The sequence below is a fragment of the Phyllostomus discolor genome, chromosome 12, assembly GCF_004126475.2.
Source record: "Phyllostomus discolor isolate MPI-MPIP mPhyDis1 chromosome 12, mPhyDis1.pri.v3, whole genome shotgun sequence".
Taxonomy (NCBI): Eukaryota; Metazoa; Chordata; class Mammalia; order Chiroptera; family Phyllostomidae; genus Phyllostomus; species Phyllostomus discolor.
Genome location: NC_040914.2, coordinates 7,046,358 through 7,117,933, shown reverse-complemented (window position 1 = coordinate 7,117,933; position 71,576 = coordinate 7,046,358). Strand labels below are relative to the sequence as shown.

General features: G+C 47.1%; 1 protein-coding gene across 2 annotated transcripts; it reads left to right on the top strand.

Annotated features, from left to right (window-relative positions):
• The first annotated feature begins 25,114 nt into the window (after nucleotides 1-25,114).
• Nucleotides 25,115-63,019, top strand: LOC114511355 (Fc fragment of IgG binding protein). Of its 2 annotated transcripts, XM_028530068.2 has the most exons (21): nucleotides 25,135-25,157; nucleotides 25,482-25,538; nucleotides 26,716-27,966; nucleotides 29,677-30,026; nucleotides 33,397-33,967; nucleotides 36,034-36,638; nucleotides 39,097-39,664; nucleotides 41,648-42,240; nucleotides 44,416-45,004; nucleotides 45,132-45,331; nucleotides 46,495-46,633; nucleotides 48,557-48,897; nucleotides 49,902-50,475; nucleotides 50,844-51,460; nucleotides 51,819-52,362; nucleotides 53,211-53,782; nucleotides 53,928-54,501; nucleotides 55,469-55,668; nucleotides 59,156-59,539; nucleotides 62,471-62,742; nucleotides 62,844-63,019. In XM_028530068.2, exons 2-21 carry the CDS (start codon nucleotides 25,484-25,486, stop codon nucleotides 62,851-62,853), a joined length of 9,009 nt encoding a protein of 3,002 aa, XP_028385869.2. In that variant the 5' UTR covers nucleotides 25,135-25,157; nucleotides 25,482-25,483; the 3' UTR covers nucleotides 62,854-63,019. The 2 variants fall into 2 exon arrangements, with proteins under 2 accessions (XP_035867778.1, XP_028385869.2); XM_036011885.1 differs by lacking the exon at nucleotides 26,716-27,966 and having other exon boundaries at nucleotides 25,115-25,157.
• Nucleotides 63,020-71,576: the final 8,557 nt, after the last annotated feature.

The window sequence follows — 71,576 nt, the reverse complement described above, 5'->3', positions numbered from 1 at the left end:
TGTAAACTTTTTATTTAAGTATAGAGACATGTACCAATACTGTTTGTTAGTTTATAGTTAAATGAATTTACACAAAATGAGCACACCTGTATGACCAGTACTCATATCAAGACACCAAACATTAGCAGCTCCCAGAATCCCTGCACATGCTCTCTTTCTGCCACCCATCCCTTCAGAAAGTTATCACTTATCTGATTTCTAACAGCACAGATTACTTTTGTTTGTTTTGAACTCTCTTTGAACCCATATGGTGTGTATTGTATGTGTGGCTTCTTTTACTTAATATATGTTTGCAAGATCCATATGGTGTATAGACATAGCTCTTTCATTTTCATTTCTGTCTGGTTTCCATTCAGAATATTCCTAAAACTGAATAGTTTCCAGTTTGGGGCTATACATGTGCTATAAATATTCTAGTACATTTCTTCGATAAACATACAAATATGAGAAAATACACTAGAAAGTGGGATTGCTGGTCATAGGGCAGGTATGGGTTTAGCTTTAGTGGACAGTGTCAAACTATACTAACTTACATTTTTATCAGTTGTCCATACATTTAATATTGTCTGTCTTTACATTTTTTCTCCCATTCTTGGAGGTGTGTTGTTGGTTGTCGCACCAGACACCATTTGCGCATTTACTTTTAGCCAGGCAATTTGCAAACCATGACCTCCGAATTCTTAAAACACTGTCAGAGGGAGATTTACTTTTCCTCACTTCACAGATGAGGAAACTAAGGCTAAGACAGAGGAAAGTCACTTCCAATAAGTCACACACACAAAAAATGGTGGCTCCTACTCAGTGCCAGCCCTATGCTGGGGGAACACAAAGATTAATCAGATCTGGTCCCTGCCTTCATGGTTTAAGGTCCTAGTGTTTTTATTTCCACAAAAGAGAAAAACAACAATGAAAACAAATGCTTCCTTTTTTCTTTGCTTTGACAACTCTTAGTTTCATCTTCCAGGTTTCCACCTAACACCCAAAAGACATCGCAAATTTCTACTTGAAGCTTAGAACCTAACACTTCAAATGGAATCCATCATTTTCCTCCTTGCCTCCTGTTCTCCATCCTCCCAGTTTCCAGGCTGCAGACTCAAACCTATGTGGGAGGTTTGCCTTTATCCCCCAAGCCCAGTCAAATCATCACTAAGTTCTCTCTTCCCCTCTTACCAATGACAGATCAATGTATCCCTTTGGAATTTTTATGGGAAATAATAATAAATAACCACCCCTGAATACTGACTATGTACCTAGTTCTTTACTAAGTACTTTACCTCACAATCTCATTTACTGCAACAGCCTGAGGAAGTGGATAGTAAAGGAAATCACCATTTATATAGAATCCTTGCTTTATGACAGGGAATTCTAACTTAATCTCAGATTAGTGAGATTCGTAGTGGGATCTCTTGTCTTACTTCCTACTTTTTTAGGTCCTACAGGAGAAACAAGGCTCAGAGAGCGGAAGTCGCATGCTCAATATCACACAGCAAGTAAATGGTAGAGCTGGTATTCAAATTCAGAGCCCAAGCTCTTAACTTGTTGTGATAGTTATTTGTATTTGATGGTGATCTTCAGCAGGTAAGTTAGTGATTCTCAAAGAAGTTGACATCAAATCACTTAGGGAGTTTTGTCATGCTGGACCCACCTTTACTTGCACCCAATCATGTTTACCTTCTCTCCCACCCTCCAGTTATGAACTAGCCATCTAGGTCACTTAACAGATGGGCATTTAACTATATGGTCATTTAACCAGAGCCAGGGCCAGCCCAGTTAACTAAAATTTCTCTCTCCTGGTTAAGCCCAGGGATTTCTTCCTCTCAACTACACCGCCTTCTGAAAGAAGTCCTGTGCAGCTCTTGTTTTGAGTAAGAATGTTCCCAGATCTGGGTCTTCAAAGCCCTGAGTGAGGCATACAGAAGCCAGCAGACAAGTAAATTAGATAGCTGGGCTGATGGACAACCTATTCTACATCTACAGAGAGTGACTCAACTCCAGCCATGATAGTCATACCAGAATGTGGGCCCATTGTTGCCACATCTGATGTTCAAGAGAAGTCAAAAATCTACATTTTCAAGTGAAGTCTTCTAATGTTGACAGTAAACTCAAGTACCTATAAAACACCATGCAGACCAAACAAAATCCACCTGTGGGTTTCATATAGCAGATGGATGACTCCCTGGGCTAAGGAATCCTGTCTCCCCAGTATTGTTATCAAAGGCCCAAGAATGAATAGCTTTACTCAGTCCCAGGGTGGAAGTGTAGGGAAGAGTTTGAATCATTCAAAAGGTATCAAGAGTATAAGGTAAAGGGTTAAATTCAGGGAAAAGCAAATGTAAATGTCTAACAACAGCTGATTGGGTCAATGAACTTTGAGCCACCCATCCTTATGGACTATGACATGGTTTTAGTAGAGAACTATAGAAATGATCCCTGAAAGTATAGTCTTAACATGGTTTTAAAAAGTGATGTAGAGTGTTTAATGATATGCAATGTGTTCACAAAGTAAGCAACATATAAAAGACAAAATAGATAACAAAACAATGAAATATAAACACTCTTTAGAATTTTTTTTTTACTTTGAAATCTCAGTTACAGGGGACTTTTAAGAATGGTACATGCTCTTTGCCCAGATTCCCTAAATGTTAATATGTTACCACATTTGCTCCATCATACTCTTTTTTTCTATATACGTATACTTGTATGTATATATATATATATATGTGCATGTATATGTATATACACATACATATTGCTGTATTTTCCAGACTATAAGACACACTCCTCCCCAAATTTGGTAGGAAAAGAGGGTGCATTTTATAGTCTGAATGTAGCTTTACATTTACATTAGTGAAATATTATATTATTAAAGATTTTACCACATTTTTTGCTTCAAAAATTTTTTCCAGTTTTCCTCCTCTAAAACCTAGGTGTGTCTTATGCTCAAAAAAATACAGTATACATATATCCAGCTAAATACAGGGTATGGTATAAATGACACCCTTTTTCATTACAAAGTCTTTTTTAAAAGATTTTATTTATTTTATTTTTTAGAGAGGGGAAGAGAGAGAGAAGAGAGGGAGAGAAACATCAATGAATGGTTCCCTCTCACATGCCCCCTACCAGGTACCTGGCCTGCATCCCATACATGTGCCCTAGACTGGGAATTGAACTGGTGACCCTTTGGTTTGCAGGCCAAGACTCAACTGCTGAGCCACACCAGCAAGGAATTATTACAAAATCCTTTATTACAAAATCATAAGCATGTAACTCTGTAACATAACAATATCATACTCAAACATACCATATGACATTTTAGGTGAAATGTTCAAATTAAAAGTATAAATTATTACACCCATATTATTACCCCACCAATCACACTCAAGCAGGTGTAACTTCTGTCAGACCCTGTATATTTAGGAAAAAAACCACTACTGGGATTTTCATTGGATTGCATTAAATCTATAAATCAATTTGGGAAGAACTGGCATCTTAACAATATTGAATCTTCCAATCCATGAATGTGGTATGTCTCCCCATTTATTTTTTAATTCTTTATTCCAAATTATTTTATTTTTATTTAAGTATATTTTATTGATTATGTTATTACAGTTTTCTTAATTTTTTCTCCCTTATATCCCCCCTCCACCCTCCAGCATTCCCCCACCTTAGTTCATATCCATGGGTTGTACATTTAAGTTCTTTGACTTCTCTGTTTCCTATACTATTCTTAATGTCTCCCTGTCTATTTTATGCCTACCAATTATGCTTCTTATTCCCTGTACCTTTCCCCCTATTCTTCCTCTTCCCTTCCCTACTGAAAACCCTCCATGTGATCTCCATTTCCCTGGTTCTGTTCCTGGTCTAGTTTTCTGATTAGGTTTTGTTTTTGTTTTTTAGATCCAATTATTGATAGTTATGAGTTGGTTGTCATTTTACTGTTCAGAGTTTTTGATCTTCTATTTCTTAGATAAGTCCCTTTAACATTTCATATAATAAGGGCTTGGTAATGATGAACTCCTTGAACTTGACCTTATCTGGGAAGCACTTTATCTGCCCTTCCATTTGCAATGATAGCTTTGCTGGATAGAGTAATCTTGGATGTAGTTCCTTGCCTATCATGATTTTGAGTACTTCCTTCCAGCCCCTTCTTGCCTGTAAGGTTTCTTTTGAGAAATCAGCTGATAGTCTTATTGGCTCTCCTTTGTAGGTAACTGTCTCCTTTCCTCTTGCTGCTTTTAAGATTCTCTCTTTATCTTTAATCTTGAGTAACTTAATGATTTGCCTTGGTGTGTTCCTCTTTGGGCCCAATTTCTTTGGGACTCTCTGGGCTTCCCGGAAGTCTATTTCCTTCACCAGATTGGGGAAGTTCTCCTTCATTATTTTTTGAAATAAGTTTTCAATTTCTTGCTCTTCTTCTGGCACCCCTAATGACTCGGATGTTATAGTGCTCAAAGTTGTCCCATAGGTTCCTAAGCCTCTCCTCATTTTTCTGAATTCTTGTTTTTTCTTTCTGTTCCAGTTGGACGTTTATTTCTTCCTTGTTTCTTCCTTTTGTTCCAAATTGTTGATTTGAGTCCTGGTTTCCTTCCCTTCACTGTTGGTTCCCTGTATATTTTGCTTTATTTCACTTTGGGTAGCCTTCATTTTTTTCCTTCATTTTATGACTGAGCTCAGTCAGTTCTGTGAGCATCCTGATTACCAGTGTTTTGAGCTCTGCATCAGATAGGTTGTCTATCTTCTTGTTGGTTAGCTCTTTTTCTGTAGTTTTGATCTGTTCTTTCATTTGGACCATATTTCTTTGTCTTGGTGCACCTGTTATGTTGTAAGGGGGCAGGGCCTTAGATATTTGCCAGGTTGGGACAACTGTCTTTGCTGCTTTGTGGCACTGTCTGTGGAGGAGGCGTCAGAGAGGGAACAATGCCGCTAGTTTGCACTGCTCTAGCCCCAAACTTTCCAATGGACTTTCCTGTGAGACTGCGAATTTCTCCTGCTGTCGCAACCCCTGCAGTATTTTACAGCTAGTTTTGAGTCTTTAGTTTCCTGTCATCCAGCCCCTCCTCGCCCTTATGGTCTGCCATTTTGCTGCGCATCCTCTCTGCTCAGTTGCCTGTCTCTGGTCTCTTCCCCTCCTACTGGTCTGGGTGAATGTTTCTTTAACTCCTTTGTTGTCAGAGCTCTGTGCAGTTTGATGTTCTGGCACTTCTGGTTGTTTTTTTGTTTTTAAATTGGTTGTTATCCTTCTTTTGGCTGTGCAAGGAAGAGAGAGCATTTCTAGCTCTATATTGGCTGGAACTCCCCATGTATTCTAATTCTTTTTAAAAAGATTTTATTTTTAGACAGGGGAAGGGAGGGAGAAAGAGAGGGAGAAAAACATCAGTGTGTGTTTGTCTCTTGTGGGCCCCCTATTGGGGACCTGGCTGGCAACCCAGGCTTGTACCCTGACTGGGAATTAAACCAGCGACCCTTTGGTTCAAAGGCTGGTGTTCAGTCTACTGAGCCACACCAGCCAGGGCTGTCCCTTCATTTAGTTAGTTCTTTGATTTATTTCTTTAGTATTTTGTCACTTTATAAAAACAATTATAATTGATATACAACAAACTGCACATATTTAAAGCACACAACGTGATGCATTTTGGCATAAGTACACAAACATGAAACCATTACCAGGGTCAAGATAATAAACATATCAATTACCCTTAAGAATTAATTTTTTCCAGAGGGGAGGTAGGAGGAGATAATGGGCAGAAAAGGGGGAAGGGTTGTCAGGGACATGTATAAAGGACACGTGGGCCTTGGCTGGTGTGGCTCAATGGGTTGAGTGCCAGGCTACAAACCAAAATATTGCTAGTTCTACTTCCAGTCAGGGCACATGCCTAGGTTCAGGCCAGGTCCCTGGTACAGGGTGCATAAGAGGCAACCACATATTGATGTTTCAATCCCTCACTTTTTCCCTTTGTTCCTCTCTCTAAAAATAAATGAATAAATGAATCTTTTTAAAAATAGAACTTCCGGCCAAGATGGAGGTGTAGGTAAACACACTGTGCCTCCTCGCACAACCAAAATAAGGACAACAATTTAGAAACAAAAAACAATCAGTATTGACAAAAAAATTGAAATGTATGGAAGTCTGACAGCCAAGGAGTTAAAGTAGACATATTCATCCAGACCAGTAGGAGGGGAGGAGGTGGGCAGCTGGAGGAAAGGGGTTGTGGCAAAGCGGCAGTAGGCGGATCCAGCAAGGTGGCAGATTGTGGAGGGGCATGGCACACGAGACAGCTGGCGGACTGGATGGTCCCACATTCATGCGCAGATAAACCAGGCAAAATTGGGGAGTGAGACAGATCACGCAACCCAGGGTCCCAGTGCGGGGAAATAAAGGCTCAAAACACCAGTTGAAAATACCTGTGGGGGTTGAGGTGCTGGGAGAAACTCCAAGACTCACAGGAGAGTTTATTAGAGAGACCTACAGGGTACACAAACCCACCCACTGGGGAATCAGCACCAGAAGGGCCCAATTTGCTTCTGGGAAGTGGAAAAAGTGACTGAAAGCTGGCAGAGAGCAGAGCAAGTGCCATTGTTCCCTCTTGGAGCCCTCCTCACAAACATTCTCACAACCCATTGATGCAGGTTGCCCCACCCTGGTGAACACCTAAGGCCCCGCCCCTGTTACGTAACAGGTACGTCAAGACAAAAAAAGTGGCCCAGATGAAAGAACAGATCAAAGCTCAGAACAAATACAACTAAGCAACAAAGAGATAGCCAACCTATCAGATGCACAGTTAAAAACACTGGTAATCAGGATGCTCACAGAATTGGTTTAATTTGGTCTCAAATTAGATGAAAAAATGAAGGCTACACCAAGTGAAATAAAGGAAAATGTACAGAGAACCAATAGTGATGGTAAGGAAACTGGAACTCATATCAATAGAGTGGACCAGAAGGAAGAAAGACACATCCAATCAGAAAAGAATGAAGAAACAAGAATTCAAAACAATGAGGAGAGGCTTAGAAACCTCCAGGACATCTTTAAGTGTTCCAACATCCAAATTATAGGGATACCAGAAAGTGAAGAGGAAGAGCAGCAAGTGGAAAACTTATCTGAACAAATAATAAAGAAGAACTTCCCCATTCTGGCAAAGGAAATAGACTTCCAGGAAGTCCAGGAAGCTCAGAGAGTCCCAAAGAAGTTGGACCCAAGGAGGAACACACCAAGGCACATCATAATTACATTAGCCAAGATGACAGATAAGGAGAGAATCTTAAAAGCAGCAAGAGAAAAAGAGACAGTTACCTACAAAGGAGTTCCCATCAGACTGTCAGCTGATTTCTCAAAAGAGACCTTACAGGCAAGCAGGGGCTGGAAAGAAGTATTCCAAGTCATGAAAGGCAAGCACCTACATCTCAGATTGCTCTACCCAGCAAAGCTTTCATTTAGAATGGAAGGGCAGATAAAGTGCTCCCCAGATAAGGTCAAGTTCAAGGAGTTCATCATCACCAAGCCCTTATTTATGAAATGTTAAAGGGACTTATCTAAGAAAAAGAAAATAAAAAACATGTACAGTAAAATGACAGCAAATTCACAATTATTAACGACAAAACCTAAAACAAAAACAAACCAAGCAAATAACTAGAACAGGAACAGAACCACAGAAATGTAGACCACATGGAGGGTTAGCAACAGGGCAATTGGAGGAGGAGAGAAGGGAAAAGGTACAGAGAATAAGTAGCATAGATAGATAGAAAATAGACAGGTGGAGGGTAAGAGTAGTATGGTAAATGTAGAAGCTAAAGAACTTATAAGTATGACACATAGACATGAACTAAATGGGGGAATGTGGGTGGGAGGGGGTGTGCAGGGTGGAGGGGAGTTACGGGGGAAAATGGGACAACTGTAATAACATAATCAATAAAATATATTTTAGAAAAAAGAAAAAATAAAGGACACATGGACAAAGCCAAATGGGTGTAGGATCAAGGGTGGGAGGTGGGGATGGCTCGGGTGGGTGGGGGGATTGCTGAGGGGAAAATGGAGACAACTGTACTTGAACAACAGTAAAAAATTCATGTTTTGTAGAATTCTTTTATTCATTATTTTTACTTATTAAATGCTTATTGAGCACCTACTTTAAATTTTTTTAAATTGCAGTTGACTTACAATGTTATATTAGTTTGAGGTATACTACAAACATAATGATTGGACATTTTTATACCTTACAAAGTCATCACCATGACAAATCTAGGATCTGTCTGACCCTGTACATAGTTATTATAATATCATGTACTACATATCCCATATCCTGTTCATTACACCCCTGTAACTTGTTTTATATCTTGTACTTCTGAGTCCTCTTCACATTTTTTGTCCATCTCCCCAGCCCTCCTATCTGGCAACCATCAGTTTGTTCTCTGGGTCTGTTTGTTTCTGTTTTGTGTTGTTTGTTCATTTGTTTTGATTTTTAGATTCCACATATATGTGAAACCATATAGTATTTGCCTTTGTCTGACTTACTTCACTTAGCATAATACCATCTAGGTCCATCAATGTTATCACATATGGCAAGATTTTATTCTTTTTTATGGCCAAATAATACATATATACATTTGTATACACACATTTGTATATATGTGTGTGGTATGTGTATATGTATGTGTGTGTATATTTATCATCTTATTTATTCATTCACCTACCTATGGACACCTAGGTTGCTTCCATATCCTGACTATTGTAAATAATGCTGCAGTGAACACAGATATACATATTTCTTTTAAAATTAGTGTTCCATTTCTTCAGATAAATACCCAGAAGTGGAATTGCTAGGTCATATGGTAGTTTTATTTTTAATTTTTTGAGGAACCTCCATACTGTTTTCCATAGTGGCTGCACTAATTTGCAGTCCCATCACCTGTGCACAATTGTTCCCTTTTCTCCTCATCCTCACCAACACTTTTTCATTTTTGTCTTTTCGACAATAGCCATTCTGACAAATGAGAAGTGATACCTCATTATAGTTTTGATTCATATTTCCCTGATGATTACTGATGTTAAGCATCTTTTCACATGTCTGTTGGCCATCTGTATGTTGAATGTTTTCTACATCTATTGAGATAATCATGCAGTGTTTAATCTTTATTCTGTTAATATGATGGATTTAATTGATTGCTTTTTGAATGTTAAATGAACCATGTATTCTACTTGGCTGTGATGTGTTACCCTTTTTACATATTGTTAGATTTACTTTGTTGATATTTTGTTAAGAATTTCTGGGTCCATGTTCCTGGGGAACACTGGCTTATAGTTTTCTGTAATGACTTTGTCTGATTTCTGGTACCAAGGCAAGGCTAGTTTCACAAAGTGAATTGGAAATAGAAAGTTTCCCCTTCTATTTCTTGGAAAAAAAAATTAGAATTCATGTTATTTCTTCTTTAAATGTTTAGATATTTAACTATAAATTCAACTTCTTTAACAGCTCTCAGCTCTCTATAGAACCTCTCAGGTTATCTTTTTGTTATGTTTTGGTAGTTTGTGTGTTTCAAGGAATGGGTCCACTTTATGGAAATTGTCAAATTTATGGGCTTTAAGTTTTTTGTAGTATTATCTAATTATCCTTTTAACACCTGTAGTTTCTGTACTGATGTCTCCTCTTTCATTCATAGTATAGGTAATTTTTGTCTTCTCTCTTCTTTCTTGGTCAGTCCAGTTAGAGGTTTGTCGATTGTATTGATCTTTCAAAGAACCAGTTTTTGGTGCCATTAATTTTTCTCTATTGTTTTTTCCTTTTCAATTTCATTGATCTCTGCTCTTTATTGTTTTTCCCACCAGTGCTTTGGATTTCATTTCCTCTTCTCTTTCTAGGATCTTAAGGTAGAGGGTTAGATCAAGAATTTAATCTATAATACATGTGTTTACTGGTATGAATTTACCTCTAAAATTGCTTCAATTGCTTCCACAGATTTTAATATTTCATTTTCACTCAGTTAAAAATGTTTTCTATTTTTCTTAAGACTTCTCTGACTCATGGATTATCCTGAAGCATGTGATTAATTTCCAAATATTTGAGGATATCCCAAATATCTTTCAATTGTTGATTTCTACTTCAATTCCATGTGGTCAGAGAAAATTGTGCATGCATGTTTTGTATGATTTCAATCTTTTACATTTATTTAAAGTATTTGTTTTATGACTCAGATATAATGTATCTTAGTATGTGTTCTTTGTACACTTGAAAAGAATGTGTTTTCTGCTACTGTTGGGTGTAATGCTGTGGAAATATCAGTTAGGTCAAGTTGATTAATAGTATTCTTAGAATTTTCTCCATTCTTGCTGATTTCCTGTCTACTTGTATAACTGATTACTGAGAAGGGAGTGTTAAAGTCTCCAGCTTAACTGTGGATTTGTCTGTTTCTCCTTTCAGTTCTATCAGGTTTTATTTTGCTTGATGTATTTTGAGCTCTGTCATTAGGTGCATATACATTTGGGATTGTTAAATCTTCTTGCTAAACTCACTTTTGTATTATTTATATAATGTCCCTAGTAATTTTCCTTGTTCTGAAATCTATTTTATCTGATGGTAGTAGGATGACTCTTGCTGTTTAAGTTAGTATTTGAGTGATATATCTTTTTTCATCCTTTTACTTTTAACCTGTCTATATCATTATATTTAGAGCACGATCTTGTAGACAGTGTACAGTTGAGTCTCCTTTTTCTTTTGTGAATATGTATAATTGCACCTTCAATAGCTATTTTATTTATTTATTTTATTATGTATTGTTTTCAGGTATACGGCTTAGCGATTAGACAATCATGAGTCTCTTTTTCTTTTAATCTAACCTGACAATCTCTGTCTTCTAATTGGTATGTTTATGTCATTTGCATGTAATGTATTTATTGATAAGTTGATTTAGGTCTACCATTTTATTACTAGTTTTCCATTTGTCTGCTCTGTGTTTTGTGTCTCTCTTCCTTCTTTTGGATTATTTGAATTTTTCATTTAATTTTTCATTCTTTCCCTGTACACACATACTTTGTTTATAGGTGACCCTTCCCAGTTCTCTGACCAGAAAGATAGTGTTTCTCAGATTTTTTTCTGCCTGTATCTTCTGCCCAGTTCTGGGATTCAGATCTCCCTCTGGTAAAAACAGGGAGATACAAGAAGTGGAAAAGACCCACAGAAACCTCACCACCATATCAGTCAAACTTCAAAACTGGACTCCCCCAATCTGCTTGCTCTCAACTGCTTTCAGTATACTTAAGCAATTGCTTTATGTATCCTGGTTAGAGTTTTTACTTGTAATCAATGAACGATTATGTATAGTAGGCTTAAGTAATCTTAGTGAGAACCTTAAGCACACACAAATCTATTGAGAGGGTGACATTGTTTTGAGTTTTTTGCAAATATCTTTATTTATTTTTTAATCCTCACCCAATGACATATTTATTGATTTTTAGAGATAGATGAAAGAGGGAGAGAGAGAAACATCCACTTGAGAGAAAAACATTGATCTGTTGCCTCCCATACGTTCCCTGACTGAGGATCAAACTCTCAGCCTTTAGGCATATAGGATGATGCTCCAACCAGCTGAGCCACCTGGTAAGGCCTTGCAAATCTCTTTAATATCCAGTTGAATAGAAAACAACTAGATTCTGATATCTGCTTCTGCATTCAATGTGTCATGATTAAAGTATGTGAAGAAAATCTGACCTTACACATATAAGTAATTGTAATGTAAAGGTGTATTTAAGCCTTTTCAGATAAATATAGACCTTCTTTTTTTAATGCTACCCCAAAACTCTACAAATGGTAGTTTCTTAAACATTAGTTGCAATGTGGAATCTGAAACCGTCTCAATGAACTTTTTGCACCGTTATGTTGTATTGATCTCATCAGAAAAGTTGTATTTGGAAAGCTTGTTGTGGCAGATACCAGCTTTTTCCCCCTTGGAGGCTCAGATTTTATCATTTGTAACAAGTCCTGTCAGTTATTTTCCTTGAAGGGACAGGCTCGCATTGTTTATTTTTGAGAAAGTATCTGCCAGATACTCGTCTGTATAACTATAGTTTTTAAACTGTTCTTTCAATGTAAACAAAGTTATATAATAAAAGTTGCTAGTACAGTGTTTTTTTTGAGACAATCATCATATGTCAACATGAAGCATATACAGACCCTGCATCTTGTCACACAGATATTAAAATGATGTGTACTCAAGGGCAGAGATTTAATGAAATTAATAATTTTTACTGTTTCATAAAAAACACTTAAGTAAAACCATTTTTGTTGTTGTTTTATTATTGTCATTTTGTTCGTTTTCTGTGAGTAACAGTGAAGAATATAATGAATTCTAGGATATTTGGGGCAAGGGCCAGTAGTTTTACCCACCTACCATTTTTTTTACATTATCTGTTGACGCGATCACCGGCTGGCAGTGACCGAGGAACACTGTGGATGGCTCATCAACACGCGAGAAAAACATACACAGAGACAACCAAGTCCTGTGGGAAAGTAGGAACAGAATGGCCCCTCTCTCTGATGAAGAGAGCGCCTTTGGCCACCCTCTCTCCTGGAGGGCACCACTTGGCCACCCTCTCTCCTGGAGGGCACCATGGTCACTCCTCACGCCCCATTCCCCCTCCAGAGAGGCTTTTTATTGGCTTTGTTTGAAATAAGAATTCAGGTAAAAGCTCATTACTCATTGCTAGGAAGTAAGGATCAAACAATAGATAACAAGGAAGTCTTCAGGCCTATTTTGAGTCAGGATCAAAGAGCTGTAAAACTTTAAAGAACAAACTTACTTCTTCCTTGGACCCTTATCATTCAACTGAGAGCGTTCTAAACAAAGCAGGTTTCACAAGATCTTACGTATTCTTTCTTAGGCCTGATCACCCGGGGAACCTGCCCTTTTCAGCACAGAGCTGCACCACCCTGTCATTGTTTCAGGCTTAGGTGGAGCAAGGGAAGTAAGGTGGCCAAAGGATAAGGAAATTTTCTCCCAGATGATGAGGACTCAGGCTATGTCAAAGCCAAGGAGCAAGGGTCTATCACCCCCTTTTGCTGTAGCCCCCAAAGTCCTTCCTTGGGGACCTCCCATGTGATCATGCCTGTTTTAGATCATTCCCCCCTTGGGGAATCTTACCCGTCATTGGCTAACTGACCAAGCATTAGGGTTCAGTTATGAATGAAGCAGCAGAAGCAGCACTCCTGCCAGGGAGATAAGCCTTTGTCTCCTTGCTGGCTTACGGTCCAAGGCCACTCCCTCAGCCTTAGCCTTGGCAAGGGTTACAGCTTCTGATACCAGGCAGGGCAGTTCCCAAAAATCTGTGCAAATTTCAGCATAATGAAAAAACGTGAATAACATCTGAGTTTAATTTTTAAAATAATTTTCACCTCAAGCACCCTTTGAAAGAGTCAGAAACATGCAGGGATTTGCATATTCTACTTTGAGAACCACTCCACTAAGGACAAAGATAGGAAACCGTCTGGCATTCTCCCACAGGAATAAGCAAACTGAGACCTGAAAGACAAGTGGGAACTAGCCAGATAAGGGGAGGAGAAGGCATGCCAGACTAAAAGAAGAAGCAGGTACAAGTGAGAGTATGTGTGGGAGACAAGTAGGGGGAAACCAGGTGCGTTGAGATAGGAGAGGAGAGCTGGGGGCATATTGTAGAAAGTCTCGAATGTCATCCAAAGAGTTTAAAATTTGTTCTAAGGGAAAGGGACAACTACTGAATGGTTTTAAGCAGGGAGAAGACTTGACAAGATGTTTGTTTAGGATGATCATTCTTACTGCAATGTAGATATGAATGCAAAGGGAATAAGATGGAGGAAAAATAACAGAAACCTGTTGCAATAATTCAGATGAGAGATGGTTGCTTGACACCCTTGGTAAAATGGCAGTGGACCTGGAAATAAATAGATGAATTGAAAAATACAAGGAAGTCTAAGTAATAAGATTCAGTGACTAATTAGAAGTGGGGAATGAGAGGACGAGGGAAGAGCTGAGTATGATGCAGCTAGCGTGGGCTGCTGGGTGAAGGCACATTTTTCACTGAGAAGAGACGGGGGAGAGGCAGACTTGGAAGCAGAGTGATGACACAGTGTTAAGGCTCCTGTGAGACATTCCAGTGGAAAGGCCCCATAGTCCAATGGATGTATGGGATTGCAGATTACTTACTGTCTGGTTCCATTTATAAGACATCCCTGAAAAAACAAAACTATAAGAACTGAGAACAGATCCATGGCCACCAGGAGTCAGGGAGACAGCCAGGCTGTGACTACAGGAGGATTGCATGAGGGAAGTTTGGGGGATGATGGAACTGTTTTGTATCCTGATTGTGGTAGCAATAACAAAATCCATACAATTTTACTGTTTTAATTTAGAAAATGAAACAGGCAAATTACTCTTAGGTTTCTGGCTTGGAGAACTGGTGCCAGTGATGACACCATTCAGTGAAATTCAGAACAAGAAAGTGACCTGGGTCGAGTGAGGGGAGATGAGGTTTGAGATACACTGAGTTTGGGTGCATTGGAGATATCCAATAGATGTCAAGCAGACAGACTTGCCATCTGGAACTCAAAGAAGAGCTGTCTCTGTTCTTAAACTTTTCAGAATCCTCACTTGGTGTAGAATCAAGTTCAGGGTTTTTCTCCTGAACTTGCTTATCTCCCAGCTTATCAAGAGTTACCACTTCATGTTCCTTTTCACTGTTATTTACACTGGCCTGGCACCAACAGACTTAGTCCTTCTATCAAAGCCATTATGTGGTGGTAAATAATGACTACTGGTAACTTCTGTGTGGGGGGTGTTTGTCTTATCTACGATAATAAATGTAACAAAACAAAAAGGTCATTTACAACAGTCACAGGGCATGAGTCACCTCATGGTGGTAGCTGAAGCCAGGAAAGGGTTTCAGAAGACTTAGGAAGAGCATTGAATGTAAGAAGCAGCAGTAACAGAGGCTCAAAGACGAGACATGACAGAGGATAAGACTCTTGGAAGTTGTAGTCAGAGGTGTTGAGGGGAACCAGGTGTGTGTGAGTGTGTGTGTGTCTACATGAGTATGTGCTGTCAAATAAGCCAATGGAAGGAGGAAATTTTTTAAAAAGGTGCTTGTGAGAGATCACACAAGTGCAGGAAAATGTTCTCTGACTTCAATTACAAGGATGTCATTATCAACCACAGCTGACATAAATTCAGTGCAGTGGTGGGCTGAAGGCTAGACTGCTGAGGAATGAAGAATGTAGAAAAAATGGATGTAGAATGTGAAAGAATATAGAAAATTGAGTCATTATGTGCACACAACTCTTTTCTTTTACAATAATTATGAACATTTATTAAGTTCCATTTCATTGCTGCTGTATAAAAACATAATTATCAATACAGTGTTCCTGAACTGACAATCTAAAATGAAGTACAATGAGAAGGCTGTAAATTTACCTCAAAATTCTTTAAGCTAGAAATGGCTATTTTGGCAAGTAAATGAGGGACAATGACCTCTTATTTCAGGTACAATATTAATAAAGCTTTCAATAATGATCCAAAGAATGTTTTATTTGTACCCAGACAGTTTCCCCAATTATATTAGGCTTGATAAGAACAAGTGTACTTAGAAATTTTGTAAGAACAATGAATTACTTAAAATTGCTTTGTAGAACTTTAAACAAAGAGATGCTTACTAGCCTAAGTTTTTCCACAGCTGGTAAAATCCCCATGAAAAATATTATGAACTAAATGAAGTTTGTTTGCTATTCCAATGACCACTTTTCAGCTGCTTCCCCTATCCCCACTTGTAAGGGCTCCAAGGATAGCCTTATTATGGGAGAAAGTACTGTATCTAGATAAAATACTCTAAAGTATTACAGGCTCAACAAGTTGAGCTTCCTGGAAATATTAATTCACATTTTAAGAAAAGAGTGAGCAAAGACAGCAGTGGGACCTCTGGCTACCAGAGAAGCCTGGCTATGTAAGATACGTAAACAAAGCACCTGAGTTCAGTCCATGCATCTTCAAAGTGGTTAAGAATATAGATAAATGGTTGGTTTTCTGCTTCATAGTTCTATTTTAGGTATTGAAGAATTTAGCATCAAGATACATACATACCTCTTTCAATAAACTTGACTTCGATGAAAAGGGAGTCACATACATACACCTTTTTACCTAGCAATCTCACTTCTAACAAAATTATATATGCCCTTTGACCCAGCAATCCCATTTCTAGGAATGTATCATGGAGATATATTGACAAAAATACAAAATAATGGCTCTAGCTAGGTGGCTCATTTGGTTGGAGCACTGTCCCATACACCAAAAGGTTGTGGGTTCAATTCCCAGTCAGGGCATGTATGGGAGGCAACCAATCCATGTTTAGTAGCTAACAAATGAAAAAGAATAATAAATTAGAAATCCCCAATTTGCAGAGCACCTAATGAAATAATGAATCTAGGTAGCTTGCCAGATTTAGCAAATAAATTGCATGGAACAGCCCTGGCTGGTGTGGCTCAGTGGATTGAGTGCAGGCCTGTGAACTAAAGGTTCACCAGTTGGATTCCCAGTCAGGGCACATGCCTGGGTTGAGGGCCATGTCCCCAGTTTGGGGCTTGGGAGAGGCAACCACACATTGATGTTTCTTTCCCTCTCTTTCTCCTTCCCTTGCCCCCTCTCTAACAATAAATAAATAAAATCTTTTAAAAAATTGCATGGAACATATTTACAAAATTATACTAAAATTGTATAAGACATACTTATACTAAAAATTAATTTTGTTCATCTGAAATTCAAATTTAACTGAACACCCTGTGTCTCATATGGTAACCCTAGATCTACTTAGTGATCACCAATGGATGTTAACATCACTGAAGTAGATGCAGAAGAATCATTTAATAAAATTAAATATCTATTAATGATTAAAAATAAAAATAGAAGGAAACTTCTTTAATACAATAATGTGCACTTACAAAAATATTATACAAGCATCATACACAAGGGCAAAATGTTGAAGGCATTTGCTTTGTGATCAGAAGTAAAACTAGGATGTCCCCTGCCACACCTTGTATTCAGTGATGTATTGAAGAGACCAAAGGGAAAATATACGGGTGAGAAAGGGAGGAATTAAACTTATTGTTCTTAAACAACATGTTTGTGTATGTGGAGAATCCAAAGGAACCTACAAATAAATTATTAGGAAAATAGGTGGTGACTTCTTGTTCCAGACAAGATGGAAGAGAACCCTTCTCTTCCTACTCCTCTCTTCTAAGTCACAAAGACTCTGGGAATAGTACACAGACATTCATAAGAGGACACTGGAAAGATGCAAAGAAGGCAAGCTGGCTAGGGACCCTAGGACTTGAGAAACAACACTCTCAGCTCTTAGGACTTGAGAACCCCGTCTCTCAACTCTGCACTCAGTGACAGGAGGTGGCCCAGGCCCAGTGACCCCCCACCTTCCTGCAGAAGCAGAAGGCTCTAAAGTAGGTGCTTTTCTCCCCCACGGGCGACACCAGCACAGATCAAGCTGGAGACCCACTGACACCAGGCAGTACAGGAAATTGCTCCCCACCCCTTCATGCCACTGTCTCTTACCCTTAATCTGGCAGCCATAGATGAGCCCCTTAAACGCCTTCAGCCTCCTTTGGTGCTACCAATAGGAGTTGGATGCAAGCCCCACCAGCTCTGAGAGAATTGAGCAGACAGGAATAGCACTGCGACGGCTCTGAGAACTAAACTGTCATTGGAATCACAGCATGCAAAACTATTCCCGGCCCTGCACACTCAACCTAACAGGATAGCTGCCTGCTAAAATGGAAGTTAAGTAAGATCCAGAGTCTCCTATCCTACTATCTAAAATTGTTGCCAAACTCAAGGGGTTCACCACTTGCGGGTGTCTATTAAAAAATGAGATGTATTTGTTACAAGGTAGTTTTATTTACTTGCAGCAAGTCAAGGAGATGAGATTCATATCCAAAGGACAGCTTAGCCATTACTTACATGCACTATTTGATCAATTCCATATGATTTACTCTTTGCTCTTGGCTACCTTCTTCCAGGTTGAGTTCCTGTCAGTTCATCCTGTTTATAGCTGCATGTAAAAATTACTAGGCTACATTTTAACATTAGCAAGAAATAATATTTAGAATTGCCCAGACCTTGAGACCCTTGTCTTTTCTAACAAAATTTTCAGGATATAATAAAATAATCACACATCCTACCCAAACCCAGGGAAATCACAACCTGTATGAGAAAATCAACAGATGCTAACACTGAGATGAATTAGATGTTGAAATTAACTGACAAAGATCTAAAGACGCCATCATAAAAATGCTTCATCAAGCAATTACAAATGCCCTTGGAACAAAATTTTTCCCCTGTATTTTCTTTATGATTTGAATCACTGGGTCACTGTTCTAATTTTCTGTTGCTAGACAGCAAACCAGTTCAAACTTGGTAGTATAAAGCAACACTTATTCTGCTCACAGATTCGATGAGTTGGGAGTTTGGACAGGACACAGCAGAACTGATATGTCTCTGCTCCGTGATGTCTGGGGCCTAACATGGGACACTAACTTGTGTCACTACATTTGTGGCACCTGGGCTCAGAGAGGACCGTTGACTGGAACACCTGCAAAGAGCCTCTCAGTGTGGCCTGGTCTTCCTCACAGCATGGAAGCTGAGTTCCAAGAGGGGGTGTCCCAGAAGGAAGGGTCTGGAAAGAGGACCAGGCAAAGCGTCATGTTTTTTATGACCCAGTATCTGAAGTCACATAAAATCATGTCTGCTATATTCCATTGGTTAAATCAGCCCCCTTGAAACAAATTTAAAAATTAGATAATCTCACCAAAGAAATAGAAAATATAAAAAAACCAAATGTAAATGATAAAACTGAGAACTGCAATAATGGAAATAAAAAGGACTCAAGAACAGAATGAGTATGACAGAGAAAAGCACAAGTAACTCTGGAGATAGTCATACTATAAATCACTCAGTCCAGAAAAATTAGAGAGAACTTGACTGGAAAAAACAACAACTAACTGACAAAGTCTCAGAGAACCTGCAGGACAATTATGAAATAGTTAACATTTGTATCAAGAGCAACAAAAGGAGAGAAGGAAAAGAATAGGGCTGGAAATTGATTTAAGCTTAAATTGACTAAAATTAAAAGTTAAAGAGCCAGGTCTTTGAACATTAGCTCACCTGTGACTCTAGGCATGGCACCATCTCCTCACCTAATAAGCCCTGTTTCATTGGCAGCAAACTCCCAATCATGTCTTATTGGGCATTGATGTGTGCAGACAAACCAACCCCTTTAGACCAGTAACAGTTTTGGTGACTAACATGAGGCTGACTTTTGCCTCATGTGGACTTGGGGACCTGAGGCCCAGGGATTGCCACGAGGCCCTGCTTAGCAGCTGCCAGACCCATTGTCCCTGACATGGAGGTTGGACGGTGGTCCGTGACTGAATGCCCCTGACCTACAGTGCTTTTGTTTGCAGTATAACAAACAAGGAATTGAAAAGGCCGAGAATTAGAATTTGCTCTGGTTTGGGAAATTGAAAATGTCTTAGGGTAACATGAAAAAAAAATAAGGTAACTTGTTTTCTCATAAACTACCTATGACTTAGAGAAATTTGGTAAAATATACCTTTATAAGCAATATTGAAACATTTATATTTTTCTCCCTACCTGATTCCCCTAGAAGTTGGAGACTCTGAGCATTATTATCATGGCAATATGGTTGTTTGCATAAATTTAATAAGAACGTTTTTTTGTAACAGGACACAGTTGGAAATTGGTGTATTACCAAGACTTTGACTGGAATGTCATGTCTCAGAGAGACATGTATAGACTCCAGATGCCATCAGAAAACCTTAAGGAATTAAGATAGACTTTAAAGACCAATAAAAACCCCTTGGAAAAACATCCTGATACCTTACTTTCAAGGTTCATAGCAGTCTTTCCAGGTAAGGAAGGTTGCTTTTCTGGGAGACAACAAAGAAAGAACCTCAAGACATTTGGAGGAACCTCAAGAACCTGAGGAATTCACCCAAACCAATAGGTACCACAGGCAAATGCAGACAGCAACCATGTGGCTTGGCTTCTTAGCCCCAAGAGGCAAATTATAGTTCAATCTAGAGATTCCTTATGAGATTACAGCAAAGCAGATTATTCTTCTCATATTCATACAAATAGCAGGCCAAATTTATTAAAGCTGGACTTACACAATAAATTAGTCTTTACTTAGCAACCTTTGATAAAATGAGGGTGATTTTAGAGAAAAAACTATGGTTTCCATAAAAACCATAATGTCTAATTGTGGATATTAGGCTCCAGTTCAGTTCATTGTCTTTAAAATCTTATTTTCCACCTGTAGACTGGACTGGATCATCCATTTTTTAAATGAAAGAGTTTGGCTGCAGCCCTCTGAATTAGTGTTCATTTTCTCCCATCCTTTGCCTTTGAATTATTGAAGACTAAAACAGTTTCTGTTTTTTTCTGAGCCTTGCAATTTTAGACCCCAGCCAGAGGGCATAATGTCAGCTCTGGAGAAATCAGCACAACACCTCATGCTCGGATGTTTCTGGTGACTGATACAGTGTAAGCCCCGCAGAGAGCTTGCCTGAGCACCTGGTGTCATCATCAGGGACATTCGGTCTGAGGACCAGGAGAACCTGTCTGATTGTCATGGCCTGCCTTCATTCCAGAAAGAATGAAGCTCTGAGCCTTTCATGTAGAGGTCCTCTCTACTAACAGTCTTAAAGACTCAGACTAACTTATGGTTTGCTCTGATTATTACGTAGGGTACAGGTATCCTGGCCTACTGTTTTTTTTTTCTTTTTCCATTGCTGTAGTTTCTGTTTATAAATTAACACCTGGAATGCCCTTTCTAAGGCTCAGGCACCATCTCAGAAGTGGCAGGCATGTCAGATTGTAAGAGCCAGAAAAGAGGGGCATGATGGGCAGGCAAAGACGCTCTGTCTTATGAGCTAACTCTCCCTCTTGACTGAACCTGGGCCCAGCTGCCCTATATTCCTCAAGATTGAGGAGTGGTCAAAAAAAAGGAGGGAATTGTAACCATGCAGAAACTTAATTTTTTAAATATGACCTTTTCCCCTTTCTTTCCTTTTGATTCAAACTGGTCTCCAGCACCCGGACTTACCTATCTCTTTCTCCTTTGCATGTCCACCCCCATAATCACTCAGTCTTCAGGACAATGAGGCCCTGTACAACATTAAAGAAACTTAGGAACAAAGGGTCTATTAACCACAGAGACAGAGTTTTCAATGAAACTGTAGATAACATCTAAGCCTCAGCTGTGTTTCAACTTCAAATCAAAGAAAGAGAAAAAAAGCCCTACTAAGTGAGGCCATAGCTGACAACAGGACAAGATGCATTGATCAGATACCCCCTACTTTAGCACCAACCAATCAGCAGAGGCCACAACCCTGGCCATGTCCCCAACTCCCTTAGCCGCCAGGATTAGTGATTTTACCCCATATAGATAACCCATGCCCTGAGAGCCATCAGCAGCCAGGTCTTTGGGCGCTACTATCTCACCTGTGACTCCAGGCATGATGTCATCTCCTCAACTAATAGACCTTTACATTTTTGGCCACACACAAAAAAAAGATTAAAATGATCAGTTTGTTCTTTATTTCAATGTCTCTGGTTATATTTTGCATGCTTATTTGTTTTGTCGATTAGGTTCCACTTATAAGTGAGATCATATGGCATTTCTCTTTCACTGCCTGGCTTATTTCTCTTAGCATAATGCTCTCCAGTTCCATCTATGCTGTCACGAAAGGTAGGAGCTCCTTCTTTCTTTCTGCTGCATAGAATTCCATTGTGTAAATGTACCCTAGTTTTTTGAGAGGAGAGGTGGGAGGAGATAATATGGGGGGAAGAGGGAAGGAACTTGTATAAAGGACACATGGACAAAACCAAAGGGGGTAGGATCGAGAGTGGGAGGTGGGGATGGCTGGGGTAGGGGGGAGTGGAGACAGCTATTCTTGAACAGCAATAAAAAAAGAGAGAGAAATATGAAAAACAAAATTAAACAAAACAATAAAAGGAGTTAAATTAAAAATTCAGTTCTTTTAGTATATTTCAAGAGCTAATAGCCACATGTAGCTATTGCCTGTTACATTGTACAGCACCACATATGGAAAATTTTCATCATCACAGAAAGTTCTATTAGACAGCAGAGGTGGACATAGAAAAGATATTTCAGAGAAAGAGGCAGTTAGAGAAAGAAGCAGCAAAAGAAAATCTAAGAACCACAATGTTAAAGGCGTTATTGTAGGAAGCAGAACAAAGTAACACAAGATCCAGAAAAAAGCGATGTCATGGGATCCAAGGCATCAGAAATTTTCTTTTTCTTTTGTTTTGTTTATTTATTTATTCTTTTTTAAAATTGTTAGGCTTTAGAACTTTTCAAGGAGGGAGTGTTCACATCAAATATCACAGAGAAGGAGCTAGAACCAAGTGACAAGTAAGAAGCCATTGGAGAGTTTAGCAAGACAGTTTTAATGCACCTGGAAGCCAGATCGTGGCGGGTGGAAGGGAGACTGGTGGGGCAATACAAAGCAGAGCACATGCGGTAGGGGTCTCAGTTCCAAGGGGGATTTCCATTAAGTGAGAGAGCAGTTAACCATTGCTATATAAAGAGAAATAAAAGAGATTAACCTCAGCTTGGGTCCTCAGCAAATGACTCACACAGAAAGTGGTGTTTGGATTTCAGATAAGGAGTTAGCAAATAACTTGTGGAGAAGGGTTCGCCAAGTGGAAAGAAGTGCATGGGCAGTGGTGAGGTGAACGGTGCAGGAAATGGAGCATCAAGGCTTGGGGTCATCCTGCCCAGAGTGTGGAGTTGCATTCACAGGGTCAGGGAAGCATGAAATATTCTTGCTTCCCTGAAAAGAGGAACAAGATCAAGGTTGAACCTCAGAAAGATTCATGGCAGATCACAAAAGATGAGGGAGTTCTCCAAGAGGGTAGAGAGACCCCTTGTGGAATCTGGAGCATGAAAGAATGAAGTTAGAAATTGCCGGCAAATCTGAATTTAGCTGTGGAGAGTACATTTCCTTCTACCTGTGCCTTCAGGTTTAAAGCCTAGACAAGCCAGAGGGCCCCAGGGGTCTGAAGTGGTATGGCCAGTGAAGATCTGCCCCCTGCAGATCCTGCCTGCAGAAAGAGGCCAGAAGGCTCAGACACACAGCCACCCCTTTTCTGGGCTGAGAAAGGCTGCTAGTGGTGGGATGGATGGAGTTTCTCTGACCCTAAGAAAGTAACCCCACAGGTTATCTCCACCCCATCAGCGGGATTTCTGAGAATAGATATGATGTGGAGTAAAGCACAGGGTGCAGCGTATCCCCTCCCCCACACAAACACCCTGAAAAGATTGAGAAGGTCCCCAAGGTGTCAAATCCAAAATAGAAAAGATTTCCCACCACCTCCTCACTTCTCAGGACTCTGGTTGCAGAGAGCAATGACAGATTTTGAAGGGGCAAGGCTTCTCTTGGGCATCAGTGAGGGAGACCTCAAGGTTTGAAGGAGACTGGGGGGCAAAATCACCCTTGAGACTTACCCTGATTTTTTGTCTCTCTCCCCCTCATTTCTCTGAGTGTCTCAGGCTACAAGAGGGGTATCTGATATAGATTTTGACACTTTGGTTTACAGTAGCTGCTTCCATCTTGAAAATCCCAGTAGCCCCCTTCATTTCTTTCCCTCAGGGACTCAGATAACCCCTCTATCCATCCCCCAGACTCCTCAGAGACACCTTTCCTCCAAGTTCTCACCCCTTGTAGATCCCCCGACCCTGCCTGTTTCTTGATAGCTCTGGCTTTTATCCAATCCCCTGTTTACTCAACTTCATTTTCCTGGTTGACTTTGGGTCCCAGTCAACTCTGAGCCTTTATCTCTCTCTCTGGGAATCTGCCCTGGGTAAGGGATATAAGAACCCCCACCCAACATGGCCACCCTGAGGTCCAGGTCTTGGTGATAAGAGAGGAGGGGTCCTGGGACAGCAGCTGCTTGGTGTTGTCTAAGAGGACACCCAGGCTTTGCAGCTGTTGTTTCCAAGGGAGACTCCCCAGCAAACAGTGAGTCCCAAAGTCAGGAGGAGGGGAGCAGGGCGTGGGTCAGGCCAGCTCCCCGGGAGGAAAAGACTCCATCTAAGAAAGCCCATGCCACCTTTCAATGGTCTCTTCTTCCTGTGTGCAACCTAGACCCATCTCCCATCCCAGGCAGGTTCTGGGGTGATGGTGGGCATAGAGTCACTCAAAATCTGCTCAGCCAGTCCCTTTTCAGGGCCAGAAAACCTCCCAGAAAACAAATAATTCTCCAGGAAGTAGAACCCAGTGTCTGCGTGGAACCAGGAAACAGAGGCCTCTGTCTTTCTTTGCACACAGCCCCAGCCCCCAGTTTCCACACACAGGAGCCTGCCTCTCCCCTGCAGTCCTTTAGTTTACAGTGCGTCGTCTGAAAGATAAATAAGCCCAGTGAGGTTAGTTTTACTGACTCCATTTCACAGCCAAGTTCCCCAGGAGTCCCTATGGGATAGGGGTCAGGGAGGGTGGAGGTATTACATCTCACTCCACAGGCCTAAGTAAGGTACTCAGATACCTCCCTATCTCAGGCGCCGCACCCTACCCCCTAGTGGTGCCTGGAAACAGGATGTGGGTAGCTGGGGAAGAGGGATCAGCTTATAGGGGCTGGGGAGCAGCCAGCACCCGGATGCAGGTCCTTTGCAATTGTTCCTGGCAGGAGCCAAAGGAAAAATCTGCAGGCAGCTTCTGTTCAGCAAACAAGATCAAATACCATCTTCCGCCCTACTCCCCAGCCCCCAAGGACCCAGGGTCTGAGGACCCTGCTCCCCAGCTGTCTCCCTTAGGGACACCACCCTTCTAGGACTGAAGTTCCCAGCACGATCCCAGGGCACAGTCACCAGCTGTTCTCATTCCCTCAGGACACAGGCACCCAGTCTTGCTCTCTACCCTTCACCCTTCACAGGTCTTCAGGGTCCCCATTCCTCCTGGCCCTGCGATTAGCAGCCTCCTCCAGGAAGTTGGAACCATCTGCCTGGCATGGGGCCCAGGGTGTGGCCTAAGAAGCCAAAAAAACTCCATTATATAGCCCAGCCCAGGGGCTAACCCTGGAGCTCCAGGGACCTGCAGGTGAGAGAAACTGGGTTCCCTTTGGAAGTGGGACATCAGATCCCCTACTCTTGCCCCTGACTCCAGGCCTCCCCACCCTACCCTTGGACCCAGTGGGCATCCAACTCTCCATCTTTGCTCCTTTCCTGCCCTCCCCACCCCAGACCCACTGGATATCCAACTACCCTACACACACATACACTGGCCCTTGGATCCAGGCCACCATCGCCTTCCTGCTGCCCAGGTGGCCATTGTCCTGAGACTGGGCCCTTTTGTCCTCTGGGACAGTCTCCGGCAGGAGGGGCAGACCAGCCTCCCATGACCCTCTCTGTATCCCCACTGCAGACATGGGTTTCCTGTGGAGCTGGTGGACTCTCTGGGCTGGAGCAACCCTCCTGTGGGGTAAGTAAGACCAAGATCTCATCTATCTCCTTGTTCTAGTCTGGGAATTCTGCTTGCCTTGGTCAGCACCATCTTTTGTGCCCCCTTCCACAAACCCCTCTCCCAATGTCACCCCAGGCTAGCTGCAATGGCGGAGAGGCCCCTTGGGCTCTCCAGAGAAGTGTGGTGGAATTCAGGTGAACACCTTATCCTCACATTCAAGATGCAAAAACTACCACTCCCTGATTTTCTGCAACTCAACAAAAGTTTAGATCCTAACCCTCATTCTACTGAGTTGGTGGAAAATTTCACTAAAGTTATTATTGGAGGGCTTGGCGTCCAGTTCTTCAAGGTTATGTCCAGGGTCTTAGGTAAAACCGAGGGACCAGGGAAAGGATAGGACACCAGGAAGGGACACCTGATCCCTTGGCCCCGTGGAACACTAGGATCCCCTTCAAGGCTCCCCTTGTTCGGCAGACACTCCTATAACTCCCACACTCTCCCCAAGAGCCTGTAACTTCTCTCCCTCTCACACTCTCCCTCCCTTTTCCCCTTCCCCTCCCCCGCCTCTCTTCTGGAGAATCTCTTCCCATTTGAGGGTGTTGAAAAGTACCTACTGCTCTCTGTTTCTTGGAGACATTTTGTCCACACTACCATAATCCCCTCTTTCCCTTTACCCACTTCACACTGTCCCCCTCCCCCAATTCTGTTAAGACAGAAACCACAAATTGGCAACTGAATCCAGCCACTTTGGGATCCATAGTGCTTAAAACAATTTTGGGTTGGAAATTTCACATGGAAATTGAGACAGCCAGTTTCTCTTGAAAAATGGTAAGATCTACCACAAAAAAAGGAAATACGAACCAATAAGCGATCAAAATAACAACAGTCTAAAGCTAGCAGCAATGCCCCACTTTCAATGGTGTATGAATACTCTGTTTTTACAATCACTACCCGAATTCTTTCCTATTGCCTGGCCCTGTCAGCATTCAAGTTTGAAATCCCTGTCCAAAGCACTCAGGCCTTTGGAAGACAAAAATCAGAAAGGCTGGTAGGTGAAAACTGCACAAAAAAAGGAGAAATGAAAGAGAAGAGGGGGAAAAACTCAAGTTAATATTTAACACATTATCCAGGCCCAGGGCAGGGGGTTACTTCTCTGATGGATAAGTGGACCCACTAGCGCATTTTTCCACCTAAGCATTGACCCAGGAGGCCTCAGCAGACCCCAGCAACACTGGAGGGGAAGAATTCCTCACAGCCTTCCTGCAAAACGACCAGCCAGGGATCAAGAACCGCCTCCACCTCCACCTCCTCCTCTCCAGTCTGTCGAACAGCACTGCCTCGGTCTCCATTCTCAGCCAGGCAGACAACACTTCACAGGATGTGACAGTGAAGCCTGGGCAGTCAGTCACAGTCAGCATCAGCACCAAGGCTGAGATGATCGGCAGCAACATCTTCCAGCATGCAGTGGTAGTCAAATCTGACCACACCATCTCAGTGCAGGCCATAAACACTAAGCCCAACACAGGGGAGGTGACGCTGCTGCGGCCTGTCTGGGCCCTGGGAACTGAGTACTTTGTGTTCACAACCTCTAGCAGCTCAGCCAAGAATGTCAAGGAGTTTGCTGTAGTGGCTGGTGCATCAGGTGCCTCCATCAGTGTGCAGCTGAAGGGGGCAGTGACATTCCAGGGCAAGATCCACCCAGCTGGCAGTGTCCTTAGTGTGACTCTGAAGGCCTACCAGGTGGCCCAGGTACAGAGCGAGGCTGATCTCTCAGGGTCAAAGGTCACAGCCAGTAGCCCCGTGGCTGTTCTCTCTGGCCACACCTGTGCCTTGAAACACACAAGCTGCAACCATGTGGTGGAACAGCTGTTACCCACGTCTGCCTGGGGCACCCGCTATGTGGTGCCCCCTCTGGCCTCCCAGGTCCGCTTCGATCTGGCCTATGTCATGGCCAGCCAGGCCACGAAGCTGACCTACTACCATGGGAGCATCAGCAACGTCAGAATGCTCCAAGAGGGTGATATGATTGAGTTTGAGGTACGGCCATCCCAGCCACTCTACCTGTCTGCAGATGTGGGCATCCAAGTCCTGCTGTTTGGAGCAGGTGGCAATAGGGACAAAATGACCTATGATACCTACCTGGTCCTGATCCCGGATGTGGCAGCCTACTGCTCTGCCTATGTGGTCAGTAGCATCCCAGGCTCTAAGGGTGTGGCCGTGATGGTGGCACCGACGAAGGCTGCTGATGAGTTGACCATGGATGGGCGCAGGATGGGGCCGAGGCTCACCTGGGTAGAAGTACCAGGCAGTGAGTTCTCGTATGCCGAAGTGGACCTCAACACTACTAACTTGATCCACGTGAACATGGCCACTACTGACTTCGGACTGCTCACCTTAGGGCTGGTCCAGTCTGGGGGATATGGGACAGCAGCGGCCTGCATCCAGTGTGAGTGATGGGAAATGATACCTGGCCCTATCTACCAGGTGTCCCCTTTGTGGGCTCTCTTGCCGTTCTCCTTTCCCCACCCACCTGCTCCTCTGTGGCTTCTGGTTCAACTGGGCTGTTTTCTTCACCACCACCTCCAGCCTCCTTGCCATCCATCCTTCCTTTCCTCAAGGCTTCCCAGACCCCCCTACCTGTACTCCTCTCCCCACCCCAGGAACAAAACTCTAAATGTTTAACAATGGGTGTGACCCAGGGTCCCAATTAGTCAGAAGAGATAGCAGAGCATGAAGCGGCATTCTAGAAGCCCCTGTGGTACCTGGCATCAGCACTTTGTTACTTTTGGGGAGGTGGGGGGGGAAGGATCCTAGGGGAGAGCCAATGTGCCAAAAGCAGGAATCTTTGGGTAGGGTTGAGTCAGCAGCTTTCTACCAATATTTTTGGAAATATGTTGATATTTTAGCAACTGATACACAACTATACCAGTTGCTAACTGCGGCTCTCTCACAACTGATATTGTAATGTTTATGCCCAAACTCAGGAGGTCTAAAAGTATAATAATAATGATGCCTACCATGCTAGGGGAGTTATCCCTCAGTACAACAGAGACCATTCTAGGTGTCTCGTACATGCTAACATAGTTCATCTCCAGGACCTGGCCCTATGTGTAACCTCAGGCTTAGCGCATTGAGAAGCTGGCCCTGGCAGGGCAGTGCTTGAGGGCACAGATGTGAAAGCCAGATTTCTGGGGTTCAAGTCCTACTTCTGCTTGTGTGACCTGAGGCATGTGACTTTACCGCTGTGGGCCTCGGTCTCCACTCCTGTAAAATGAGGATAATAAACTTCACCTTCATAGGTATAATGAGTAAACATTTGTAAAGCATTCGGAAGGTACCTGGCAAATGAGCAGGGCCAAGCTGCTATTATAAACAGACAGAAGGCAAGAGCTGCTGAAAACTAGGAAGCAGAGGAGGAGGGACTGTTTCTCCTTATTTGGAACCCCCTCTCCACCCCCTCAAGCTAGGACCTTAGACACTGGGGTTCCCAGAAATGGCAAAAGTATCCCTCCCACCGCTCCCCTCCAGGGCATAAAAGCCACTCGACTTCAGGGGGTCACTTTGGGCTTGAATAGTAGAGTGGGGAATACCTGGGGGCATCCCAAACCTGGCAGCACTTCCTCTCCAAATATCTCTGTGAAGGAGGTGTTGTTGTCACCCCCACGTTGCCAATGAGGAAACCGAGGCACGGAGAGTTTAACATTCCCTGTCCACTGCCACACAGCTGATTGGTTGAGCCAGGATTCTAACCCCAGCAGCCTGACTCCACCATCATTTCCATTCTGTTGAACAATCTCCATCTTCCATCTTTTGCCCTAAGATGACTCAGTGTTTTGACCTGCGTAAGAAGGTAGGAGAGAGGGGGAAACTGGGAGAGGAAATTAACAGCTTAAGATTGCCATGATTATTCCTGATGGTCCTTCCACACTACCTTCCAGTCCTTCTGGGCTGAGCTGGGGAATCAGGAAGCCTGAGCTCCAGCCATGCCTGAGCAGCTCTCCCCCTGTGAGACTCCAGACCTCAGTTTCCCTACTTCTAAAATGGGTAGTTGTGAGCAAACTGCCCAAACTCTCTGCAGCGGCATTGCTCCAGGATTCCCACTCACATGGACACATTCCTAACTGCTTGTCTCTCACCACCCCTCTTCCCTCCCCAGCCCAGGGATCTGCGGAGAAACCTTCTTGCCGAGGTGTGCAGTGCACTCCCTCGGAGCTCTGCCAGGTGGTGGATGAGCAGGCCAGGTGCGTGCCAAGATCTGTGGCCACCTGCCGAGCCCAGGGTGACCCCCATTACACCACCTTCGATGGCCGTCGGTATGACATGATGGGCACATGCTCATATACAATGGTGGAGCTGAACAGTGAGGACCAGACCCTGCCAGCCTTCAGCGTGGAAGCCAAGAATGAGCACCGGGGCAGCCGCCGCGTCTCTTATGTGGGCTCCGTCACCGTGCGTGCCTACAGCCACTTTGTGTCGCTGGCCCGTGGGGAAGTTGGCTTCGCCCGGGTAAGTGTCCAGAGTCTTTAGAATTTAATGCCCATCAGTTAGAAGGAAGACACAAAGCCTGGGTATCAGGCCCCCAACCTGAGCTCTTCATCGTGGGTGGAGGGTGCCAGAAGCAGGCCCAGGGAGTGGGGTCTGGAAAAAAGGAATTTGAAAATCCAGGGCAGAATCTTAAGCTCCTTTTGTACAGCAGTTGTACTGTACTTCTAAAAATGTTAAAGGTGCTCAGAGATATGGGTAGGGAAAAGGTTCATGCCAATGTGGTTTGTAATGGCAAAAACAAAACAAAAGAAAATAGAGGGAGAAAAAAAAAGAGAACAAATTGTCCAAAAATGGGGAATTTCTTAAGTGACCAAACACTAAATTTAGTGAGCATCTACTATATGCCAGATTCATTTCTTAACATTTTTTAGGTATCAATGCACTTAATTTTCACAGCAATCTGTGGGGCAGGTATTATTATTATTGTTGTTATTATTATTATTAAACACTTTCAGATGAGGAAACTGAAATCCAGAAAAAGGTGTAACTTCTAGCAGGCTTCAAGCTATAAGCAATGGAGCTGGGAACACAGGCAGGGTGGCTCCTGAGTCCCAGTTCTTAACCTCTAGGTACCTCTGCTTCTGGCAAATGGGTTGCTACTCAGTCAATACAGTAAGAGCCTAGAGTAATTATTCCCTTTTCCTCACCATGTTATTATGAAAATGTCCAAACATCTGAAAAGTTGATATCACCGTGCAGTGAACACTCTTATGCCAATCACCTAGATTCTAAATATTGCACTGTTCCTGATTTATCCCACTTGCACTATCTGCTCATCCCTCTGCTCATTCAACAATCCATCTTACTTTTTTAAGCACTAGAGTAAGTTCCAGATACCAGTGTATTTCACCCCTAAAGACTTCGACATCCATATCATAACAGAGATACAGTATTTTGCACTTCTTATTGCTTACTTTTGAAATAAAATTTACACATAATAAAATCCACAAACCTTAACTGTACAGTTCACGGATTTTTGACAAATGTGCAACCCAAACCTGCATTAAGACACAGGATACTTTCGTCACTGTGGTAATTCCCCCACGTCCCTTCCCTAACAATCCCCGACCCACCCTGCATGCAAGCGCAGTTCTCCATTTTTCCCACCACAGATTAGTTTTGCCTGTTCAAGAACTTCATATTAATGGAATCATCGCGTATAAGAATCCTTTTGTGTAAAGCTTCATTTGTTCAGCATAATACTTTGGAGGTTCTTCCATGTTGCTGCAACTGATTTTTTTTAAATAAGGGACGTCTTCACTTAGGTCCAAACAAAGAAGGCATGTTGTGAGGGAGGGGTTTTGTTTCTAGCCTCTCCTCATCTAACCTTCCTCCACTCCCCACAGGTAAGGGCTTTTCGTAATGCCTTGAGTGTTCATGAAGGGTTTCTTTATGCCAGTATGAGCAACCACAAACATACACCCTTACCTCTCCCTTTTCTTAGCAAAGTGCCCTGTACTGTATGTTCTGGTTTGCACTGCACCCTCTGCACTGAACCATGCATTCTGGAGCTGCTTGCAAATCAATGGATAAGGAGCCTTCCCTTCTTTCTTGTAGCTGCACCCTTCTCCATTGCATGGGCACATCACAGTTCGTTTCACTCAGTCCCCCGTGGATGGACACTTCGTTCTTGAAGGCAAACAAAACTGCAATGAAGATTCTGATACTTCCCTCATGTTGTGAGTGCGCAGGTGGATCTGTGAACTTCACAGCCGAGCACATTCAAGTTGATGTTCTTGAGATCGAGAGGGATTGAGCACAGACTCAGGGGACTTCGAATCCTTGAGATTACGCGCAGAATTTTGCACATGTTGTGCCGTTATTCAGGGAGCATGTGCCTCACTTTTGTCGGTGACTTGACAAAGGTTTAGAGCTTCTGGTGGAATCGTGGCAGGATGTCCACAGGGTGTTGTCAGGAGAGCAGAGGATTTCGTGAAATGATGATACCAGCATGGTCTTATTATTTAAATATCAATGTATTTAAAGGTAGAAGAAAAATCTGGCAAGATTTATAAATGTGCATGAGTGTGTGTTTACAGCAATATGGGTGGTTCATCTTTTCTCAGCTTATACACATTTTGTAAGTTTTCTGTAATGAACAAATATTACTTGTACCATTTAAAAATGGAGATCACTACTCCAGGGGAGAGATGGACTTGAAGAGTGGTCCCTGGACTGGGAGCCTGTACGTGTGAGGCCTCAGGGTGTCTTGGTCACTGTTGTGTCCACAGCACTGCCTGGTGCAGACCTGGACACACAGTAGGGCTCATGGAGGCCTTGCTGATGGGCTGACTGACTGACTGACTGACTGATCTAGCATAACTTCAGACAATCTCACAGGCTGTTTACTCTGTCTGTTACTCCATTTTCATACTCCATCCTCTTGGCTAAGATGAATTTGTGTGTAGAAAGAATAAAAAAGAGATGCTCAGGAAGAGGAAATGGGTCCAGGGGACAGAGACATACTCTTTACCTTCTGGCTGGACCCTCTCTCTACTGGGACATTTGCAAAAAAACACCCTTCCCTGTCCCTATTTTCATGATTCTTCCTTACTGATCTTTTACAGCTCAGCTCAGTTGCCACTTCCTCCAGGAAGCCTCCCCTCACCTGCAAATTTAGGTCTGGCCCCTTTTTAGGCTCCCATAGCCTCCTGTGCTTCCACTACCCCAGTCTTGTCCATTCTGATGTGTCACTGTCTAATGACAGGTCTGTCTCTATTATTGGACTGGGAGACCCGTGAGAGCAGGGTCAGTGTTGTCTTAATCAGCCCGGATCTCCGTGACTTCCCGGGAGAGTGAGTGCCCAGGGAATGTTTATTTGACACAACAGTGCCTTCGTTCGCTCACTGAGCACTTGCTGTTGCATGAGGCACCGTCTGAGGCACTGTTCCAGGCATGGGGGATGAAGCAGCCAGCAAAGCAGGTGAAGATCCCTGTTTTCATGGAGCTGACAGTCTGTGGAGTTAGACAGACGGTACATGCAAATGATATTTTAGAAAGTTAGAAGCTATGGAAACAAAACAGAACAGAAAAGGGGAGTGAGAAGCCATATAAAATAGGGTGGTCAGGGATGGCTTCCCTGAGATGGTGACCTTTGAGCAGAGCTTTTGTAAGAGGCGAGGAAGTGAACAAGCCATGCGTGCGCCTTCGAGAAGAACAGTTCAGGCCATGGGGATAGCAACAGCAAAGATCTTGAGCCTTGGCTGGTGGCAATAACAGGAGGGAGGAACCCTCCGGTAGCTGGAGCAGGGAAGTGAGTGGGAGGACATGAGCAGCTGAAGGCCAGAACACACAGGATCTGACCACCCCTTCCCTCCTTACCCCTCTGCAGATCGACAACCAGCGCTCGCGCCTGCCTGCCTCCTTGGCCAACGGTCGCCTGAGTGTGTACCAGAGCGGGATGCGGGCCATCGTGGAGCTGGACTTTGGGCTGGTGGTCACCTACGACTGGGATTGCCAGCTGGCACTGACCCTGCCCGCCCGCTTCCAAGGCCAGGTGTACGGACTGTGTGGCAACTATAATGGCAACCCCACTGATGACTTCCTCACACCTGACGGGGAGCAGGCTCCTAACGTTGAGGAGTTTGCCACTAGCTGGAAGCTGGATGATGGAGACTACCTGTGTGAGGATGGCTGCCAGAGCAATTGTCCCTCCTGCACCCCAGGGCAGGCCCAGCACTATAAGGGTGACCGTCTCTGCGGCATGCTGGCCAAGCCCAATGGTCCTTTTGCCTCCTGCCATGATGCTCTAGACCCCCAGCCCTTCCTGGAGAATTGTGTGTATGACTTGTGTGTGGCCAACGGAGACCGGTCCAGCCTGTGCCGTGGCCTCAGTGCCTATGCCCAGGCCTGTCTGGAGCTTGGCATCTCTATCGAGGACTGGAGGTCACCATCCAACTGCCGTGAGTGATGCCCTAGTCGGAGCTGGGAGCACATGGTGGGAGGCAGGGGACCCCTTCCATCTGCTCAACATCTGAGCCCTTACTGTGGTACAGACTGGAGCTGGATCATGTCAGGGACAGGGAGATGGCCAAGATGGCCAGGCTGTGCTCTCAGTGAGCCCAAGGTTGAAGCAGACATATCATCTGACAGCGACAGGCTGGAGGGGTCACAGCTGGGCTGGGGGAGGCACAAGCAGAGTGGTCAGGGCCAGGATGGGAGAAGTCAAAGAAGCCTGTGGGTCACTAAAGAAGCTTCCAGACTTCCAGACTTGGGGATTAAGAAGGAATTATTAGAGAAAGGGATGCCCAATCTGCAATTCTTAGAAGGACTAGGAACTAGGCAGGAAAAAGGAAGCAGGAAATGAGTTCCAGGCTGGAAGAAGGACATGTGCTAAATTTGGGCTGAGCGGTCCTCTTCAGAGTCCCGCAGCAGCCATGTGCACATTTCTTCATTTACAGCCCTTCCACGACTCCCCGACGTCCTCTGGGTAAAGTCCAAGCTCCCCAGGCAGGTGTCCATTCCCTTAATCCTTCTTTCACTCATTTATTCATTCACGCAACAGGCATGTCCTGAGCCCTTATCTGGTCCCGTCCCCATGCTGGTGATGGACACCCACCTGTCCCTGCCCTTGTGAGGCTCCTAGAAAAATGTTCAGGAGGCAGAAAGGCTAGAAAGGGGGGAGGAGAGGCTTCCAGGCCCAGGCCCAGGCCCCGGCCCCGGCCCCGGCCCCGGCCCAAGGCTTGAGACACACTCTGGAGGGAGAGTACATCTAAGGGAGACACTGAGCCATTTGAGGTTTGTCTTGGTCACTGCTGTGTCCTCACTACCTAGTTCTTACCCCTTTCACCAGAGTTCCTAGTGCCTGGTGCAAAAGGAGAAACCAACCAGTTCACCTATCCACTGGTCCAGGCCCTGTCCTTGGTGCTGAGGACTGAGCGCAGACCTGGTCCCCGCTCTCACAGAACTTACAAACTATTAGGAAGACAGACAGTAAGCAGTAAACCATGGAGTATCTTCAGAGAGAAAAAAATAAAGTTCATTTAATAAGAGCAATGGGGTGCTTATGGAGAAGGTGCTCAGGGAACACCGTTCTGAGGAGGTGACATTGGGGCAGAGACTGGGGATAAGGCAACACAGTCAGCTAATAATAATAAAGGTGCTTAGTTGGTGTCTCTACACGGATGAACTCGTTTACTCCTCACAGCAGCCCTGTGAGGTCAGTACTATTATTATGCCACTTTATTGACAGGGAAACTGAGGCACAAGGTGGTTGGAATTGTTTGCTCATGACCATACAGCAAAGAAAGGAGAGCCAGCATTTGAACCCATGCCTTCTGGGTTTCTGTAGCCTTCACTCAACCAGAAGCTGCACTGCCTTTCCAGGAAAGGTCAACGCAGGCAGAGGGGACAGTCAGAGCCAAGGCCCTGAGCTGGGAGTGTGGCCACCGCACCGGCCAGGAGGCTACTGTGGCTGCCGCAGAGTGAGCCAGAGGGAGAATGAGAGGAGGACGGAGAGGTCATGAGGGCGGGTGGTGTGGGGCCTCACGGGCCAGCGGGAGGACTTTGGCTTTTACTCTGAGTGGGAAGGAACCACAAAGGGCTCTGAGCAGGAGAGGGATGTCATCTCATTCAGGTGTTCACAGGACCCCTCTGGCTGTGTGTGAGGACCCTACAGTAGGTAGGGGTGGGATGGGGGACCAGGGGAGAGCAGTCAGGAGGCTGCTAGGATGGATAGGACCAGGGTGGGGATGGTGGTGAGAGAAGAGGGCAGATTCTGGGTAAACTTTGAATATGGAGCCCGCAGGATTTGTTGACAGATTGGTTGTCCAGGGAATGAAGCCCCGGGGGGTCAACTATGTCTCAGAGGTTGGGGGCCTGATCTCCTGAAGAAGGGAAGTACCTTGAACTAAAAGAGGGTCTCTGGAGGAGGAACAGGGTTCAGGGCGGGAAGTCCTGGCACGTTCCGACCGAGGCTGCCTCGAGGGCCCCAGTGTGCTGGCCTGACCTGGTCCCTGTCTCCCCGCAGCCATGTCCTGCCCTGCCAACAGCCGCTACGAGCCCTGCAGCCCCGCCTGCCCCGCCTCCTGCAATCCCACGGCTGCGCCGGCCAACTGCTCCGAGCTCCCCTGCGTGGAAGGCTGCACTTGCCTCCCGGGCTTCGTGGCCAGCGGCGGCGCCTGTGTGGCGGCCTCGTCCTGCGGCTGCACCTACGAAGGCCGCCCCCTGGCGCCCGGTGAGCAGGTGTGGGCGGACGACCAGTGCCGGCGTCGCTGCACCTGTGATGGCGCGACCCACAAGGTGAGCTGCAGCGACACGCAGGGCTGTCCCGCCGGCGAGCGCTGCCGCGTCCAGAACGACCTCCTGGGTTGCCACCCGGACCGCTTCGGGAGCTGCCAGGCATTTGGGGACCCGCACTACGTGACCTTCGATGGCCGGCGCTTCGACTTCATGGGCACCTGCACCTACCTGCTGTCTGGCTCGTGCGGCCAGAACGCGGCTCTGCCCTCCTTCCGGGTACTGGTGGAAAATGAGCATCGGGGCAGCCCGACTGTGAGCTACACGCGCGCCGTGCGCGTGGAGGCCCTTGGCGTGACGGTGGCGGTGCGCAGAGAGCATCCTGGTCAAGTGCTGGTGAGAAGGAGCACCCAGGGTCGGGTTGAGCGGCGGGTGGGGGTGGGGGGGCGGTGCGGAGAATATCCCTCCAAAGAGTGGGCGGAGCTGCTGGAAGACCCGTGGCCAGGGATTGAAGCCAGGGTCCCCAAGAGGGCCGTGCTGCCTTTCCCTGGCTGTGTGACTGGCTCTCAGGGGTCCTCAGTTTTGTCCTCTGTCAAATGTGGTAACAAGAGGGCGCCTAAAGTAGAAGCCACTTCACAAGGTGGTTATGGGGATTTGACCAGTTAATGCTTGTAGGGTGTTTAAAAAAAAAACAAACCTTGATGCCCAGTAAATGTTGACTTAATATTGTATTGATATGAACCCTGTAAAGTTATAGATTTGTGCATTTTCTGAAAGATGATTGATTTTCAGATAGTAAGGTGACCTGTAAAAGGTCAGAAATTAGAGGTGTGTGCCTTGGGGGCAGTGGGTGGGGTAGAGAGCCCAAACAATGGCAGGTTCTGGGAAGAGGGCTCTCAGATGGCCCACCACCCAGCAGAAGTCGAGAACCACTGATTGACTCTTTTTAGAAATAAAGATAAAAGTCGTGGGGTTGTTGTAAGATTTACAACATTAGTTAACAAGTATTACTGAGCAGTTTGGGACAGTGGCCCATGCTTTCAGGAGGAAGATCGATTGGAAATGGAAAAGAGAGAGAACTTTCCATATGCCTGGTACTGTGCTAAACCCTTTGCAGTCCTTAACTCTTCATCCTCAGAACGACCTTGGAGCAAAGGAAATTCTGCCCGTAAAGCCTTGTGTTTGACATAGAGAAGCTCCTCAATAAACAGAGGACAAAATCGTTAATATTGACGTCCTCACCTCTCTGGGATGACATTTAAGCTGAGGTTTGAATAATAATAGCCATCATATATTAAGTTATTTCTATGTATTGAATGCTTGACATGTAGTAACTCATTTGATTTCTACAACAACTTTGTGAAATAGCCAATCTTGTTAGAAGAGGACACTGAGGCACAGAAAGGTTGTCACTTATTCAAGGACACACAGCCAATGAGTGGCAGAGACGGGATTCGAAGCCAGGCAGTCTGTCTCCAGAGCCCATACTCTCAATCACTATCTTCTACTGCCTCTCCTGAAAACAGAGATGGAACAGGCAGGGAAATAAGTGGATGGAAGGGTGTTCTTGCTGGAAGGAACAGCAAGTGCAAAGGCTCTAAGGCAGGAACAAACATGAAGGGCAGAGGAACAGCAGGGAGACCTGTGGGGCTGCAGTGGAGAGAGAGAGGAACGAGCGAGGCAGGGATGATGCAGAGGATGCTGTAGTAGAAGCTTTTGACTTAAGCTGAAATCTAAAGGATGAGGAACAGACCACAAGGTGAAGAGTGGTTATTCCTAGGCAGAGGGAACAACAAGTGCAAAGCCTGAGGCTGGGCTGAGCTTGAAGAGTGCAGGACAGCATGCAGCTCACGAGGCCGCCCCTGAGAGACTGGGATTGGGAAGATGGAATGGAAGGGTTGGTAGGAGATGAGATCAGGAAGTGGGGACAAGCACGGAGGGCCTGGTGGGTAGAGGGGTTCGAGTTTAAGCTAAGAGGTGAAGGATGACGGGGAGGAAGCCAGGCAAAGAATAGGGATGCAGAAGAGGGTAGAAAGGTCACAAGCAGGGGGCACAGCAAGTGCAAAGGCCCCGACACTGGGCTGAGCTGGGAGAGTTCGGGGGAGTATCAGAGAACTCGTGTGGCTGGGCTTCAGGGGTGGGAAATGGGGCAGTACTGGAGAGATGGATTGGAGGGTAGTGAGGCTCACATCATTTAAGGCCTTTTAGGCCATTGTGAGGGATTTGGATCAAAGCTGACACCTGAAAGGTGAAGGAGAGGTAGCCAAGGGAAGAGTGCAAAGCAAGTGTGAAGCAAGTACGAAGGCCCTGAGGTGGGAGTGCACTTGAGATGTTCTTAGTTAGGAGGCTAAGAGAGTGACGTGCTGGGTGATGCAGGCACGAAGGTGAAGAGAGCCAAGGTTAAGCAGGACCCTTCTACAGTAGGGACTTGCATGTAAGCCAAGTGAAGGGAAAACAGCCAGGAGAAAAGTGCTAGATGCTATTCTTGGCAAAGGCAAAAGGCCCCAAGAGTTGGACTGAACTGGGAGAGTTACAGGAATATCGAGAAAGCCAACTTGGTCAGAAGAAAATGAGTCTGGGGAGGGGGGTGTGAAGAGGTGAGGTCAGGGAGATAACGGGGAGGCAGGGGCTGTAGGCTCTGAAGGCTGTGAGTTAGGGATTTGGATTTAAGTTGATACGTGAAGTATGGAGAGATGTGGAAGGCATGCCAGGCAGGGGGATCTGCAAGTGCAAGGTCTCAGGTGGGACCAAGAATAACGTGCTCAAGAGAATAGCAAGGAGCTGAGTGAATGAGGGGTGGGCCACAGAGCCATGAACACACCCTGACCCCTGGCCCTCCTGCATCTCTGCCCAGGTCGATGGCATCCTTCAGTACTTGCCCTTCCAGGCAGCAGATGGGCGGGTGCAGGTGTTCCGCCAGGGCCAAAATGCTGTGGTGCGCACGGACTTTGGCCTGACCGTCACCTACGACTGGGATGCCCGTGTGACTGCCAAGGTGCCCGGAAGCTATGCTGGGGCCCTGTGTGGGCTCTGTGGGAACTTCAACGACAGCCCAGATGATGACCTGGCCCTGCGGGGCGGGGGCCAAGCTGCCGATGCCCTGGCCTTCGGGAAGAGCTGGCAGGAGGAGACAAGGCCAGGCTGTGGAGCAGCCGAGCCAGGTGACTGTCCCAAGCTGGACTCTCTGATAGCCCAGCAGCTTCAGAGTAAGAAGGAGTGCGGGATCCTTGCCGACCCTGAGGGGCCCTTCCGGGAGTGCCACCACAAGCTGGACCCGCAGGGCGCCGTGCGAGACTGCGTCTACGACCGCTGCCTGCTGCCAGGCCAGTCTGGGCCTCTGTGTGATGCACTGGCCACCTATGCGGACGCTTGCCAGGACGCCGGGGCCACTGTGCACCCCTGGAGGAGCGAGGAACTTTGCCGTGAGTATCAGTAGTGAACACTGGGGTCTCAGCCTTATGTATATTCATTAACATATAAATATCACTAATTCATTTAATTCTTTTAACAGTCTTATGAGGTAGGGACTGTGGCTTTGCCCATTTAACAGATGAGGAGCCTGAGGCTCAGAAAGGATCAGCTGCATGTCTGGGATCCTTACAGCCAGAAAATGACAGATGCAGTAATACATCAGGTGGCCCTGGGCCTGATTTCCCTATGGTAGTTGTCATTCAGAGATGAGCAGTGGTGTTGCTGTTAGAGGGGGCCCAGCACCCTCTCCAGTGCTGCTTGGTCCCCTCCTGGTCTGCTGCACTGATGTATAACACCTGCTGAGCCCCCTGGGCAGTCACTCTGAGACCCTTGCATCAGATGCAGATGCAGGAATGGTCTTCAAACGTCTTTGCTTTCCTATAAAAGGAGTTTAGAAAGCCATGCATCCTTTCACCTGATTTTTACATTTTAAAATTTATTGTTATAATATAATACATATGTTCAAAAATATGCACATATAATAGGTAGAAGTTTGTTTAATTTTCCACAAGAGAGAGACAGGTTTGCATAACCTGTCCCAAGAATCATGAAAAAGTACATACTGGGCCCCCCATCACTTTGGAAGTGATGCCCTTTATGCCCTTTTCCCAGCACTATACCCCAAGTGGTAACCACTATTCTGACTTCTAAAGTTTCTCTTTTTTAAAAGATTTTATCTATTTATTTTTAGAGAGGGGAAGGGAAGGAGAAACATCAATATGTGGTTCCTCTCACATGCCCCCCACTGGGGATCTAACCTGCAACCAGGCATGTTCCCTGACTGGGAATGGAACCAGTGACCCTTTGGTTCACAGGCCAGTGCTCAATCCACTGAGCTACACCAGCCAGGGCTAACTGCTTCTTTATAATGTTACTTAACTTGTCCATCTGTCCAGCCAGATTCTCTTTTAAACTGATCAGTAGTGCTGTTCAATAGAACTTCAGTGATAATGGAAATGTTCTATATTTGAGCTGTATCATATCATATGGTTGCCACTAATCAAATGTGGCTGTTGAGCATTTGAAATGGGGCTGTTGTGACCAAAACACTAAGTCTTCAGTTTTTTTTCATTTTAATTAAATTTACATTTAAATGGCCACAAGTGCCTGTCATATTGGACCACACAGATAGAAGATTGATTTGGTTCAGTTTTGTTTTTTTTGTTTTGTTTCACTTTTGAGGAAACTATTTGTCTTTTTTAATGAATCCTCACCCAAAGATATGTTTATCAATTTTTAGAGAGAGAGGAAGGGGGGAGAGAGAGAGAGAAAGTGAAAGAGAGACATTCATGTGAGAAAGAAACATCAGTCAGTTGCCTCTTGTATGTGCCCTGTCCGGGGATCAAACATGCAGCCTAGGTATATGCCCTAACTGGGAATCAAACCCTCAAACTTTTGGTGTATGGGACAATGGTCCAACCAACTGAGCCACTCAGCCAGGGCAAAACTGTCTGTCTTCTAATCTGGAGTGAGTGGGGTTTAGAAAGCAGAACAGGGAATCTTTACTTTTTTTCTTTACAACATGGACAAATATTTTAATCTATAGAATCATGCTGCAGAATGAAGAAGCTAAGAGTACTGCACTCACAGACACACTGCAGAGATCACACACACTCGCCACACATATGTATGTTTAAAGTATGTGTGGCATAGCCACACCTTACTAACAACTTCAACACGCTTGCTGAAGACAGTCCAGATAACCCAGAGCAGGGCTGACCACGATCAGGACCAGCTTAGCTGTGACGTAACCTGCTCCCCAGGCCCCACTCAGCAGAGGAGCTCCTTGCAGCTGGATCACTTCTGTGTGGCCATGTGTGAGCGTGCACGTGCATGTGTGTGCACGTGTGTGTGTGCACGTGCATGTGTGTCAGGGGGTCAACTGTTTCCCCGGGGTCGGGGTCTCCCAACCCTGATGGCCACTCTCCCTGCAGCGCTGACCTGCCCACCCCACAGTCACTACGAAGCCTGCTCCTATGGCTGCCCGCTGTCCTGCGGGGACCTCCCAGTGCCCGGCGGCTGTGGCTCTGAGTGCCGCGAGGGCTGCGTGTGCGACGAGGGCTTTTTGCTCAGTGGTGAGTCCTGCGTGCCCCTGCCCTCCTGTGGCTGCTTGTACCAGGGCACCTACCACCCGCCGGGCCAGACCTTCTATCCTGGACCGGGATGCGAGTCCCTTTGCCACTGCCAGGAGGGCGGCCTGGTGTCCTGTGAGCCCTCCACCTGCGGCCCGCATGAGGCCTGCCAGCCGTCCGGTGGCATGCTGGGCTGCGTGGCTGTGGGCTCTGTCACCTGCCAGGCATCAGGAGACCCTCATTACACCACCTTCGATGGCCGCCGCTTTGACTTCATGGGCACCTGTGTGTATGTGCTGGCTCGGACCTGTGGGACCCGGCCCGGCCTGGAGCAGTTCACCGTCCTGCAGGAGAATGAGGAATGGAACAATAAGAAAGTCAGTGTGACCAAGGTGATCACTGTCCAGGTGGCTAACTTCACCCTGCGGCTGGAACAGAATAAGTGGAAGGTCACGGTGAGAGCAAGGGCTGACCCTGGGAGGGGGGCGGGGCTGGGATAGAGGGCCATCTGTGGGTGGGACCCAGGCAGTACTCAGCCCAGGGGCAGGAGACACAGGGTTCAGAGTGGATGTGAGAGGCATGGGGTCCCAAAGGATAGGGGCTGCTGATCAGAACCCAGAGTGGGGAGCCAAGGAGACCCTGGGAGCTGAGATCTGTTCCCCCGTGGCCTCAGTCTCCCCTCTCCCTGGACTACCCCCTCTGAAGGCCTCTCCCACAGCCCACTCCCTTTCCCTCCATCCCCCCGCATCCCGGTCCCTGCCCCAGCCACCTCCCTGGTCTCCCAGCCTGTGGCAGCACGTGATGCCACCAGAGGTTGGTGAAGTTCCGGAACGGGAAAGGCTCAAGGACAGAGGACAATCCGAGGGTAGCTCTGCCATTCCTGAACAGCCACAACCACAACAGTAGCTGCGGCTTCTGCACAGCTGACCCCAGACCTGGGCTGCTAAGCACTTCAAACCCAAGTGTCATTTTATCCTCATAGTAGTAGCTGGAATGCCTTGATTTGCTTTAGTTTTTAAAGGGGGATGTCCCATCACTGGCCAAAGTCCCCCAGCAAAGGCGGGACTTGAATCCAAGATGGCGTACCAGGAGACAGCAGGCTGGACCCTGGGGCTTCAGGTGCTTTCAGACCGAGATGGGTTCACTCTCACAGGGGAATGGGCATTTCACTTACCGTGGAGTGTTTTCTGCAGCAATCCCACTAAAATTCAGGCACCTGACTGTTGTACTAGTAGCGATATTGATGAGGATGCTGTTGAATAGCTGACTTTTTCAAGTGCTCATGCATTTGATGTTTAAATACACTCCCTGATGCACAGCCATGCTCCTGGAATAGCACCTGGCATACAATTGGCTATCAATACATAAGAGTTGTTGGGTTTTCTTGTTGTGAGGCAGAAGCTATCAATGTCCCCGCTTTACAGATGAGGAAACTGAGGCACAGGGGCTAAGTCACTTAGCCTTACCCGCTATCCATCCCTGCTCGGGAAGGACGGTTGAAGACTGTTTTTAGGAGATTCATCCAGGACCACATCCTTCTCCTGCCTTCTTCTCTGATTCCTCATGCTTCCAAAACAATCAAACGCTCATTGCGTCTGTATTAAGGGAGGCCTAGCAAGCATGTTAACCAGGGGGTGGATTTACAAGGTTTTGTTGGTGCCTTAAACTGAAACCATGGGTTCTTGGCTCATGGACTTGAAGTTCATTTCTCCAGAAATTTAGCCTGACTTTCCACCCACTGATGGATGCTTAAGGCAAAAACCCTTAGCACCCATTTACTCTTCAAAATAAAAACACCCAGTCATAGCTAATAATAATAATAACAAGCTCTCCCAGAATACCCATTCTATGCTAGATACATGGGCCAGCACTTTGCAAATACTAATTTATTGAGTCCTTATGACAACACTGTGGTGTAGGCACCGTGTTCCCACTCGGTAGATGAGGAAACGCAAAAAGGGAGGTGCCTCGCCTGCCCTACTCTTCACAGGAAGAGTAGGGGCGGCGCCGTGTTTGAGCCCAGGCAGGTGTAAAGTCAGTTACTGTATGACTGGCCATTGCAGTTAAGTGGCGATTAAATGGCCCCTGGTGAGGCTGTTATTCCACTGAGACCCGGATCAGTTTCCTGTGGCTGCTGTATAAGTTGTCACCATGTGGTGACTTAAAACAACAGGAATTTAGTTCCTCAGAGTTGTGAATGCCGGAAGTCCCCGCCCCTTCCAGCTTCAGGCGGCCCCAGTAGCTCCTCCGCCGGGGCTGCCCTACTCCGTCTTTGTCTCCTTCTCCACGCAGCCTTCCCTGGTCTCTCTGTGTCTCCTCTGCTCCTGGCTCTCACACGGACATGTGACACAGGACAGAGGGCTCACCCTAATCCAGGATGATCGCATCCCTGGGTCATTATCCTCTTACATTTGCAAAGACCCTTATTCTGAATAAGGCCATAGTCTGAGGTCCTGAGTGGACATAGCTTTGGGGGGCCACCATCCAACCCACTAAAAGACCCTATTATTATACCCATTTTACAAATATAGAAAATAAGGTCCTGCAGATCTTCAGTGTCCGGGGGGCCTTGACTGGGGTCTGCCCTCCCAAAGCGTACCCTCTGAAGCATAGCATCTCCTGCCTCCCAGGTAAATGGCGTGGACATGAAGCCCCCTGTGGTGCTGGCCGAAGGCCGGGTCCGAGCCTTCCAGGAAGGCTCAGATATGGTGATCAAGACTGACTTTGGACTGCGTGTGGTCTACGACCTCGTGTATAATGTGCGGGTCACAGTCCCGGGCAACTACTACAAGCAGTTGTGTGGCCTGTGTGGGGACTACAACGGCGACCCCAAGGATGACTTCCAGAAGCCTGATGGCTCGCAGGCCGCCAACCCCAATGAGTTTGGGAACTCCTGGGAGGAGAAGGTGCCCGGCTCTCCCTGCCTGCCGCCTCCCACCTGTAAGCCTGGCGAAGACTGCCACCCTCAGGAGTGCGGGCCTGAGCTGCAGGAGAAGTACCAGCAGGAGCAATTCTGTGGGCTCCTCGCCAGCCCCACTGGGCCACTGGCCTCCTGCCACAAGCTGCTGGATCCCCAGGGTCCCTTGCAAGACTGTGTCTTTGATCTCTGTGTTGGTGGTGGAAACCAGAGCATTCTCTGCAGCAACATTCATGCCTATGTGAGTGCTTGCCAGGCAGCTGGAGGCCATGTGGAACCCTGGAGGACCGAATCTTTCTGTCGTGAGTAAGGGGCAGAGATGGGGGACACCAAGAAGCAGAGCGGGGGAGGTTGAGATGCAGAAGGGGCATATCCTGGACCCTGCAGCCCCTCCTTCCAAGAGGCTCTGACCCGCACCCCTCTTTGCAGCAATGACGTGCGCCCCCAACAGTCACTATGAGCTCTGCGCAGACACCTGCTCCCTGACCTGCTCTGCACTCAGCACGGCCCCTCAGTGCCCGGATGCCTGTGCCGAGGGCTGCCAGTGTGACCCTGGCTTCCTCAGTGATGGCCAAGCCTGCGTGCCCATCCAGAAGTGCGGCTGCTACCACAATGGTATCTACTATGAAGTAAGTACCTGGTCATCCCCAACAGATCTGCGGCCTCATCCTGGACCCCTTCCCACTGCCCATCAGCCCCACAGCCTGTGCCCTGGGCCTCCTGGACGTCCCTCCCACTCACTTCTCCTGCACAACCCATGGCCCCACTGTGATCCAGCTTGTCCCCTCCCAACTGGCTCCCTCCCAGCACTCTCTTTTGCTCCCTTCGATCACTGTCCCCATGGCAATGGGAAAGACCTTTGTAAATATAACTGTAGCTCCTGCAACTTGAAACCCTCCCCTGACTCCTCAGGTCAAGTTTTGGCTCTGTACCTGGGTCCAATTTTTGTCTCTCTTATACCAGCGACTAACGCCCCCTGCTTCCCTCTCCCATGCTCACAGTTACTCCTTTCCCTTTGATCTGAGTGTGTTTGTCTGAAGTCTGTTTGTCTCAAAGCACTCCAAGTGCTGTGGCTGGTGGGGCCGGGGAGGGGGGCTCTCCATTGATCTCATAGGAATAATAATAGCAATAATAACAAATAGGCAGCTAGTGCTTACTATGTAGAGGTTTCTGCTTTAAGTGCTATACTATGCAATGATATATAAACTTTCTATTATGAAAAGTTTCAAATATGCAAAAGAGAGCAATGTAATAAATATTCATGTACCCATCACTCAGCTTCAAAAAGAAATCAGCATTTTCCCAATCTCGTTTCATCTCCACTCCCGTTTTCTCTTCAATCTGGTCGATCTACAGAAAATCCCTTTTCATTTCGTCCGTATTTCATAGGTATTACTAACTCGGTTACATTTTCATAAGTAGGTGCTATTATTATCTGCGATTTATGTGGAAACTAAGACATAAAGAGATTAAGTAATTTGCACAGAATTATGTGATCGGCAAATAGCAGGAAAAGGTGTCAGACTCAGGCAATCTGCTCCAGAGCCTTTGCTCTTGATCACTGTTATACCGTTTATCCTACACAACAGATATTTAGTGGATAGTTTGGAATAAACAAATGAGCAAGTGAATGCAAGTGAGTGAGTGAACGAATGGAACCCCAAGGCCATGCTGTGCTTTAGTTTCACAGACAAGGGGCCACCCTGATAAAACATGTCCCCTTCCTGTCCTCCAGACCCCAGAGGTCTGGGGTGAACGCCCACCCTGATGGCTGTGCCCTCTGTCCCCACAGCCGGAGCAGACGGTACTCATCGACAACTGCCAGCAGCAGTGCGTGTGCCACGCTGGGAAAGGCCTGGTGTGCCAGAGCCACTCCTGTAAACCAGGGCACGCGTGCCACTCCACGGCAGGCATCCTGAGCTGCGTCAAAGGTGCTGGGCTAGGTTGGGGCCGGTGTGGCTGGGGACAGAGGACAGTGACTTTGGAGCTGAGGGTGGTGTGACCTGGATCTTTACGGTGGGAGGCGCTGAGGACTGAGGTCTCTGACCTGGGGACCTCTGGGCTGGGATCCCCAGGGCCCTCCAGGCAGGGAGGCAGTGACCCTCAGGGTGGAGCCCAGGCTGTGGGGGGCCTCGGGGCTGGGTTTCCTGGGTAGATGTCAGAGACCCTCAGCATAAGGGAGGGTCAGGCAAACATTTTCTCTAAAGGGCTTGCTGGTAAATATCTAGACTTGCGGGCCTCACGGCTTTGGTCCCAACCATTCAACTCTGCCATCATGGCACAAAGTCAGCCATAGGGTAGATAAGTAGGGGACACAGCGCCATCAAAAAATTATTTACAAAGACAGGCAGCTGATGGTACCATAGTTTTCTGACCATTGGTATGTGGGATTAGTCCTGGGGCTTCAGGCACCATCCCCAAGGTGTTTGAGAGACTGGGGCCCATGGGGGCAGGGGCAGAGTCCTGAGGTCTCAAGCATATACCCCACAAAATCTTGGGTCTTGGATATAGGGTGCCCCTCGAGTGAAAGACCAAGATTTATATGGATACACTCTCAGACATGGGGACCCTCAGATTAAGTCTAAGACACAGAGCCACCCCAAGACTGGTTTCTTAGGGTGAAGGACAGAAAATGATTTCCTTGTTTCTGAGGATAAGGAAATGGGACCTCCAGAACTAACTGAGACCCCCCAGGGCTAACGGACAGGATAACAGGGACTCCTGGGATGGTGGTATATCAGTCAGGGACCAATCAGGAGACACAAACACAGCAGCACAGCAGCACAGCAGCACAGCAGCACAGCAGCACGAGCAGGGCAAGTTGGAGAGAAAGAATCCTTTACCTGAATAGGGGATGGACACTGAGGGACACAGAGAACGGTAAGGAGCACAAAGCAGGTACATGGAGCAGCACCTGCCCCTCAAGCAAAAGCACAGCAGCACCCAAGCAAAGAAAGGAGGAATTGGGGAGAGGGCCCCCACCCCAAGGCTGAGAGGCAGATCTCATTGGAAAATGCGACTGCGGCCCACTGGATGGCAGAGAGGTCGTGCAGGCTGGAGCCGGCAAGCAGGAAAACCCCCACAGCTGAGTGGGTGTCCCACATGCCGCTGGCCCCCCATACCCACAGGAGACAAGGAGAGCAGAGCCATTGGAAGCAAGAGGGGTCCCTTTCCTCTTGCTGGGACCCTCCAGTGCCCCCTACGGACAAAGTCTAGCTCTACCAGTGGGTTTGGAGCTAAAAGTCTATAAACTGAAAATTGGCACAGGGGGAGAGAGGAGGAGGTTTCAAGGCTGGGGTCTTGGGCATAGGAGTTCCAAAAACTGGGGTCACAGATATAATGGCCCCAGGGACAGAGTCTTGGACAAAGAGACCCTCATAGGTAGGGCCTCAGAAATGAGATCCCCATGGCTAGGGTCTCAGACACAGCAACCCCAGGGAGACGTAGTCTTGTACAAAAGGATCCCCAGGCCATGAGACTTAGATATGGGGACCAGGGTCTCAAATGTTGGGACCTCTGGGGTTAGATTATCACCAGAAAGGTCCTTCAATGCCTTGGTCTTGGGCACAGAGACCTCCAGGACTGGGGTCTCAGATGTGGCTGCCCAGGTAGCTGGGTCGGGAGGACCTGGGCCCAGGTCTTGAACACAGAGAACCGTGGGGCTGTGGATGCCCTCGTGGACACCCTCAGGGCTGGCCGCACAGACACGGGACCCCTGGGGTTCTGGTCTCAAACCTGAGTCCCCTGGGGCTGCGATCTCAAGCAAGGGGACCGCAGTGCCTGGGGGCAGGTCCTGGGAAGCAGCCAGCCTCATGCCAGGCAGCCCCTCGAGGTCCTCTCTCCTCTGCCCCCAGACCCGTGCTTTGGTGTGACGTGCCGGCCGCAGGAGACGTGCCAGGAGAAGAATGGCCAGGGTGTGTGTGTGCCCAACTACGAGGCCACGTGCTGGCTGTGGGGCGACCCCCACTACCACTCCTTCGATGGCTGGAACTTTGACTTCCAGGGCACCTGTAACTACGTGCTGGCGACGACCAGCTGCCCAGGGGTCAGCAACACCCAGGGCCTGACACCCTTCACCATCACCACCAAGAATGAGAACCGGGGCAACCCTGCTGTGTCCTACGCGAGGCTTGTCACTGTGACCACCCTCAACACCAACATCTCCATCCACAAAGGCGAGGTCGGCAAAGTCCGGGTAAGTCCCACAGGATGGTCCCCTGAGCTCCCGTTTGGGCAGGAGGGAGGGGTCCTGGCAGCCACAGTTAGGAGCTCAGTGCTCTCTCTCTCTCTTCACCCAGACCTTAAACAAAAGGGCAGCAAAGCAACAATAATCACAGCAAAAACCTCTGTCAGGAATTAAATGAGCTCACCTGTTTGCAAAGGGCTTTCACCTAGGACTTCAGCATTTTGCCTTTTTAGAGAACTGAGTTCGAATCCGGGTTCTCCACAGCAGCTGTGTGACATTGGGCAAGTGACAACTTGGTGGGCCTCAGTTTCCTCATCTTAGGAACAGGGGCCGTAGCAGGCTCTTCCCTCAATGAGGCGGTGCAGTCCAGTGTTCGGCTGGGGGACTGACCCCAGGAAGCCACCGTGAACGTCTGTGAGGAAGCGAGTGAGAGGCCTTGAGACTGACGTGGAGCAACACTCAGGGAACTAGAGAGAGAGAAGGGCCGCCCTTTCTGCCCAGGGTAATGGAGACGCAGACGAAGGGCAGCCCACAGGGGGAGAGGGAAGCGTGGAACAGGGCGGACACTCCATAAATGATGGTGCGTGGGAGAGGTGCCCAGACACGCAGAGGTGCTCAGGGAAAGAGGAGGGGGGAGCAAGTGGGTAAAGGACCCAGAGAGAGCACACACGCACACCACACACACACACACACACACAGTGTGGGAGTGGGGGAGAGAGAGACTCAGAGAAAGGGAAATCTGAAAGACAGAGAGATCTGGATGTAGACAGAGGGAGAGGAAGGGAGGGAGATGCGATCAAGAGAGAATCTCAGAGGAAGCAGCAGAGATAGGTTGCATTCCCTGGGCCAGACTGCAGCCGATGTCAGTGTTAGTTAAGTGACTCTACAGCTGTCAGTCATGAGGAAGGCCTTGGTGGGCCAAGTGAGGGAGGCAGAGGCCAGAGCCGAGCCTCCACACCTCGAGTGATCTCTGTTTGTGCCCCCTCCCCACCCCCGATCTCCCCTTCCTCCAGGTGAATGGTGTGCTGACAGCGTTGCCTGTCTCTGTGGCTGGCGGAAGGCTTTCAGTGACCCAGGGCCCATCAAAAGCAATGCTGGCAACTGACTTCGGGCTGCAGGTCAGCTATGACTGGAACTGGCGAGTGGAAGTGACTCTGCCCAGTAGCTACCACGGTGCAGTGTGTGGGCTCTGTGGGAACATGGACCGCAACCCCAGCAACGACCAAGCCTTCCCTAATGGCACCCTGGCTCCCTCAATACCCATCTGGGGTGGCAGCTGGCGAGCCCCAGGCTGGGACCCACTGTGCTGGGACGAATGTCAGGGGTCCTGCCCAACATGTCCTGAGGACCGGCTGGAAGAGTACAAGGGCCCTGGGTTCTGTGGACCCCTGGCTGCCGGCGCAGGAGGCCCCTTTGCTGCCTGCCATGCCCACGTGGCACCTGATAGCTTCTTTAAGGGCTGCGTTCTGGATGTCTGCCTGGGCGGTGGGTCCCACGACATCCTTTGCCAGGCTCTGGCAACCTATGCTGCTGCCTGCCAGGCTGCTGGCATTGTCATCAAGGACTGGAGGGCACAGGCTGGCTGTGGTGAGTGTCAGGGTGAACTGGGCAGGACTTGGGGGTGGGGATCCTGTCTCTGCAGGGCTGATTTGGTTTCCCAGTTCTTCTGGGCCTTTTTGTTTCTTCCTATGTCTCTTTGTTTTTGTCTTGGTGTCTAACTCTGTCTCCCTCTGATTGTTTCTCTGTCTCTCTGTTTCTCATTCACTCACTCCTATCACTATTTGGGTCTTTGTTTCTCTCTCTTTTTGTCTCTCTGTGTCTTTTGTTCTGTCTCTCTCAGTCTCTCTGTCTGTCCCTCTTTGTCCCTCTCTCTGTCTCCTCCCACTCTGTGCTCAGACCCCATCCTCTGATACCATTGTTTCTCTCCCCTCTCCCACTCTTTCATCTGCCTGCAGAGATCTCCTGCCCCAACAACAGCCACTACGAGCTCTGTGGCCCACTGTGCCCTGCCAGCTGCCCGTCCCCTGTGCCCCCCACGACCCCAGCCCCCTGCGAGGGCCCCTGCGCCGAGGGCTGCCAGTGTGACCCGGGCTTTGTGTTGAGCGTAGACCGCTGTGTTCCTCTGGATGGCGGCTGCGGCTGCTGGGTCAACAACACCTACCACGAGGCAGGCAGCGAGTTCTGGCCCAGTGCCACCTGCTCCCAGAGGTGCCAGTGCGGACCTGGGGGTGGCTCCCTGGTCTGCAAGCCTGCCAAGTGTGGGCTAGGCGAAGTGTGCGCCCTGCTGCCCTCAGGCCAGTATGGCTGCCAACCTGTCAGTACGGCTGAATGTCAAGCCTGGGGCGACCCCCATTACATCACCCTGGACGGGCACCGATTCGACTTCCAAGGTGCCTGTGAGTACCTGTTGAGTGCACCTTGCAGTGAACCGCCTTCGGGGGTTGAGAACTTCACCGTCACTGTAGCCAATGAGCACCGGGGCAGCCAGGCCGTCAGCTACACCCGCAGCGTCACCCTGCACATCTACAACCACGACCTGACCCTCAGTGCCCGCTGGCCCCGACAGCTGCAGGTGAGGGGTCCGTGGTTAAGGCAGGAGTAGTGCCAGCCCTGAGTTGCCTGGGGATTGGTGGTGTGCCATTCTCCTGATTGCCTTTCACAGGTCAGCCAGAGCGTGATGGAGGGGTTCAGAGTGCAGATCTTACAGCCAGATGGCTTGGGGCAGTGGCTTCCCCGCCTTTGAGCTTTTGTTTATTCTTCTGTAAAATGGGCCTAAGAAAAGCACCTACTACAGAGGGTAGTGTGAAGAGCCAGTGAAATCGAGTCTAAAGATTAGTATTATTGAGAGGAGGGCTCAGTAGGTAGCAGAGATGGGATTCGGACCTTTGTCCTGGCCATTCACTACCTCCACTTCTGCCCCACGCCCGCAGGTGGACAGCAAGCTCGTGGCGCTACCCTTCCAGCTGGACTCGCGCCTGCGCGCCTACCTGAGTGGCCCGGACGTGGTGGTGACAGCGGCCACAGGGCTCTCACTGGCTTTCGATGGGGACAGCAACGTGCGCCTGCGCGTGCCAGCGGCATATGCAGGCGCCCTTTGTGGCCTGTGTGGGAACTACAACCGGGACCCTGCCGACGACCTGCAGGCAGTGGGCGGTAATCCCAGCCAATGGCAGGTGGGCGGCGACGAGGGCTGCGGAGAGTGCGTGCCGGGGCCATGTCCCCCGCCTTGCACACCAGAGCAGCAGGAGCCTTTCGGTGGTCCCGATGCCTGCGGCGTGATCTCGGCCTCTAACGGCCCGCTGGCCCCCTGCCACCGCCTCTTGCCGCCCGCGCAGTACTTCCAGGCCTGCTTGCTGGACGCCTGCCAGGCTCAGGGCCATCCCGGAGGCCTCTGCCCTGCTGTGGCCGCCTATGTGGCAGCCTGCCAGGCCGCTGGGGCCCAACTCGGCGAGTGGAGGCGGCCAGATTTCTGTCGTGAGTACTCACCCATGCATGGGCCATATAGTGGGGGTCTCCCCATTCTGTCTTTACACAGGACTCTAAGACAGGAGCCTTCTTCAAGGTGTGCCTTAGACACCACCCTGCCTGCCCTGAGCCAGATATCTCCTGTTGGAGAAATACCTTGGCATTCGCCCACTAAATGTACCAGGGCACATACTGCAGTGAGAGAGACTGATACACCCAGGCAGAACCCTGGGTCCGGCAGACTGCCGGGGAGCATGCACTCAGTGTCCTAGCCAGATGAAGTGATTGGCAGACCCTGTCAGGGCTAGACAGTGAGATTCACCTGGTCAAATAGATTCTCTCAGGTACCCCTGGTCAGAGAGACCTGGAAAGTTCCACCTGCTCAGATGCCCCTGGACTGTTGCACACACTGAAATACACAGGAATTGGCCTGATAACATCAGACAGGGGCTCTGGTTAGAGACACTGGGCAGACACACCCAGACGGAATCATGACCCTGACATAGCCCTATGCAGATACGTACATAGTCACAGGGAGTCACACCCCAGGATACATCTGCCCCACGCCTCAGTCAGATGCACACCCTGAGTACCGCTGCTGGTTCAGACACACACAGTTTAGTCAGTCACACGTTGTCAGGTTGATCCGGTTGACCCACAACCTGGTCAAAGAGCCCTGGTTCCCAGAGCCCCGCACTGAACCCCCCAGTTAGATGCACTGGGTCTCACACCCCTCTCACATCCCTGGACAGATTCGCTCACGCATTGTGCTAGGGCAGAGCACACAGATCCACCTGGGCAGGTTCCTCCACTCCGCACCTCCCCCTGCCCAACTCACTTCCCGCTTGTCCCCACAGCCCTCCAGTGCCCTGCCCACAGCCACTACAAGCTCTGCGGTGACTCCTGCCCTGTGAGCTGCCCCAGCCTCTCGGCGCCTGAGGGCTGCGAGCCAGCCTGCCGTGAAGGCTGTGTCTGCGATGCCGGCTTTGTGCTCAGTGGTGACACCTGCGTGCCTCTGGGCCAGTGTGGCTGCCTCCATGAGGGCCACTACTACCCGCTAGGCCAGGCCTTCTACCCAGGCCCTGAGTGCGAGCGGCGCTGTGAGTGTGGGCCGGGTGGCCAAGTCACCTGCCAGGAGGGCACAGCCTGCCAGCCCCATGAAGAGTGCCGGCTACAGGATGGCGTCCAGGCCTGTCACCCTAAAGGCTGTGGCCATTGCCTGGCCAGTGGTGGCATCCACTACGTTACCCTGGATGGACGCGTCTATGATATGCATGGCTCCTGCTCCTATATCTTGGCTCAAGTCTGCCACCCACAGCCTGGGGATGAGGACTTTGCCATTGTGCTTGAGAAGAACTCGGCTGGAGATCCCCAGCGCCTGATAGTTACTGTGGCTGGCCAGGTTGTGAGCCTGGCTCAGGGCCCGCAGGTAAGTGGACATGGCCCTGCCCTGGGAAGTCTGAGGGGGATATGGCCTCACCCCATAGGGGCTGAAAGAGATGCGGCTCTACCCTGGAAGTCTAAGGGGACTGCCTTACCTGTGGGTCCCTGACCTGCCTGACACTTCCACACAGGTCACTGTGGACAGCGAGGCTGTAGCCCTGCCCGTGGCTGTGGACCACGTGCGGGTGACCGCTGAGGGCCGGAACATGATTCTGCAGACGACCAAGGGGCTGCGGCTTCTCTTTGACGGTGACGCCCACATCCTCATATCCATCCCCGGCTCCTTCCGTGGCCGTCTCTGTGGCCTTTGTGGGAACTTCAATGGCAACTGGAGTGATGACTTTGTCCTGCCCAGTGGCACTGTGGCCCCCAGTGTGGATGCCTTTGGAGCTGCGTGGCGAGCGCCGGGCTCCTCCCAGGGCTGTGGCGAGGGCTTTGGGCCCCAGGGCTGGCCAGTGTGCTCAGCAGAGGAGACAGCACCCTATGAGAGCATCAAGGCCTGCGGGCAGCTCCGGGACCCCCAGGGGCCCTTCGCAGCCTGCCATGCGGTGCTGAGCCCCTCTGAGTACTTCCGCCAGTGCGTGTTTGACCTGTGTACCCACAAGGGCAACAGCACCTTCCTCTGCCGCAGCCTGGCTGCCTATACAGCATCCTGTCAGGCAGCCGGCCAGGCTGTGAAGCCCTGGAGGATGAACAGCTTCTGCCGTGAGTACCCACAGGATTCTCACCAGGCTCGGGGGTGCCTCCTGATCTACTCCCAGTCCTGTCTGCATCTTAGGGGCAGCCTCTTCCCTGTTAAAGGTCCCCCACCCGAGTTTCTCCCACAGCGCACCCTGCTGGCTTCCCTCTGGCAGGTCTGCTCACTGACTGGCCCTTCTCAGACTCCTTTCAGGGGCCCACTCTCTGAAACCTCAGACACACTTCTTCCTTAGAGCCCTTCCTGGACTTTTTCTGTGGTGACCTGGGAGGGTAGGTTCTTGGATCTCTAGTTCACACACTAAAGCCTGAGTCCGTGACTAACCCAGACCCCAAAGCATGGGGACATACCCCTCACATCCCCCAGGACAAGGCTGCAGCCCCCAGGCCCCCAGAACTCTACCTCTCTGGTCCCCCAGCCAGTGGGCATCTGTTTCCTGCAAACCCCCAGGGCAGGGCCATGTCTCCTCATTCTCTTCAGGGCAGAGCCTGTATTCAGGATCATCATCCACCTCCACAGCCGCAGATTTGTCTTCAGTGCTGAACGTGGGCACTGTCTCTAGACCGGGCCTCTCTCCTGACTGCCAGCCTCAGGGGTCCATCGGCCTACTGGACACTTCCCCCGGGTGTCCTTAGGGTCCTTCACACCTGCTGTGCTCCCATGGGACATTAGCGTTTCATCCTAAACTCCATCCTCGTATTCCCCATCTCAGCGCAGCCATACCACCCACCAGCTGCTCAGCTGGAGCCCAGCTCCCCACCCTGGATGCCTCCCTTGGGTCCTTAGCTCCCTGTTTTTGCCCCATCCTGGCCCTGACCACTCTGTCTGTGCTCCTCAGTGCAACCCCGATCACGCTGGGCTGGCGCTATTTACCTCACCGAGAGGAGGTCCCGAGCAGAGCCAGTGGCTGTCTTCACCTCCTGTCGCCAGGGCTGGTGTGCAGGTGTGACCCCACTCTGCCCCCTCTCTCCGCAGCGCTCCAGTGCCCCGCCAACAGCCACTACTCCACCTGCACGCACTCCTGCCAGGGCTCCTGTGCGGCTCTCTCCGGCCTCACTGGCTGCACCTCCCGCTGCTTTGAGGGCTGTGAGTGTGATGATCGCTTCCTGCTCTCCCAGGGCGTCTGTATCCCTGTCCAGGACTGTGGCTGCACCCATGATGGCCGATACTTGCCGGTGAGCGGAACCTGAGGTGGGCAGGTGGAGGGGCTTGAGGGAGACTCAGAGCTTCTGTGCTGACCCCCTTAAGGACGGGGACAGTGGGGCTGCCAGCATCTCTCAGCTGTGTGACTCAGTGTTGGTGACATCGCTGTATAAGTTCCTTTGGCTGTTGGGACAAATGACCATAAATTTGGTGGCTTGAAACAGGAGAAATGTATCCTCCCACCATTCTAGAAGCCATAAAACAGAAAGCCTATCACTGGGTCAAAATCCAGGTGTCCTCAGGGCGGCACCCTCCAGAGGCTCCAGAACAGAATCCGTTCTTTGCCACTCTCCGCCCCAGCTTTTGGTGGCTGCAGGCATTCCTCGGTTTATGGCTACACCACTGCAGTTCCTGCTTCTGTCACATTCCCCCTCCTCTTCTGTGTGCAACAGAAAATCTCCCTCTGCCTCCTTCTTAGGATACCTGTGGCTGCATTTAAGGCCCAGACAGATAATCCAAAGTAATCTCTTTATCTCAAGACCCTTAATTTAATCACATCTGCAAATTCCCCATGTAAAGTCACATTTACTAGTTCCAGGCATTAGGACTTGATATCTTTGGAAGCTGTTATTCACCTACTACAGTACCTTCCCTAAGCCTCAGTTTTTCATCTGTAAAATGAGATTTACCCTCCTGGCACCACAGGTGTTTGAGGACTAGGGGCAATTGCATAGGAAAGGCACCCACGGAGCACCAAGCCTTGTCCTCTGCACTCGGTAAAACTTACGACAGCACAGTGGGCAGCACAGCTAACAACAGTTTAATAATGTGTGTTGAAAGTTCTTTCATTTTTGTTATAGTTGATTTATTTTTATTACTCATGTTGTCTGAGCTCTTGCTGCTCCCGGACTGCTCCCGTGCCAGGGGCTGGCCCTGCCCTGGCATGGTCCAGGGACTTTTGCATGTCAGGTGACTTCTAGGCTCTTGACTCATGCAGGAGAAAATTCAAGAAGCAAGTCCAGGTGGCAGTGACAGGGAGTTCATTAAAGCTTAGGGCAGTGAAGCCAAAGAAGGGCCCTTGGACACAGGATCAGGGGCCAAACCTAGGGCGAGCTGCCACTGCCCACTGCTCCCCTGGTTGCAAGTCTCATGGAAACCTGTAGAGCTTGGGATAAGAAGAGCGAAAGTATGTACCCAAGGAAGGGGCGTGTGCGTGTTCAAAGTAAAGCACTAGCTGGCCTTCTCTGTCCTGAGGGGTTTTATCTATTTTCCATGGCCGGGAATTTTAGGGCATGTCTCGGGGAGGATCTCAACAGTATTCGCCAGATTCACAATGTGTCATTCAGTGTGCTCATGTGTGGAAATAACACACAATGGGGCCTGCGGTCATTTTCTGGTCAGTTTTACCTCTGCCTTGAGTTAGTCTGGCTCTGATTGGTTTTCATTATCTACCTTCCTGACGAGGGTGATTGAAACCGTCTGTTCTTCGGCATCGTCAGTTAGGGAGTACAGGGTCTTGTGATTTATTAGTTGCTATTACTTGCCCAGCCGTTCTGGCCCTTTGTTCAACGTTGGGTCTCAGTGTCCTCATTCCACTTGCCAGGGAATTTTCCCAGTTTCTTACTAACCTGCCTCATTACTATGCACCAAGTTTGTTACAGGCATTAATTTGCTTAATAATCACAACAATCCTGGCAGACAGGTACCATCGTCATTTTCCCCATGTTACAGATAAAGAAATTGAGATAAAGAGATGTCAGCCCAAGGCTACCCGTTAACAAGTGCCGATGCTGGGAGGCACCCCCAGCAGCCCGGGCTCACCCTCTGAGCTGCTGGGCATCCTACTTTCTCTGATTAAATAAAAGAAAGGTGGGTTACCACATCCGTCCTCATTCATCCCAGTTTTACTAGTGGCAGAAACAGAGACTAGAGGGTCTGGAAGCACAGGACTTCTGCGGAAGGAGATGCCCAACCTATTCCTTCAGGCTTCCAACTTGCAAGAACAGAACAAAGAACTCAGCTGCTGACTTTCCGCCGTGTGCACTTCACCACTCATCCTCCTCTCCATGTAAACACATGTGCATACTTTTCTGACCCATTTGAGAGTGTGTTATAGACACAGCACCCCTTTTCCTGTCAATACTTTAGCGGGAATTTTCTAAGAATAAGGAAATTCATTTGATGTGACCACAGTACAATTCAAACTCAAGGAATTAACGCTGATTCAATACTATTATATAATCTGAAGATTTTGTTCTAATTTCACCAGTTGCCCCTATAATGTCCTCTGTAGCAATCACCCCTCCCAGAGTCAGAGTCCATTTGAGGATCAGACACTTTCTGTTCTCATGAGGTTTGATGAGATCACCAGGTAGTGAATATAGATGGAAAAAGAAGGTCAAAGGGCTGAGCCCTGGTCAAGGAAGCATTAAGAATTTGGGAGGAACTTGAAAACATGGTGAAGAAAGAGCAACTGGTTAGGTAGGGGGGGTAAAGAAAGCAGGAGAAATGTTCCTGGAATTGGGTTTCCAGGGCCCCTGTGATCTGCACTGTGGGTGCCAGGACTGGGACATGTCTCCTGCCCACCTGACCTGTGTCCATTAGCTTTTGCTGGGTGACAAACTACCCCAGAGCTTAGTGGCTTAGAACAGCTATTTGTTTAGTTCACAATTCTGCAACCCTGCGATTGGGGTTGGGCTCAGCTGGGTGGTTCTTCTGTCGTTCTCTGAGCTCACTCACTCATATATCTCTGGTTCCCCAGTGGGTCAGCTGGGGCTGGTTTATCTTGTTGTTTTTTTAATTTTTAAAATTGTGTTTGTTTGTTCTTGTTTATTCTGTTATAACTGTCCCAATTTTTCACCCTTTGCCTTCCTCCATCCTGCCCATCCCCCCACTCCCACAGTGCATCCTCATGCCATTGTCCATGTCCATGGGCCACTCATACATGTTCTTTAACTACTTACTCCCTTCCCCTTCTTTCCACCACCCCCTACTTCCCCCTTTCCTCTGGCAGCTGTCAGTCTGTTTCCTGTTTCCATGTCTCTGGTTCTGTTTCGCTCATTAGTTTATTTTGTTCACTAGATTCCTCTCATAAGTGAGATCATGCGGTATTTGTCTTTGACTGACTGGCTTATTTCACTTAGCAAAATAGTCTAGCTGGGGCTGGGTTAGTGACATCAGTGGGGATTGTTGTCTCTCTTACATGGGGTGTCTTGTCCTCTGACAAGCCCATGCTTGTTCTCATGGTGGCCAGGAAAGAGAGAGGGAGAGAGAGAGAGAGAAAAGCTATCATGCTGTTTGAGGTCTAGGCTTGAATGTGGCCCAGCAATGCTTCTGCTACATTGTGATAACCAAAGCATAGTTTTAAGGCCAACCTAGATCCATAGGGAAGAGGAAATGAACTCCATTTCTTAATGGGCATTGCTGCAAAGTGATCTGCACGGATCCACAGGGTTGAAAGACTGTGGCCATTGTTGCAATCCACCACACCACCGTAACCTAGCCCTTTTCTGTGCACAGGTGAACTCCTCCCTGCTGAGCTCAGACTGCAATGAGCGCTGCTCCTGTTCCTCAAGCACTGGCCTGACATGCCAGGCAGTGGACTGCCCTCTAGGTCGTGTATGCGAGGTCAAGGCTGGGACCCGGGACTGCTGGGTCCCTGCTGGTCTCTGTTCCCTCTCTAAGAACACCAATCTCACCACCTTCGATGGGGTCCACAGTGCCATCAGCATCCCTGGCATCTACGAGCTCTCTTTCCGCTGCCCAGGAATACAGAAGAACATCCCCTGGTACCGTGTGCTTGCTGATGTCCAATTCTGTTATGGCAAAGTTGAAACTGTGAAGCAGGCTCACGTCTTCTTCCAGGGTGGGCTGGTGACTCTGACCCCACACAGGGGCATATGGGTAAGCCTGAGCACAGGGCATGTCTTACCTGGGCTTTGTCTTCCTGTTGCAGTGTCCCTCCATTCCTGGCTGCCCATCTGTCTTGCTATATCTTTCCTTTATCCAGATCTCTGTGGTTTGGTCTCTAAATTTGTATTTGTCTCAACATTTCAAATGTATTCCCTCTGTTGTGGCTGAGTTTTTGAGGAGCAAAAACACACTCAAGTAGCTTACTAGTTTTGATATAAGTGTTAATCAAGACTCTTCATTGCAAGTGATGGAAAACCAGATGCAAATTGCCTTGAGAAAAATGAATTCATTGGCCCACATAACTAGTAAATGCAGGGAGAGAGCCTCAGGAGTGGCTGAATCCAGGTGCCCTGTCAGTACTGTCTGGATTTGTACCTTCATCTTTTAGACTTGCTATTTTACAAATCAGCTCCATTCTCTGACACTCTACAACATTCCCACAACACAAGATTCTCCTCATTTTACACAGAGGGGAACCTAGGGCCCAAGGAAGTGAAGTCATTTGCTCAAGTCACTCAGGGAATACCTGGGAGATCTGGGCTTGAACCCACCAGCACCCATTCTCCTAACCACTTTGATGGGAATGGGCACTGGTGGCAACTGTGTGGGTACAAGGGACCCACCAAGGGACCAAGGTGGATTCCAAGTACAGTGCTCAGTGGGAACTTCCTCTGGACACTGTCAATTGCAGGCCACGGGATCCTTCCCTCAACTGTCCTTCCGCTTTCTCTTAAAGGCTCCTCAGGCCTACTGTTTGCATCATGACTCCATTCCAGCCCCAGTGCCCCTCCATTCTGCCCCTTAAATTCCTGTCACTTACAACTGCCTTTTATTTGCCAAACCCCCAATTGGTTCTCATCACCTCAATTCCAAATTTCTGAGAGAGGGAATCTGTCTGGCCTAAGTAAGAGCTGACGCTGACTCATAGTCTCATCACTCACAGCTCGTGTGCAAGAGCCCAAGACCCAAACACAGATGTCAGGCCACACTAAAGTTCCCAGATGAGCACGTCTCTATTTCCATGATCTGTTTATTGATTGCAGACACATCCACTGGTGTCTTCTGGGTCCAGTGGGGAGAGACAGCCAATGTTCCTCACACCCCTCCCCCAGTGGATGGTCCACATCCTTCCACCAAGCGCAGCAATGGTCTGACACTCAGCCCTGGTGGAAGCAGGGCCTGGAGTTCTGTCTTTAGTGTGCTCTAGACCAATCACTCCTTTTCTCTGGTCATCTGCTTGATTGATAATTCAGTTAACAGACAGCTCCTCTATTAAGAAATGATTCTCTACACAGCCAGTAGAGGTTCTAAGATGGTAATTAAGGATCAGGTCATTCTGCTGTTTAAAACTCTACAATGGCTTCCCCAGAACAGCATTCCAAAACTGAAGCAAACTCCCTTCCGTGGCCTACAAGCCTCGTGTGATCAACTGCTTGTCCAACCTCGTCTCCCACCACTCCCTCCCTCATTATGCTAACAACAGGCCAAACTGGCCTTTATGCTGTTTGTGCAGCAGACTAAGCTTGTTCCTACTTCGGAGCCTTCGCATTGGCTGTTCCCACTACAGCAGCACACTTCCCCCAGATCCTCTTGGAGCTGGCTCCTTCTCATCCTGCTGGTCTCAGTCAGTTCCCGCACTGCCTCTACAGAGAGGCCTTTCCTGACCACCTGCAATGCTCTCCCTCTTCGTCCCAGTCTCGATGCTATTACTCTCTCTCTTTTCTTCCCTTCAAGGCTCTTATCACTATCTGAAGTTATCCATTATTTCTTTGTTTGTGTTTGTTGCCTTCCTTCATCACTAGAATATGGTCCTCAGGTGAGCATGGGTCCTGTGCATCTCAGTCATTACTTTGTCCCCAGTACCCAGATCAGGGCCTGGAACCTCGCAGGTACCCAGGAAAAGTTTGGTTTTTTTAATACATTCAGCCCTGTTCCCTCTTCACCGTCCATGTGCTGGGTAACACAGATGACTCAGACCCAGTCCTCAGACTTGCAAAGCTTGCGCCCTGGTTAAACTTTCTATTCACCTCCAGCTCTCCTTCACTGCATCCATCCCTACTCCTTCTCTTCCCCCTCTGGCCGTGTATTTTCTCATCTCTCTCTTCATTGTTTCCTTTCTCTCTCCCTGCCTCCCTTCTCTGCATTCCTTCCTTCCTTCCTCTCTTCCACCCATCAGTGCATTTATCCATCCGCCCTTCTTTGCAGATCCCTTTACTTATCTTTTCTGTCTACCTTGCTCTTCAGTTATCTGGCAGAGGAAGACTTAGATATCAGAGCATTTAGGAAAAAAAAAAAACTATTCTTTCAAACAAGGTTCCCTAAGGAGTTTAACTTGAGAAGGATGAACTCGTTAATGAAAACAAACAAATAGTTATTTAAAAGAAAAAACTCACAAGATACCAAATTAACTGAGTCCACAGCCTATGACAGAAAAACAGTAATTTTCTCACATGATCATTATGCTTGCTAGGTCACTTGGCTTCAGACATCAATATCGGAAAAAAAATAAGGATGACGTTGTTTTTGTTAGGGAACCAGTAACTTAGACAACATGCTCAAGGGTTCTTTGACTTTGAAAACTAGAACCACACAGGATGACACTGGGATTTGATTGATTGTCTATCTGGTACACAGTACCCACTCATCCCCAGCCTCCCCTGGAATGTTGTGTGTGTGCCTGTTTATCCACTGATCCCTCTCTCCTTTCATCTACTCTGTCTCGTCTTCTACTCATCCTTCCAAATCTCCAAATAGCTTATGTATCCATCTCTCCATCCCTCCAGGTTTTCATCTCTTTCAGCATCTGCCTCTCTGCTTTTGCTCCTTGAACTTGTTATCTTGCTTGGGGTCTCCATCCTGGTAACACCATGGCTCTTCTATGGCCCGAGTCTCACCTGTGTGCCCCACCCCGCCCCACACCAGGTGAATGGCCTCCGAGTGGATCTCCCAGCTGAAGTGTTGACATCTGTGTCTGTGAGTCAGAATCGTGATGGCACCCTGCTCGTTCAGCAGAAGGCAGGGGTCCGGGTGCAGCTGGGTAGCAAGGGGCAGCTGGTCGTGATGGTCGGCAGTGACCATGCTGGGATACTGTGTGGTGCCTGCGGAAACTTTGACGGGAACAAGAGCAACGATGGGCATGACTCCCAGGGGAATACAGCAGTGGAACAGTGGCAAGCACAGGACTTCTCCCCATGGTGAGGACGTAGTGTGGAGGCCCTGGGTGCTCATGGGAAGGAGGCACTTGGGGTGGGTGCTCAATCTGTTAGCAGAAGTGCTAAGTATCTGTCTCTTGTAGTCATAACTGATCAGCCATCCACCGGAAAAGAGGACTTCAGGACCTGATCCCCCTGGAGGTTGCAGTAACTGAAGGATGCACTGTGTCACTGTGTATCCCTTCCCTGCTGTCCCCCTCTGCTGAGCCTCTGGGGCTGACTGTGGGAGCATTGAATAAATCTCTTAAGCTAAGCTGCATGCCCGTGTGTCTTATCCCTGACTTTCCTGCCCTCACAGTAGGGGTCAGATGCCTGGGGAATCTGGCACATGGTGAATAAATATTCACATGGTGAGTATAAGTATCCACATGGCGAATATTTATTGGGGGCTGAGAGGATGGATGGATGGATGGATGGAGACATGGATGCATGGATTGGGACAGGGATGGGTGAGAAAATGGGGAGATAGAGAAATATATGGTTAGAAGAATGGGTGGATAAAAAGATGAATGATTAGAAGAAGAGGAAGTGGCAAGACAGATCACCAGATTCTAGCTTTACCATTTGTAACCCTAGCAAGTTCATTTCTCTTTCTCTCAGTTTCCTCACATGTCTTAGTTCATTCAGGCAGCTATAACAAAATACCATGGAATGGGGGGGAGGGGAGACTTATAAACAACAGGAATTTATTTCTCAGAGCTCTGGAGGCTGGGGAGTCAAGATCAAGTCACCAGCAGATTCAGCATCTGCCTAGAGCCTGCTTCCTGGTTCTCCGATGCCTGGCTTCTCCTGCGTCCTCACATGCAGGAGGGCGAGGGAATTTTCTGGGCTCTGTTTTACAAAGGCCCTAATCTTGTTCATGAAGGTGCCACCCTAATAACCTAACTACCTCCCAAAGGCCTCATTTCCAAATACCTCCTCACTGGGGATTGGGCTCCCACATAAGAATTTTGAATTGTATCCAAAGGCTATTATTACTGAGTCTTTTCAGTGGACAAAAGTGGCAAACATACAAATATAAATACAAGTCCAGGAGTTCTTGCTGATCCCTCTAGTCCCAGCCCAGTACTGCAGTGTTATTGGCCGCCCCCATTTTCATAGCTGCATCTCCTTTGATAACAGCAAGAGACTTGGCTCTCAACATCCTCAACACATTTTTGTCTTTTTCTCGACCCTCCAATCCATGGAGAGCATTTCGGAACTGCTAATCCATGCCACTATGGAAAAACAAGCCCCTTAGGTAGAGTGCAATATTCACTTGCCATTCTTTTCATCTTTAGACTACGGGTACACAGTACATCAAAGTTCTGTGTTCAAAAGTTACTTGGGTTAGTTCCTTTTTTCCCTTCAGTGTGGTTTGTTATTCATTTGAAATATAACTCGATAATTTATAAACACAGAGCTACTTTACTTCATTCAAGATTTTTGGTTTTTTATAGTTTATTTTAGTTCCTTGTTAAAGATGCAACTAGAATTTAAAAAAAATAGAATTTTGAGGGAACACAGACAGTCAATAGCTTCGTATTTAAACTAGTCCTATCACACAGAGTTGGAGTGAGGGTTTAGTATGTTCATCCAATCCTCTAGGCAACAACTGAGGTTTCCCTTCCCTCCCAGACCAGTCCCCACCCTTCCCATGATGGCCTTCCAACCTCAGTGAGTAGCACTACTCAGTCTAGCAGCTAGAAAATGGGCAATTGTTCTTGATTTCTCCCTTCCCCTTGCCCTCCACTCAGTCCATCAACCAATCCTGCTGGATTATATCAGTACACCTGAAACCTGCCTGTCTTTCTGATCGTGCCCTCTGTCACCACCGTCATCACCGTCACCACCAGGTGCAGCCACCATCCTGACTCATGGGGACAGCATCTGTAGCCTACCATGTGCTCTTCCCTGCCTGCATTCCATTCTCACAGCCACTGGAGGACTTCTTAACACATAAATAGAACCATTTACTATAAATTCTTACAATAAAATCAACTTCCTTTACCTTGTCCTAATATACCCCTGCCAATCTCTACTGACTCACCTCCTATCACTGTCCTCCTTGTCAATTATGATTTGGGACCCTGATCTTTTAGTGTATTGAACATGCCTAATTTTCTCACTTCAATAATTTCCCAATTTCCCTTTGCAATATGCTGTTCATTTCACTCATCACAGGATTAGATGCTTCTCCTTCAAATATCAGCTTCTTACTACGTAGAGAGGCCTTCCATAACCACCTCACTTGAAGTAGATTCCCTCCCATTACCCACGGTCCCAAACACTGGCTTCCTTCCTTCCTTTACTTTAAATTTACTTTTATTTGACTTTCTGCCCAATTAAAAGTAACTCAAGGGCAGAGACTCTCTCATTCACCACTTTATCCCCTGCAGCTAGCATATAGTAGGTGCCCAGGACATATTTATTGAATTAATAAGTGACCAACAACAAACATGGAGGAAAGATTTGCAACACCCCTAATAAAGGATTATTCTCTACAATATGCAGAGAGGTCCTTCAGCCCTGGCTGGTGTGGCTCAGTGGATTGAGCACCACCTGTGAACCAAATGGTTGTCAGTTTGATTCTCGGGCATGCCTCGGTTGCGGACAAGGTACCCAGTAGGGGGCGCTCTAGAGGCAACCACACATTGATGTTTCTCTCCCTTTATCCGTCTCTTCCCCTCTCTAGAAATAAATAAATAAAATCTTTTTTTAAAGCGTTCCTTCAAGTCAATAAGAAAAACACAACAATTAGAAAACAAAACCCAATTAGAAAAAAATGGTTCCATTTATAAACAAGCAAGTAACAGAAAAAGAAATCTAAACATGTTGAATGCATTTAATATGCCTGGTTTTGCTGGGTTCACAACAACCCTGCAAAATGAGTATAGATATAAATAAATAGGCAGAGTGAGGTTAAATAACTTGCCCAAGGGCAAAGAGTGGATAATGATGGAGCCCGGATTTGAATCCACATATTTCACTGAACATAGTCCTTACCAATGATTCTTGCTGTTGATTCTCACCCACACTCAATTTCCTTTCAAGAAAAATAATTGAGAAATCCTAAAAGTAGACAAGAATAAGCAACAATCCAATAGAAAAGTGGACAAAGGATCTAAACAGCTCATAGAAAAAAATAGAGTCCTTAAAGATAAGAAATGTTCAATCTTGCCCATATTAAGAGAAACGCAACTTAAATTATCTCAAGACACCACTTCTCACCTATCAGATAGGCAAAAACACAAAAACTCAACATTATTTTTTATTGAGAAAGGTATGGGGGAAAGAATACCTTCATGTTGCCAGTGAGAATGCAAGGTGTCTACTAGGTTCAGTGCAAGGAAATTTGGCAGAATCTGGCAAAATGACAGATGCATTTTTCTCTTGACCCAGCACTGTCATCACTAAGACTCGGACCCAAAGGTAGAATGGCAATAAAAGGATGTACGCCCAAGGGTGTTCTTTGTATCGCTCTTTATCATGGAAAAAGATGGAAACAACTCAGATGTCCATCAGTGGGGGACTGGTTGGGTAAACTACACTTCATCTACATGATGGACAGCTACGCAGATGAACGAAAAATATAAAAGATCTCTAGACACACTATTCTGGAGTCATCTCTGGATGTATTGTGAGGTAAAGAAAGCAAGGTTAGAACAGCGTACTTAATAGAAGGGACCTGAGAGGAGGGGCAAGGGGGATCTTGGAGTCCTGGAGATGTCCTGTTTGTTGACCTGGGTTGTGGTCATGTGAGTCGTCTCCTTTGTGATAGTTCGCAGAGCTGCACAGTTACATGCACTTTTCTGTAAGCATGTTGTACTTGAAAAAAAAACAGTTTTAAAATCAATAAATTTTTATCTCATTATAATCTCTGAAGATTCTTGGCCAAAGAAATGGATGTGTGTGTGTGTATGTGTGTGTGTGTTATGTGTGTGTTATGTGTGTGGGAGAGGGAGTGACAAAACAAAGAACAGGAATGTGTTAGGACCCTGATTTCAACAAGCAGTAATTTTTTAAAATCACATTTTTAGATCATTCAGGAAATATGAATACAGACATTACTAGATTATCAAAAGGATTTCTTGCTAATTTTGTTAGATGTAATAGTGTATGAAAATGTTTTCTTCTTTTTTTAAGAGATGCATATTTAAGTATATGGGATAAACAGGCATAAGGTTGGGATTTGCTCTAGGACACCATAACCAGAACAAGGTGGTGCGATACGCAAGGCTGACCAATTGCTGATAATTGCTGGGGTTGTGTGACACATAAGTGGAGGTTTCTGATATTCTCTACTTTAATGTGGGATTTTAAATTTCATTTAAAACATTTTTAATTAGCCCTGGCTGGTGTGGCTCAGTGGATTGAATGCCAGCCTGTGAACTAAAAAGTCACCGGTTTGATTCCCAGTCAGGGCACATGCCTGGGTTGCAGGCCAGGTCCCCACCATGTGAGAGGCAACCGCACATTGATGTTTCTCTCCCTCTTTCTCCCTCCCTTCCCTCCTCTCTAAAAATAAATTAATTAATAATTTTTTTAAAAATTAAGTGACTGAATTCATTGTAAATGATTACATTACAGTTTAAGCCATTAAATTAAATGTACTTCATTCCAATGTATTGATGTGCCAGACACTTTACTATTTTTTAGTCTTATTTATTTTTTAATTAAATTAATGGGGGTGACAATGGTTAATAAAATAATATCAGTTTCAAATGTACATACAATTCTATAACACGTCATCTGTTCAACACTCAAAGTCAAATCTCCTTCCATCACCATATATTTGACCCCCATTACCCTTTACTATATATATATATATATATATATACACACACACACACACACTACTATAAATATATATACATTTTCTCAGCATGCTTTTCCAAATCTGTTTGGCACACCCACATCTCACCCTCCTCAGGCCATCAGAAGTGAAAAGGTGAGTATTGGCTATGTCACATCCAAGGTCATATCCATTGTGGAGAGAAAGTACTTTCACAAATGAACAGACCTTGTGGCCAAAACAGTTTTGTGGGTTTTTTTTTTTTTTCATTTTAGCTGGTTTATTACAGCTCTTTCTGAAGCCAATAAAACTTTTCCATAGGATTTTTTCCTGAACTTCCCAATGAGAACAAAATTAATGGACCATGCTAACATGGGCCCTGCCTCACCACAGTCAACTGGTTCATTAGTAAATATTTTTGAAAGACGGAGGGATATAATACAAATGTATGAGACAGAGTCATTTTTGAAATATTGAACTTTGGGTTTTTTTTCTCTCTGTACTCTCAATAGTCTTCTCCCAAATCAACAATTTGGCCACACATTAAAATTACAGAGATTTTTTCCTTCCCTGCGACTCTTAGAAAAAAGACATGATTCTGTCAGGTATCTTGTTAGAAAATGAAGAACAGACACAGAGATTCTTTCCCCAGTCTACAGGGGGTGCCCTTCAGCCTTGGGCACAGGGAGGGAGAGCATTGGAGGCTGTCATTTCCACAAGATATTTCACCTTAAAAATGCAAAGAGTTTATGTGCCCTAATTACATGCCATTCCCATTGCCAAGCAGTGAGCTCCCAAATATAAGGGTGATGCTGTCCTAACATAAAGACATGTGAAAAGCAAGTTGGATGAAAGACATAATTCAATTAAAATTTTAAGACAAGTCATCACTGGCCATGAGCTGAGGTAGAAGAAGGGTCCAGACATGAAGGACCCCCACCCCCGGCCAGTCCCACCCCAGGGGGAACATTAACCTGGAACACAGGTGAGAAATTTAAGATGTCAGGGGACCACACAATTTCCTATCTGCTTCATCATAGAAGATAGAAATAGAATAGAGGGCACATCAGTGTATTAGAATACACAAAATAAAACAGTGAAATAAATTTAAATATATTTTATTTAAGCCAAGATATCTGAAATAATATCATTTCTACATGTGTCAGCAGCCACACTTCAAATGTTTAACAGCCTCATGGAACTGGTGGCTACCATATTGGATAGCACAGTTAGAGGTCATTTCTATCACATACATTTGGATTGAACAGTGCCATCCAGAACACCCCAGGCTGTACATTGATTTTTGAAAATATTGAAATAAGCCAGTTCTTCAATCTGGGTATTAAAATTTAGCCCTGGCTGGTGTGGTTCAGTGGGTTAAGCACTAGACTGCAAAGCAAAGGGTCACTGGTTGGATTCCCAGTCAGGGCACATGCCTGGGCTGCAGGCCAGGTCCCCAGTGGGGGGCTCGCAAGAAGCAACCACACACTGTTGTTTCCCTCCCTCTCTTTCTCCTTCCCTTCCCCTCTGTCTAAAAATAAATGAATAAAGTCTTTAAAAATACATTTTTAATTAATCAAGTTGTGAAGTTCCCAGTCATGACAGCTTCTGAAGAGTTCTGAATACGTGGTCCTAATTTGGTTTCTCACTGAAACATGTATGCAACACTAACGCTTAGGACTTGGCTGTGACCATTTTTTATTCAACAAATATGTCTGAGCATCTACTCTGTGTTCAGTGTGAGATGTCTTGGGTTTGGCTGAAATATCCTCCAGAAAGACCAACCATGTGACTAAGAGGGCTACTACAACTTTCATCACCTCCCATTTCTAGGAAAGGGAAGGGGACAAAGGTTGAGTTCATCACTAATGGTCAATGACTTAATGAATTGTTCCTACGTAATGAAACCTCTGTAAAAACTCTAAACAACAAGGTTCGGAGAGCTCCTGGGTTGGTGGCCACACCGAGGGGCTTGAAGGGCGGCACTCCTAGAAAGGCATGGAAGATGCGTGCTGCTTCTTCCACAACTTGCTCTGTGCATCTTTCATTTACCTGTTCCTGAGTTGTATCCTTTATAATAAACCAGTAAAAGTACCCACTGCATTTTCCTGAGTCTTATGAGCTATTCTAGCAAATTATTGGACAGAGGAGAAGTTCATGAAAACTGATTCACAGCCAGTCGGGCAGAAGTATGGGGGGTGGGGAGCTAGACTTGCCATGGGTGTCTGAAGCACAGGCAGTCTTGAGGGACTGAGCCCTTAGCCTGTGAGGTCTCATGTAACTCCGGGGAGTTGGTGTCCTGATTAACCTGAATTGTAGGACACCATTTGGAGTCTTCAGAGACTTGGAGATTTGCTTGGTGTGGACAAACCACACGGTTGGTGTCATTGTGAAATGTGTGACTACAGAAAGTTTTCTTTTACAGCATATAAGGGAACGGGTGCAGTTGGCTGGCAGAAAGAGGACAGTGAAGTTCTACCTCCTCATTCAAGTGGGGAGCAAGGTCATCAGCTAGGAGTAACAAAGGAGGGGGAGGGAGGTCTTTGAGACAGGAGAAAGTATAAAATAATCTTTTCAGAAAAGAGGTCCAACCACTTAGGAAAACAGTGTGTCAGTTTCTTAAAAAGGTAAACATACTCTTACCACGGGACTCAGCCATTCACCTCCTAGGACTCCTCTCAAGAAAAATGGAAGTTCCCGTCCACACAAACATTTGCACATAAATGTTCGTAGCAGTGTTAGTCTTAATACTCCCCAAACTGGAAACCACTTGAATGTCCATCAACAGGTTAATGGATAAACGTAATGTGACATAGCCATGCAATGAAATCCTTAGCGATAAAAGGAATGAACTACTGAAACACTTAGCGATGTGAGACATTATGCCAAGTGACAACAACCAGGCACAAAAGGCTGCATAGTGTATGATTCCATTTGTAAGCAATGGAATGACGGAAGTGTCCTGAAACTGCATTACAGTGATGGTTGAACAACTCTATAAATTTACTAAAACTCACTGAGCTGCACATTTGAAACAGGTGGATTTTATGATATACAAACTGTGCCTTAATAAAACATTTAAAAATCAACATAGGTTATGAATACAACTAATAGGGAAAAATAATAAAATGGGAAATGAATGGGTTAGGGACATGTGACGGAATGGCTGGGCATCATGAGGCCCCACGTGGGCTTGTGATCACAGCAAGTACAGAGTGAGACCAGTCAGGGTGTGTGTTTTTCTCCACCCACAGTGATGGTTGAACAACTCTATAGCCGCCAGGGTGCAGCTGCAGAGGAGAGTGGACTCCATGGGGTGGAAAAGACAAAGTTAGAAAAGAGCACACAGTATGAGGGTGTGAGCAAAGGAGTGGTGACGATGATGGGTGGGGGCTGGGCTGGGTGGTGGAAGTAGTGTGTTCCTGAGGGGGTGGGGACAGGGAGAAGGCGGTCAGCTTAGTGAATTGTTGGGGCTGGGATTATTGGAGCAATAGCTTTGGAGGGAGGGAGCTGGAGAGACAGGAGGCGATGGGCAGACAGTGAGGTACCTGTAACTGAAATTCTGTGTGGGGCTGCGGTTTGGGTGCTGTCCCTCTCTGGGGATAGGTTATTCTCCCCAACTGGGTTGGGACCTCTGGGCTGCTATGGTCACCACTGCGTCCCCAGCACAAAGTGTAGGTGTAACCATGAGAAGGAAGGGTTGAGTGGACGACAAGATCGCTAGAGGAGAGGTTCCAAGAGGCCAGAACTCAAAGGATCATCTACCTGAATTTAGAAATCACCAAGAATTGTAATAGGAGCAGCTTGAGTGGCATGAACCTGGAGCTAAAATAATGACGTAAGTGACCTAGGAGCTGATAGAGCTGGGAACAAGAATGGGAAAAGGTGCTATCGTAGAAGCTTCAAAATTAAGGGCTTAGGCAGGAGACAGAGGGAGTGGTTTAGAAGTGGCAATGTGGAGCAAGGAAATCTTATCCCATGTAAGGCCCAGTGGGCATCAGGGCTGAGGAGGAGAAAAACAGCTCCTGCGTGGAAGGGCTTC

Coding starts and splice junctions, on each gene's coding strand:
- LOC114511355 (XM_028530068.2), top strand. CDS start 25,484: ATGGGTTTCCTGTGGAGCTGGTGGACTCTCTGGGCTGGAGCAACCCTC. Junction 48,898..49,901: donor GCGAGGTCGGCAAAGTCCGG/GTAAGTCCCACA, acceptor CCCTTCCTCCAG/GTGAATGGTGTGCTGACAGC. Junction 53,783..53,927: donor GCCTGGCTCAGGGCCCGCAG/GTAAGTGGACAT, acceptor ACTTCCACACAG/GTCACTGTGGACAGCGAGGC.